This window comes from Meleagris gallopavo, chromosome 28 (assembly GCF_905368555.1).
Source record: "Meleagris gallopavo chromosome 28, MGAL_WU_HG_1.1, whole genome shotgun sequence".
Lineage (NCBI taxonomy): Eukaryota > Metazoa > Chordata > Aves > Galliformes > Phasianidae > Meleagris > Meleagris gallopavo.
In genome coordinates this window covers 5,122,306-5,191,067 of record NC_139431.1, presented here as the reverse complement: position 1 = coordinate 5,191,067, position 68,762 = coordinate 5,122,306, and the positions used below count along the sequence as shown (strand labels likewise).

The 68,762-nt window shown below is 54.5% G+C and overlaps 4 protein-coding genes and 1 long non-coding RNA gene across 5 annotated transcripts; 2 read left to right on the top strand and 3 right to left on the bottom strand.

Moving 5' to 3' along the window:
* Positions 1-11,630: 11,630 nt before the first annotated feature.
* On the bottom strand, positions 11,631-14,629 carry OPTC (opticin). Its single transcript, XM_003203842.5, has 6 exons — positions 14,268-14,629; positions 13,699-13,843; positions 12,653-12,811; positions 12,353-12,555; positions 12,112-12,207; positions 11,631-12,011 (listed from the first exon to the last, which is right to left on the bottom strand). Exons 1-6 carry the CDS (start codon positions 14,508-14,510, stop codon positions 11,841-11,843), a joined length of 1,017 nt encoding a protein of 338 aa, XP_003203890.2. The 5' UTR covers positions 14,511-14,629; the 3' UTR covers positions 11,631-11,840.
* Positions 14,630-17,092: 2,463 nt separating this feature from the next.
* On the bottom strand, positions 17,093-27,970 carry PRELP (proline and arginine rich end leucine rich repeat protein). The gene is made up of 3 exons (XM_010724416.4): positions 27,712-27,970; positions 20,460-21,420; positions 17,093-19,165 (listed from the first exon to the last, which is right to left on the bottom strand). The coding sequence occupies exons 2-3, from the start codon at positions 21,403-21,405 to the stop codon at positions 18,987-18,989; spliced, it is 1,125 nt and encodes a 374-aa protein (XP_010722718.1). The 5' UTR covers positions 21,406-21,420; positions 27,712-27,970; the 3' UTR covers positions 17,093-18,986.
* On the top strand, positions 26,797-39,961 carry LOC146542642 (uncharacterized). The gene is made up of 4 exons (XR_014879912.1): positions 26,797-27,602; positions 29,554-29,602; positions 36,092-36,204; positions 39,839-39,961. It is a non-coding gene; the product is annotated as an uncharacterized LOC146542642 (long non-coding RNA).
* Positions 39,962-51,194: 11,233 nt separating this feature from the next.
* Positions 51,195-58,093, top strand: FMOD (fibromodulin). Its single transcript, XM_010724415.4, has 3 exons — positions 51,195-51,530; positions 53,670-54,680; positions 56,605-58,093. The coding sequence occupies exons 2-3, from the start codon at positions 53,690-53,692 to the stop codon at positions 56,754-56,756; spliced, it is 1,143 nt and encodes a 380-aa protein (XP_010722717.1). The 5' UTR covers positions 51,195-51,530; positions 53,670-53,689; the 3' UTR covers positions 56,757-58,093.
* Positions 58,094-64,475: 6,382 nt separating this feature from the next.
* BTG2 (BTG anti-proliferation factor 2) lies at positions 64,476-68,560 on the bottom strand. The gene is made up of 2 exons (XM_031557023.2): positions 68,276-68,560; positions 64,476-67,253 (listed from the first exon to the last, which is right to left on the bottom strand). The coding sequence occupies exons 1-2, from the start codon at positions 68,427-68,429 to the stop codon at positions 66,913-66,915; spliced, it is 495 nt and encodes a 164-aa protein (XP_031412883.2). The 5' UTR covers positions 68,430-68,560; the 3' UTR covers positions 64,476-66,912.
* Between the last annotated feature and the right edge of the window lie 202 nt (positions 68,561-68,762).

Here is a 68,762-nt window from a genome sequence, read left to right as displayed (position 1 = left end):
AGGCAGAGACATCACATCCACCACATCCACCTCTCCTGAGCCTGAGAGGTTCCTTCCAGGCCAGACAGGAATTTCTGTCCCCTGTTTGTGAGCGGTCAGTGCATCTCAGGGCCAGCAGCCAGCTCCCTGCTGCGTGCACAGATGCTCCGGCCCCAGGTTCCCTCCTTTGCAGACTCAGAGATGGTGGTGGCAGCAGGAGCTGGCACTGGCTGCCGCACGGGGACCCCGGGGGATGGTGACACATCTGCGTCACGGATGACAACACAGAGCTGCCACAGCATCGCTCTTCAGGTCCACCGGGAAACACCCGTATGGCTGCTCCATCCGCACCAGGCTGCTGGTGCTGCCAGGAAAGAGGCACAACAGACACTTGGAAAACCCCATTATTTGCCCATTGCAGACCCTGCTCCTCCTTCTGGCTGTATCCCAAGTGTTGAACACCTCTGCCTGACTCCAGCAAGGTGTATTCTCCGTTATCAGGCTCACTTCCAAGCCTTCTAGGCAATGGATGCATTCACCATCCTCCCCCACCAGCTCTGCAAGATCCAGCCTTGCCCTGGGTGCACTGAGGCGCATAACAAGTCAGTGCTTTTCCAGCAAGGAGGGAGCAAGCCAGCCTGCTGCAATTATCAAATCTAACAGCAAAAGCTGAAAAGCAACAGAAGAACACTGCAAAGCCTGTCAGGGCTCAGTGAACCAGCCGAGCAGGATGCCTTCATGCCCACTCCTCTTCCTTCCCCCTCCAGCCACATTAGCATCAAAGGGATTTCCCTGCACGGGGCAGGGTGACAATTTGCTCCCATGATGCATGCTCTGAGCATCGCTGGCACAGCTCCCTGCAAAGCATTTGTTAGCACTCAAACCAGAGCTGTGTGAGGAAGGGGGTGGCACAGGAAGCTGAAATAGCTCCTGGCTTTTTCCTGCATCTCTCCACAAGCCTTCCCCAGCTGGGAACTGGATATCCCACTGCCAGCCCATCGGGTACTCTCCAGCAGATGCATTGATGTGCTTGCTATAATTTTAGGTTTCCGTTTCCAAAGGAGGCATCAAGCTTCAAAGCCACTGAAGTCCATATGGACACCAAAACACCACCCTTGACCAGCTACAAAGGGTGCAGCCCAATTCATGGGCTCTTCCATCCCACAGAGCTTAGCAGGGAAGTGGCTCCCACTGCCACATGCCCTGGGCTTCACTGCACACCCCTGCCCCAGCCTAAGCGTGGCCACTGGCTCCAGCTTCAGCTTAATTGCACCCATCCCCCGACCACAGCTGATGTATGCAGGGCTCCCTTCTCCAGTTCCTTTTGTCCCCAAAGAAAAGAAAGCAGGGAACACACTTGGAGCCTGGAGAAGTTTGCAAACAGTTCAGACACATTCTCTGAATCCTTTCCAGTTACAGAGGCATTGAAGCATTTGATTAAAGAACTGCACGAGATTTTCAAGCAGATATAATAAAGAGAAAAGCAGGTTAGATTTTGGCTGCTCACCAACACAGTCACTGCTTGCTATGTCAAGATTTGAGCACATGGCTGGAGGGATTTGCTCCATCCTGGGGTCCCAACCTCAAACTCCTCTAATGTTGGAAAGGCTTTGGGCAGGGAGAGGGGGCTGATGTGCTCTAGGCACATGGCTTTTCCAGCAGGAAGCCTAGGGAGGAGCTGGCATGGCACGCTGGGGGCCGTACTGAGCCATGCCAGGTGGATGCTGCAGGCAGGAGGGGTCTTGGCACAATATCAGGGTGGGAAACACCTTGGGTCCCTGCACCTGGAAGCACGCTCTGTATTGCACAGCACTGAATCACCCCAATGGATGTTAATTGATCAGATGTTTCTCTGCAAGAGGCAGCACCAGACTGGTTTGGAGAGGCAATGATGGATGCTTTCATCTCCTGCAGAAATCACTGGAGGCATCCAGCTGGGCTGGGAGCTGCTGCTCAGAGCAGGACTGTGCCCAAGCTGGCCCTTCTCCTGTGGGAGGTGACAAGCTCCTTTCATAGCCACAATTGGTCTCAACTGTAGTTCATGAATAAGAAAACCTCTCCCTTTGCCCCAGTCCCAGAAGCAAAGCTGATTTCTCCAGCTGCACTCGTGCTTCTGATGAGTGCTTGCACATGCAAGGGTGCAGCACGTGCTGGGGGTGAGGACCTTTCCTTGGGAAACTAAAATCTGCAACTGAGCCATTAGCTGGATTAATAACTCAGGGGTGATCAATGGAGATGTTTGTTTTATTAACGGAATACATCTTGTTTGCTTGTTTCATTCTACTGATGAGGCCTGCAATGGCTTGGAAAGGGGCAGAGCAGCACCAGTGGAGGTGGTGCTGGGCTGAGAGGGCACCCGTGTGATGCTGATGGGCGTTGTTATTGGGCTGGTGCCATCAGCAGCCTTTGCAGCAGTCTGGCAGCAGAGCATCTGCACCCACCGCGGGGAAACGCCTGCAGCAGGGCCAGGGCAACCACAAGCATCCTGTCCCCAAGCGAGGTCAGTGAAACTGCTGCAAAGTAGGGTAAATGGGAGGAAAAACAGCACAGAAAGGAGCAGTTCTGCCCTGCGTTCTGCCAGCCCTTAAAACTTGATGCCTGGAGATGAAGTAATCTTCATACCAGGGAGAAAACACTGGCGTTAACCATGCTGCAGCAGGATGCAAAGCAGCATCGAAAGGAAAGGAGAGGAAATGGGTCTGAAAACGCAGAGCCCAGGCTGGAAGGAGTTAACCCGCCACCAAGATCCTCCCCGACTGCTCCAGCGGGATTCCAGCCCCTTTTCAAAAGGGGATTTTGCAATACATTTACTTACATTTCAAAATGAAAAGTAATTTGGAAGCGAGAAATGGATTATGTTCTGCTGAAAAAGTAGTCAAGTGGGGTCTTTCGGTGAAAGCTTTCCCTTTTTTTTTTTTCCCCCCCCAAAAAGCATTTTGAAACAGAAATGTGTCGAAACTGATGTTTCCCTATAAACATTCTGTATTTCAACAAACCTCTGTTTTTCGAGAAAGAAAATAACTTGTCTGGAAATTCCCAGCTGGGTCCAGGTAGGGCTGCTTCCTTCCCATGGAAGACAGTTGGAAGCATGGATGTCCCCTACATGTGCTGGTGCCATGTGCTGGCCAGCAGCTTTTAGGGTGTGGGGTTTTCTGGTGGCCATCTCTCAGCCAGGTGACATTTGGAGGGCAGGGAGCATCACCCCTGCATTCATAGAAGCCTCAGCAAGAAATGATAGCAGCAACAGCCCTGTGACCACTCCAACCCTCCCCACTCCCGCTGCTCTATTTTGGGTTTATTTAAGGAAAACTCATACAGTTTTCACTTGAAAAGCATTTGACATCATTTAGTACTCCCAGTGCAAAGGGCTCCCACTCCTGGGGTTCTCTCATCTGTGACTGTGAAATGTGATCAAAATGCAGCAGACAGCCACAGCATCGGAGCCATGGATCAATGGGGACAGAATTATATATTGATCTTTTTCCTCTGGGCAGCTGCTTTAATGCAATCAGCATTCCCCTCCCTACCAGCCCTCAAAACTCCCGTTCTGCATAAGACCAACGAACAGGATGGGTTGGGGCAGGAATCTCCCCCACTCAGTAACATCAGTCTTCACTTTTCCTTTGAGCTTTGGGGCAGGATTACCATTCCTTTGGCTGCATTGAGCCCTATCCCCTCTGCCACACTGAGGACAAGGGACACAAGCAGCATTCATTTCAGAATACCAATAAGAGATGTTGCAAAGCCAAATTTCCAAGCTGTGGTATGAAAGACACAAGGGCAGCAGAAGCAGAAGGCTACAGCCCTGTGCCCACCGCTTGCAGTTGAGGATGCTGCATCTGCAACAGATCGAAGCAGATTCATGCCATTACCTGCAGCCCCTGTCTCTCTCTCCCCCATTTGTTACCTTAATGGGGATTATTATACTTATTACAGTCTCAGCTGCCAATGCTTATTGATTGTGACACCACAGCAAGTTTAATCAGGGATCTAAAAGATGTTATTATCGGTGCCAAGGGGTCACCAAAGTGCAAACAAAACCACAATGACAAGGACAAAAATAACCTCCCCCAGGCAGAAAGCAATGCCAGGTGGATGGGGAAACCTGCTGGCACTGGGTTTGTGCATCCCAGAGCCTGGCAAAGGCTGCTGGCAGAGCCAGGAAGCACAGCTGGATGGGGAGTACCGGAGAGCGTGGCACCACGCGCACCTCCACTCCCATGTGCCTCGCTCCCCCCAGACCTGGTGAGTCACAATTACACAACTGTGGGAGAAGACTCTCGCCGCAACAATAATGCCATGGGAATGACACATGCCAGCCAGCACATTCAGTCAGAAATTACCCACATCCATCTTTACAGAACATGCCTCCGATCCCAGCCCCTCCAGCACAGCGACGAACAGTTCTCTGTAGCAGCCCCCTCCCCACCAATCACCTGATCTCTGTTTAAAGCAGTTATGTGAGAAAATGGAAAAGAACTAAGAACTACAGTGAAAGCATGAACAAATAGAGATGTGGAAGGCACTGCAGCAGGACGCTCGCAGCCCTTCCCGCGCTCCCACTGCTGGTGTTCATTAGCAGTACAGCAGGCACAAGGCAGGCTGCATCGATCTGCTGAGCGATTGGTAATTTGGAAGCACAATCATTGATTTTTCTGCATGGGCCTCTTGTAAGTTTCAGCAGTGCACCATGTGGGAAGGCACAAACCTGACCCCAGAGGAGCTCTCATCCTAAATGAGCCCCCCGGCACAGCCGTCTACACCTCACTGGAGACCCATAGGTTCTGCTTCTCCTCCACCCCCTAACCTACATGGTGCCCATCCGTCCTTGTGTCCCTCTGTCCCCAGCCAGCAGTGCAGAGGACGTATGTGTCTCTCCAGCAGGCACAGGGCAGACATCATCCAGGTGAGAGGTTCAAATACTGTGTCTGAACAGCCAAAGGAGGATGTAAGCAGACAAGTGAGGCCCCAACCCAAGTGAGCCCTACCCAAAGCCTCACCGTGGTCTCTGCACCCCTGTGCCGAGCTTCAGTCAACACAAGAGTGATTTCCCAGATGAGGTGAAGCTGGGCCTGTGGAGTTGTGTCTCCCCACAGCTCCTCAAGCCCTCAGGAAATATCCTTTTCTCTCCATGCCTCAGTTTCCTTCACTTAAGGGACCTTCTCCGATAAGCTAACAGCAAGAGCCGACCAGAACCATCAGCCACAGGTTTGGGTGTGCACCTCAGAGCCCTTAAAAGCTCCAATTCTCCTCTCCCTGATGCAGGTAAGACAGAATACCCCGTTAGAGTTGGAGGAAACTCCAAGAGAAAAATCCCTCCCCGGGCTGCTCCCTCCCAGCCCCCGCTGCAGCAGGCAGAGCGATCACATTGTGAATGCCCTCCGCCTGCTGCAGTCCAGCCTCTGGCGGAGGAACCGTCTGGCAGCTCCCCGGAGCCACTTGAGATGCAGAGCCCATCCTGCCTCTCGCTGGCGTCGTTTTTCTCTCTGCTTGGCTGCCCCGTGCAAACAGCCACTGCTCTGTCTGCGGCGCATGGCAAGTGCTGGATGAAGTCGTGCAGGTGCAACTGATGCAGAGTGAGGGCATGGTTGGATCAAGATGGAGCTGCCCCATGTGCTCAGACTGGAGTGGGGGTGACCGGACTTGTTATCTCCTGGTGACAGCTGATGCCATGAGCAGAGCTGGGTGCTGGGGGGGGGGGAAGGGACAAGCATGGAGGCAGCCAGAGAGGATGCAGAAGTGTGGGAGAGGGAAAGCAATCCATATGTGATGTGCATCGATTTCTAATGTCCCCAGACCCTACCTGGCTCTTCAGGGAAGCATTAGGAGACAACACTTAGAATAGCTATCTACAGCCCATTGCAGCTGTCTCAATGTGTGGTGTGGAGGCGTAGGGATGCTGTACCTGCAGGGAGCCCAGAGGCCGGGGAGAGGAGGCGCAGGGCTGGGCAGCCCCAGACTGCAGCTGAAGCAGACAGTACCCCTCCCAGCCACGGCTCCTCTGCCAAACCTCGGCCATCCTGCCCACGGACAAGGGAGGAAGGCTCGGCATCCTGGCCCCTTGTTTGGGCTTTCCCCATGGGTCCCTGCTGCCCAGGATGGTGCTGCCCCCTCTGCGAGGGCAAAGATGTCCTTGGATGCAGACACCCAAATCCCCCACCCCCGTTCTTCCCTCCCCATGTGCAGCAAAACAATGTCTGATGGCCCCTTCCCAGGTGCCACAGGGAAAAGGCAGAGGGATGGGAGCTCTGGGCTGGGGTGGGATGGCAGCTACTCCCAGAGCCTTTCAGGCGAGTGCCTCCAGCCCCTGCCTCCCCATGGGGCAGCCCAGCTATTCAAGGAGCCCAGCAGCTCTGCAAAAAGGCTTTTTCTCTTAAGCAGAGAGGCAAGGGGAAGCAAAACCTCCCCATTCAGCTGAAAGCACCAGGGGAGTGACAGGTACGTAGAGATAATTACTCAAATTGGAATTTGGGGTAATTACATTCTGCCTTCCTGCAATTTGCCCGGTGGGGAAGCCTTTTCATAACCCCCCAGTAAAACAGATTTATCATCGGCTGAACACCAGGTCCTTCCCTGTAATCTTCGAATTCAAACACTCATTTCTCTGATCATAAATTAGCGATACTCGCACGCGCTCACTCAAAGCTTGTTCTCTCTTCCCCCTCTCCAGGTTTTCTACATCCCACAGAAACTGAAGAGCCGGGCTCTGGGCTGGTTATTTTAAAAGCCGGCGCTCGCTAAGGCGTGCTGGGGAGAGTGGGGGCTCTCCTCCTCTGCTCGTGGTCTGCAGGTCCCCCACACCAGCTGCTGCCTCCTGCCCCATAGCGAACATAGGGCTTTGGGCCAAAAGAGAGATCTAAAGGCAGGAGCAGGGAAGTGGTGAGATGGGGAATGAATGCTCGGTGAGGAGAGCTATGTGCCCAGCGAGGTGCCGGTGCCAGCAGCCTGGGAAGAGCCTGGCTTACGCTGATGGGAGAGCCAGTTCATCAGTGCTTTCCTCCATTTCAACATTCCTCTCTGCTGAGATGGTTTGGTGTGCTTGGGTGAGAACAAAGAGCGACCTTAGGAGTGGTGCTGGGAAACCTTCCCCTGCAGCAACAGCCAGGGCTGTTCCGGGCAGTGATGCTGCTGGTCGTGGGTGTGGGATAGCTCCCCACAGCTGGGATCAGCGACAGGGAGGGCATAACCCCCATTCCAGGGACACACCAAGCAGCTTTTGCCACCCACTGCAAGGAGCAAGAACACTGTCAATCCGACTGCAATGGGGACAGCAGCTTACATGCTGCAGGCTCCAGCATCCTCCAGAGCAGCCACATCCCCTTTGTGATGCGGAGCACAGACCCCTGCCCTTCGGCCCAATCACCTCCAGGCTCCTTGCAGCCCTTGTCCCAAAGCAGAGCTCCCAGAGTGCTTTGCAGGAATTCTGCAGGAATTGGGTTAAGTCATGCGGGTCCCCCTGGGGACACGTGCCTCCCCCAGGCATCAGGGCTCCTGCTGACAAGACCTAACGCAACATCACTAAGAATAGCTGCATCTTGGGCGCATCTCCACCCCGGAGCAGTTCGCTGCACTGAGTCGTCGTCGTCGTCGTCGTCGTCGTCGTTGTCGTCGTCCCCCCGCCCCGGGCAGGGAGGAGGAGGAGGAGGTTGGAAGAGCCTCAGGGTGCTCAGACACTATCAGATCGGCTGCAAGGAGGGATGGTTTGTCACTGCAGCCCTAAACCTTCAGGATTTGGGCGAAAAGGTTGTGAAGAAGGAAATAAGGCATTCTCTTCTTTTTTTGGCTGTATTTTTCCTACTCCTTCACCTAGCGATAAAGAGGAAAATGGGGAGAGGAAAAGCCCAAACAATTTGAGTTGGGGCCTTATTTATTTATTTATTTGTTTGTCTCAGTTTCCATTGTTGAGTTTCCCCACAGAGGCCCCGGCAGCTGTCTGCACCCCAGCGATAATTCATGAGCAGTGATTTTGTCTCCAGAACCATTGCAGCTCCCATCTAATGAATCCCAGCACTGGGATCCTTCAAAAATAAATTAAAGAATGGATAAATAAGGGACAGATCTGGAAACTGAGGTGCTGAGAAGCAACGCAGTGGTGACCAGGTGGCCATTAGTAATTAGTCATTAGCGTTAGTGAAGTACAACCTCTCAGACCCTAAGGCACTAAAGTGGGATTTCTCCATATGGGATGCTGTAAACATACAGGTAGGAAATGAGGCTCTGGTCAGACTGGGGGGCTGGGAATGGGAGGTGGGATATGGTGGGATCACTGCCAGGCAATGGAAGCACAGCAATGGCTTTGGCAGGGCTAGGTGAGCGCTCCGGCCACAGGCTGCACAAACAGCCACCCTAAAGGACTGTACACACTAAGCACAAATCAGTGCCTTGAGCCAACAGCCAGCTAATGCTATAAATAAAACTGTTATCATCCAAGCCTCACTTGCTGAGCGAGCCGGGCCGCAGCGCTTCCTCTTCAGCAGCATTTAAGGGTGATTTCTAGGCTTGAGTAGGCCAGGATCTTGTCAGTATCCACACTTCAGTGGCCCTTTCCCCTCCTGCCATTGATGCTGCACTTGGCCAATAAACCCACTGGTTGCCCACCCTGAGTGCGGGCTGGGGACTGGGCTGCCACTGTGGGGACACTGATGCTGACTGATGTGGACATGGTATGTGTGTTATCTGTGTGACCTCGTCCCACATCGCCTGGCTCCCAGGACTGCTGAAAACCTCCCTTCTCCTCCTCTTGCTGCTGCTCTGGTTCCCATCTCTGCCTCTGACCTCCTGTCCCCGCTGCACTGTCCTGGCAGTGGAGTTACAATAGGGAAGAAAAGGGTGGCTGTGTCCCCAAGCAGTATGAAGGGACATTATCAGGCAGAGAAGGAGGAAGGCTGCTCCGCCATGCCTCTAAGGCTTTCCCCTCCTTGTTTTGGTGCTTATCATGCATGGGGAGGGGATGGGAGGAGAGCGTGCAGGGGAGTGCAGGATGAAAAAGGAAGGGGCCCATATGGAGAAGCTTCTTTCAGAGAGTGACAAGATGCTGAGCTGGCATGAGCCTGGAAGCTCACTGAGACATTGGTTGTTGGAGCCAAGCAATCAATATGTGAAAATCCAGCCCAGCAAGGAAGGTGACCTTGAGCAGCAAGCGGGGAGAGAGGGCGAGAGGAGAGCAGCATGAATTACAGACGGAGACGGGCAAGGGAGGAGGGACAGAGGGAAGAGAGGAACAGGCAGGACACAAGCCCTGGAGCTCAATGCCCAGCACAGCTCTGCTCCTCCTGCTCCATCCTCATGCCAGCCATGTGGTTTCCTTTACACAGCCCCCAGATTAAAAGATCTCTGAAGCAGCTGCCTGTCCCATCCATCCCCTCTAAGCAGGGATGCTCCTGTCCCCCTTCATCTCACCACCTCCAGCAGTGCAGCCTTCACCATTTCCCAGCTGCTTTGACGCCCTGCAGCTCCCACTGCTCCTCAATGAAAGCTCTTGAGATCAGAGTGATGTTTTGCCTTCACACAGCTCCAGCCGACAGCTCTTAGCAGAGGGCCCTGCACTCATTTATCTTTCTTGGGCTGCTCCACTCCCTCCCCTACAGCTGTTCAGCCTCACATACATGCAGCAGGTCTGGCAGCTGCTGGCCCAGAATTGCCATGCTCAGGCTGTGTTAGGTCAGCAGAAGCAGCTTATGAATCTGAGCAGAGCTGCACAGAACTTTACGTGCATATAACCGTGGGATAGTCTGTGTAGCCCTAAAAATTTCTGCCACAGAAATGACTTTAGTTCCAAACAGGTCTCCAAAAATGGTACAAGCCATCAGCTGGGCAGAGCCACAGATGCCAAGGATGGATAGCAGCCAGGACTGCCAGCTGCCTGGGCACAACCTGGGGACATGGGGAGCAAAAGCGAGGGAGCTTGAGGACACGTGACTGGGCAGAGTCACTTGAGATCAGCTGCCACATTCAGAACCAGGGCAGGCTGTGCCCCCATGCAAGCCCCAGGTAGGTTCCTCCAACCTCTTTGAGGTACTTGGGGGGAATTCGAGCGCCTGGTCTCCACTGAGGTCATAAGGGGTCAGAAGGGTGGGAAACAGCCATGGGTCAGCAGCAGAAGTGTCAGACATCCCAGGGGGCTGCCATGCTATACCCTGCAAGATGCTGCACAGGGAGGCATTCATTTCTTCTCTCTCTCCTCAGAAGCAGCAAGGATACAGGAACACAGGTACTAACTGCAGAGTAACAGGGCTCAGCTCCCCAGCAGACCTTTCCTGGTACTCTGGAGGAAAGGAAGACAGAGGCCTGCTGCCCCTTCCTCATTTAGACACGAAGAGACCTGAATGCCACATGAGATGCACCTCAGCTCCCCATAGCAGAGCCCCCTGGGTCACCACACTGCTGGCATTAAAGCTTGGCTTCTGCAAAGCCCTTATGCCCAGAGAAATCCCCACCTACCTCACCCTCTGCTGATTGAAGCAAATCCTTCTCCAGCAGCTGCTTTTATCACCTTCTCTGCACACCTGGGCACAGCTCTTTGCTGAGCTCTTCTCCAGCTACATGGGCATGCCCGTGAATCTCTCAAAAATGCTAAAACATCCCCAAAAGGGATACGGACAGCAGAGATTCAGCTTGCAGTCGTACGTTCAGGTCAGGCTTCTCCAAATACTCTGCCTTGCCATCTAGTGGGATGAATGTGAAGGAGCGGAGTTCATGGTTGGGGAAAGCTGGGTGACTCCAGGATGGCAAGGCAACAGGGCTAATAAATCCTGGCATTTAGAGCTTGGAAGGAATGGTTGGAGCAGAACCAAATTCCTTTCACCATTTACCAAGGATCCTGGCTTTTGGATGGACGTAGCCTGTGTCAGAGCAGCCCCTCTTTGGGTTTTGCATGGAAAACTGCATGCAGGCACACACAGCGTGTCGCCATGCCGTGCCAGCAAGGCAGCCTTGAGGCACCAGCACCCAGCAGTGCTCACAGCATGCCCGTATATGAGAAGCTGAGTCTTTTCTCGAGCTGCCTTAGTTTGCATCCCCAGGCCTGGAGGATGTGGGCTGAGCTCAGTGGTTTCAGTTCAGGATTTTGGATTCTCCGGGGGTGCATCATCTCTCTCACAGTACAGATGTTTATTACATGTGTTTAAAAGTATTGAGGATGAATACATTACATTTAAAATATCTCACCACTGGGCAGCACTTTTCAGGTTTGAAAGGCTGGGTTGACATGAGATATTTTAACTATATCCAAGTGACTCTTCGCTGCTGGATGAGGGGACATTTGGCTTCAGGTTTTGGGCTTTGAAGCAGCCCCAAAACGCAGAGAGCTACTGCACGAACCCTCCAGGCACCGCTCACATTAGCTCTGTGTCCCAACCAGGGACAGCTCCTCCATGGATCTGGGCACACCTGAGGGACAGCCCATTGTACAGGTCAAAGCACCACCTCCTTGCAACAGTGCAGCTCCTGGCCTGGAAACCCCTAAAGCAGACTCACAGGGGTCTTCCCAAGGTCCCCAGGAGGGAGGGAACTGAGGAAGAATTGGGACACAGGGCAGTCCTCATCCTTGCATCCAGCACAGGTCACAAAGAAGCTGTTGGGCTGGGTGAGAACTTTCCATTGTTTTCACTGTCCAGAAACAAGAACAAAAACAAAAAAACCCACTGAACGCATTTTTAAAGTCTTCGTTTTATTACAGCTGCCCACACTCGGCTCTGTTTGCCCCAGAACTGAGTTCACCCACGTTCAGATGCTCAGCTCACACTAAGGTTAAACACGTCTGCCTTAATCCCATGTTTTCTATGGAACAGCGGGAAACAAGGGAGTGCAGATGGAGTGCCAGGGGCCTGGGCATGCTCCCCATCAGGGGCTGATGCTGGGGCTCAGAAGAAGCGCCCCGTGGGCAGACGGGGCAGGCAGAAGTAGGCATTGGGGAAGAGGCTGAGGTTGATGGGGTTGCCATCGAGGCGGATGTCCTCCAGCGCCCTGCGGATGTGGCTCTGGTCTTGGCTGTTGCAAAATGTGTCCTCATGCATGGTCTGGATGTTGTTGTTCTGGAAGGTGAGAGAAAGGGGAAAATGGGATCTGGTAGTGCAGGGGAGCTGCAGGGGGCTCTGCAGATGAGGATTTGCTATGAAAAAGGAGACATCTCACCTGGAGGTGCAGGGAGCGTAGGCTCTCTGGCAGGGGTGCAGGGATGTAGTCCAGCTGGTTATCAGACAGATGGAGAAACTGCAGCTGTGTGAGGTCCTGCAGGAAGAGATGATAGGTGAAGCTCCTTGCTCCCTGCCCCCGGCACCAGCCCCATCACCCCTTGCCATGGGGTTAAAACCATCCAGACGGGTCTGTGGGTGCACGGCATGGCTCAGTGCACACCAACAGCTCCAGCACCTACCTGGAAAGCTTCGGGCCGGAGACCAGCACTGGGGATCCTGTTGAGGCGGGCATCCAGCCTGACAATGCTGCGGGGCAGCTCGGGAAGAGCTGTCAGCCTGTTCTCAGGCAGGATGAGCTCCTGCAGGCTGGGGAGGAGACGGAAAGCATCCACGTCTGCCCAGGAGATGGAATTGCTTGTCAGGTCTATTCGCTTCAGTTTCTCTGATGGGAGAGGGAGGGGGGGGGTGCGCTGGTCACACATCATCATCTGTCCCTGCAAGGCTCCCCAGGGCCTGGCCTTTGCCTTGCCCCAACATACTCAGCCCCATGAAATCGCCAGCCCGGATGGCACCGATGCGGTTGAAGCGGGCGTACAGGTAGGTGGTGTCGGGCGGCAGTGGTGGGATGTGCTCCAGGTCGGTGTCATCGCAGTACACGGAGGTTCTGATGCAGAGGCAGCGCAAGCAGCTGGGGAGGCCTGGGGGCAGAGAGGCAGCGCTGGGCACAGCACAGCACGTCACAGCTCAACATGGCACAGCATGGCACGACATAGCATGGCTTGACACGGCCGAGAATGGCACAGCTTGGCTGCTCCATCTCTCTTGATCACCCCAACCGACAGAAGAGGGGTCAGAAAGCACTAGCCTGAGGTGCTGCTAATAAATGAATCTGCTCAGGATCGGGTAACTCCTATGGGAGAAGGGTAGATGCAAGGTTCCCAAGCACAGCAGAGTTGCACATAAAACTCATTTGGACCCATTATTTTTTTCTCACAGAAGAAATGTGACAAAAGAAAGCAAAAGAAAATAGTTTTGCATTGAGCAAAACACTTTACTCCACTGTGCAAGCAAGCTGGTCCCAGCAAGTTGGGCAGAGGCAGCAGGAGGGGCAATGCTGGGTGTTCCCCCATGCAGGCTTCCTCTTCCCTAGGGCCACCAGGCTCTACATCCATGCATGGGAGTTCAAAGCAGAAAGGCAACAATTTCCCTCTGCCTCCTCCTTAATTTGTCCCAGTCCGGAATCACAGAAAATGAATAAAGATATTTATCCCTCACTACAGGATTTTAATTGTTGCTAACCTAATTGCTACTCTGTCCAACTCTCACAATGCCTGTGCTCATTAAGATGTTGCTGGTGTTTTCTGGAGCTTGTTTCTCAGAAATGTCTCGCTGCAGCACTCCTGCCTGCTGTGTGATAAGGCAAACCCCAGCACCCCTCCTCTCCTTGCTGCATGGGCAGAGCAAATAACTGCTGCTGTCTGCTGTTGGAAAAGAGTTTGCTCTTTCTTGCAGAGCACCATCCATGCCCACCCTGGGCCGTATGGCTGCACTGGATGGAGATGAAACCCTGTTAGTCTGTGCTCACCCTGCGCAGTGTTGAGTCCCGGTGGTGCTGGGTGGGTGGGATTGGTGGTGGCCAGAGGCTTCAACTTTGGTGTTGGAGCTGCTGTGCCCAGCTCTGGCAGAGCCCCGTGGTCCTTGGGGCGAGGAGCCAGAGTTCCAACCTCAACCTGCAAAACAGATGGGGCATGAAGGCTGAGCAAGTTCTCCCACTCCCCTCTGGGGTACTGCACCTCTCCTAGGAAAGCCAGCTGCTCTTTCAGCAGCTCTCCTGGCTCTTCAGAATCTACTCTCTACTTCCCAGAGGGATACAGGCATTTCTTCCTTGTCTTCCTGTGGTTCATCCTACAGCAATACTCAGCCCAGGCAGCACACAAGGAAGCAGGAGAAGTTTGGGATCGGGTAAAGCTTTCCCAACAGCAAAAGAAGTGGAAGAGCCATCAGGGCTCGTAGGCTTGTGCAAGGGGCCGAGTTTGTTCTCCAGCCATAGCCCACAAGAACCAGCTGTGGTCCATTTCTCAGAGCAGCCCCTGCCTCCTTCCCCAGGCTGCACCAGGGTGAGCCCTGCCCTGCATGCCCTCCTGTCCCTCTCACCTTTGGAGCCAGGTCACCATAGTCGTACAGCTCCTCGTAGTTGTTCAGGTCCATGATGTCCCCATAGCTGTCCAGAGTCATGTCATAGTTGTCCAAATCCAGATTTTCATTAAGCACAAGGTCAGGTTTTGGCTTCTCTACCTTCTTCCTTTCCTTCTTGGCTGGGACAGCCCAGGTTGCTCCCAAACACAGGCTGGCGATGCCCACCCAGGCCAGAGTCTTCATCCTGTGCCCTAAAGCCATCTACCCTAAGAAAGCTGCAAAGCGGTGAAAGCAAAGAGAAGGGCAGGAAGGCAGGATAAGCACGCTGGCCCCACTCTGCAGCCGTGCCAGGGACTGCAGCCTCCGTGGGGGATGAGCTTTTATATTCTTTTCAGCCCATTTCACGCCTGGCTGCGCAGCTGTGCAGGAGAGGCCCCAAGCAGCTGGGCTGCCCTCACTTTCCCAGCCCCGAGGAGGTGATGAGGGGCTCAGAGGGTGCTGTGGCACCACCCACTCCCAGTAAAGCAAGCAGAGCAGTCTGGCACCCAGCAGCCCCCCCAACATAACTCTCCCATACAAACAACCCCGTGCACTCTGGTTTGAGAATGCTGTTCCCTAATTTCTACTTTTCCTGCAGATCAAGCTATTACAAGAGCAACAAAATCCTTTAGCCTCCTGTGTGCAACATCAACACCCAGTTCACCCAGACCCGCAGCTCACCCCAACCCCACATGGAGCCACTGGGCTCAGTGCTGAAGGAGCAGAAAGAAAGAAGGCAGCCTGCACGTACCCCCTTTCCCCTCCTTGGCACAGAACTCCACTCCTGGGGGCTGTTGCTGGCCTGGAAAGGGCTGCTGGGTTTTTAATACCTGGAGAGGATGGATGGAAGTGCCTGGCACAGTTCCTGCCAGGGGGAGAAGTAAGATTAGCCCGTCAGACTGGCAGCCTCCAGCTGTCCCCAGCACTCCACTGGGACCTTACCTTGTCTCCATGGACAAGCCAGAGCCATGGTGGCTTTCCTCCAACTGCCTGGGTTTGTGTTGGGGCTGTGATGGATGAGATGGGATGGGATCAGGACTGAATTCTACTCCATACACTCTGTGTCCCCAAGGATGATGGGCAGTCCTTTTCAAAGAGGACATAGTGGGCTGCCCCAGCCAGCCCATATCCTACCAAGGCAAGGAGCAATTTCTACCCGTAGCTGTTTCATGAATGCAGGAGTGGCAGAGCATCAGATGCAGCCCCCGCTGCTGAGTGGGGTTTCCACCGAGGTGCAGTGAGCACCCCAGCCCTGGGAAGAGTGCGTGGGGACTCCTGCTCCCCAGCCTTTGGGGGTCCTCGCTCAGCACATGCCCAGAAGCAGCCAGGTACCTTGTGACATTCGGCTCATCTGCCCCCCTCACTTTTTCCCTCTGCTCAGTCCCTCTGTGCAGTGCTGCTTTGGAAACTTGGAGCGGTCTGTGGAGAGAGAACAGGCACAGACTGGGGGGGCAGCACCCCTCTCACCACCAGAGTGGGGTGGGAGATGTTCCCCCTCTTCCCCTCCATGCACTCAGGTGTGCAGGAGAGCTGCTGGCTCCCTGCCACCTGCAGCTCCTAGCCCTGCTGCATCCTCTGAGTGTTGGGGATGTGTCCTACAGGGCTAGGACACCTCAGGATGGGCTGGGTGTGCACACCAGCCCCATTGGCTCCATAAATACCGGACAGCACGGTGCACATGCAGCCACCCACCACTGTGAAAACATTCTTCTCTTTTGCACACAGATAGCAGCCCACATGCTCACCCACCCGAGACGTCATGCCCATCTGCCACTTCTTGCTGGCAGGCAAGGACACCCTCGCAGCGGGGACCATCCTTGTCCACGCACCCACAGCTGGGCGGTGTGGCTGAGCTATCCCACTCACATCCATGTCCCACACACGTTCCCCTTTTGCCAACGCAGCCCCGGCCCCCTCGGGACGCAGTGGAACAAAGGGCGGCCGCTAATCCCCATTAAACCCCTCATTAGGCGGCTCAGCAGCCGCAGTGATGGAGGCGATGTGGCAGCTCGGGGGAACCACGGCTCAGCCCCCCTCGTTTCTTTGGTGTTGGGTTCCTCATCTGGAGAGGCACCCATGTCGAAGCACGGGATTCACGTGCCCATCACAAAGCACAGGTTTTATTCTACAGCAGAAAAACAGGAGAGCTTGCTGCCTGCTCTGCATGATGAACACACATACCTGTGCATGCCCCACGCCAGAGCCCATGTGTTCCCCTCCACACCCACACCCCCCTCCCTCTCTGCTCATGATTCACGTGGGGAGAGCAGCAGCAAAAAGAGATTTTGAATCTGCAGTGATGGGCAGAAGATAAACTGCTGCCCACACTCATTCTGCTCGTGTGAAAATACGCATGCAACCCGCACAACCACAGCGCTGGGGGTCCAGGCTTATTGCAGTGTGTCAGAAATGCTTTCCCTACGTGTCCCAAAGTCCACCTGTGCCAACCTGAGGGGCAAACTCACCCCGAAGACATTTGTCGGGCTTTCCTGGGAGCACCAAAGTGAGGTGGGGCAGCTCAGCCCCAGTTTAAAACAACTGACCTCAATGCAGTGCATGCAGCCATGCAGAGACAACGACACCCATCATCTGCATCCACAGCCCTGGGAGCTGCAGTTGAAGTTGGGCATTCCTAATTAGCAGAACTGTTCATTAGGCCAGGCCCATGCTCCAGGAACCTGATCACCACAGGTAGAGGAGAGCCCTGTGAGCATCAGACTAACTTCAGCATTTTGGAGGGCTGCCCCGTGCTCCCACATGGAGCTGCTCCTGTGCAACAAAGAAGATGCAGAGACAACCATGGCTCCAGGTCCCTTGTGAATCACTTTATTTTCACTGCTGCAGAGAGTAGGAGTGAAAATACCATTAAGTTGAAATCAGCTGAGAACTACATATGTCTCTAGATATATCTGTACAGTCTACCAGTATATATACACATTATATATAAATATATACATAGGGTCTCCGGGTCTAAGGTTGAAACCTATCAAACCCAACAAAGCCCATTAGAGGAAGACTTGGAGAGACTCATATTATTTAAAAAATCCTGAATATCATGGGAGTTTGCTGGGAGTCCTGAATATCATGGGAGTTTTCCTATCTCTGGTGCATGCAGGGCACTTGGGCACTTGGAGGGAGCATCCCCACACCTTCCTGGGAAGTGGAACACAGTGCCTGTCCATGCCCACCTCAGAGAAGAGTCAGTTTGGGGGATGAATACCAAGGCTGGTTTCTTTGGTTTATTGCTTTATATTTGTTTTAATTGGATTTTTTTTTCTCCTCAAACACAAATCCTGAGAATCAGGAAGAAAAAAAAAAAGAATAATCCCCTCTGAACCCGGATACCCTATATATGCAGGCACAGCTATCCAAGAGGGAAGTGATACATATGGAAATGGGGAGAAGAGGGGATAAAAAAACAGCTTTTCCAAAAGAGTAATTCTTCCCTTTTCTTTTCCTCTCCTTAAAAAAAAAATAAATCAAAAACCACAAGGCAAAACCAGACGTGTGTTCGGTCCAAGAAAGCGATAGAGTGGAACCTGCAGGAGGTGGGAGTGCAGGGAGGAGGGGAGAGCAGGGCAGGGGGTGGTACGGAGGTCCACCCAGCCAGCAGAGTCCAGATGTTCTTCACGTCAGCATCTCAGCACGGGGGCGGCTGGATGCCGGGGGGGGGGGAGGGATGGAGGGGCAGGGGTGCAGAACACACGGAGTGTATTGCAACCCCACAGGCAGCAGAAAGGGGAAGTACAACCCCCGCCACCACCTCCTGCCCAATTGTCCTCAGCCACGCTGCCCCGAGAGCAAGGTTGCAGAGCAGCGGGAGGACGGCGTCCCGGCCCCGGGCCGTGGCTGCGGCCACGAGGTGTCGTTGCCGGCTCTGCCCGGCGGTCCCAGCCCGCACCCCGCGCACCGAACCGGGCGGCGGCAGCGGGACGTCGGGGGAGCGCCCCGGGATCGGGCTGGGACCCACAGCACCGCTCCGCCGCCGTTAGTTGGATATGACCGCATAACCCGCTTGGATTGATGGGTGGTGGTGCGGGGACGGAGGGCTGCGCTTCCCAGAGCAGGGAGTCAGCCTCAGCGCGTGCTGCAGCCCCGAGCGCAGGGATGCAGCTGTCCCCAGATAGGCCAGTCTCGGGTTTCGGGCTTTCATGGCTGTTTGGGTTTGGTGTTTGTGCAGAATACTGCTGCTCTGAGCTGCAATAGCTCCATCACAGGGCTGTGTGATTGCTGTCCTGCAGCACCGCTCACTCCTGTGCCATCCCTTCCCCAAACAGCCTCCTCATCAGCTCCATCAGGAGATGCTTTGGGTAGGACCAAGGCCATCCTCCCCAAACTCTGCCAGGTCCAAGGAAGAGATGGAGCCAGCTCCAGTGCTGGCAAAGGGCCAGGCGGGGGCAGAGGGGGGGGAATGGGCAGGGTGACAGGAGGGTGACAGCATGGTGACAGCCCCCCATGCAGCCCAGGCTGATGCTGGGACCTGGGATGGCTGCTGCAACATGATGCTGTCCTGCAGACAACCCCCGGGGACACAGAAGCCACTGCAGGCAAGGAAAGGGGGGAGGGAGGGGACATTTGAGGAACAGAGAGGCCAGAGTGTGAGCGAGGGAAGGGGGAAGCAAAGAGGGTCCCGAGTGTCAAAAGCTTATGGGGTTCGAGTCTTTGTGCAAAGCCAAGTCCTAGGAGAGGCACGCAGGGCTAGAAAACCACGGACTGCAAGAGGCGGAAACACATCATCAGGTCCAAGGGGATGGGGGGCTTCAGGAGGTTCCCATCCAGCCGCAGGTACCGGAGCCGGGGCACACTGTCCAGATCGGAGGGGGAGAAGTCCTGGATGGACATCAGTGAGGTGGGGCAGATCTGCGTCCCATTGATTTCTGCAGGGAAAGAAGGAGAAGAAGGACATGGGTTAGAGGTAATAAGGAAAAGGAAGGCAGGGTGGGATGCTAGAGAACCATCCCCATCCCCTCCATTCATTTGTCCCTATCTTCATAGGGTCACCCCCACAATGGGTTTGCTTTGCTATCAAAGGGAGAATCCCCAGCCCCTGCAAGGAGACAGGGTGCAGCCCAAGCACCCTGGCAAGAGAGAAATTTTGCTTTTCTTCAGAAATGAAGCAGGTCACTCAGCCAAAGCAAGGTGAGGAATACAGAGAGCCAATCTGGAGACAAAAGGGATCACCATATCCCACAGCACGGTCAGTGCTTGGCAGGTAAGAAGCCTTGCCCCTTCCTGATGCTGCAGCCAGTGCCCAGTCCAGGATTTTACACCTCCTTGGCAGCACACTGCTCTTCCACATAAAGCCACACAGTCACTGCCCAATAACAAGCGCTGCAGCATGTGGAAGTGTTGGTGTCACATCACCTGTTGGGACCAATGTCCTGCCCGGCAGCTACTTCACAAATGAGTATTCCCTGTGCAGGTCCTGCAGCCCCCAAACCCTCACCAGAGCCTGAAATACAAGAGCCCAGCTCCCTTTCCCCAGTGCACAGAGGGTTTCTGGCAGGAGTGCTGCATTCTTGCTCCCCTGCAGATAGCAAGGACAGCAGGTCACTGGACCTCTAAAAGCAGAAACATCTGGCTTGACCAGGAATGGTTCTCTGTCTTCTTCTCTAACGTGCTGGCTGTGTTTACACACTTCACAGGCCAGCACCATCAAGTCGCTATGCTTTGCCTGGAGCAGCAAGAAACTGCCCTCGTTGGTTTGCCAAGACAACCTCCATCACAGCCCTGTTCTCCTTGTTCCTTCCTCTGTGAGGGTCTGCTCAAGAGTTAATCTGGGTTATTTCTAACCATCTTGACTGTATTTGGCATCAGTTCTTAAAATATGTGCACAGACACTCCTTTCTGAACAGCCCTATTTCTAAACCCTGCTGGGGAAGTAACTGTTTCAATGATAGGTAGCCCCTAAGAGCGTCTGCCCATGGCAACAAATAAGAAAAGGGTTATTCAGCCCTGCTCCTCTGCAGCTACCCCCATCCATAGGTCATCCTTCACCTTGAGCAAACCCACCTTCATTTGCCAACTGTAAAACCTGAGCTCATCTCATCACTGAATCCCCCCCCTTGAAAGGTTCTTGTACAGATGGGTGAAAAATGCCCTTTGGAACAAAACGCTTGCCATCTCTCAATCTGCTTCCCAAATCTCTCCCGGCTGACCAACGTGACTCACTTTCAATGGAGTTGTTGTTCAGGTAGAGGTGCTCCAGCTTGGGGCTGATAAAAGGGACGTTGGTGAGCTTGTTGTGAGCTAAGTGCAACACCAGCAAGTTGGTGAGGTTGAAGGAGTTCTTGGGGAGCCCCTTGTCAGAGATCTGGTTGTAGTTGAGCCGGATGAACGCCAGGTTGGGAAACTCCTTGAAATAGTCACTGGGGATGTCCTCGATGTTGTTCCTGTCCAGGAAGAGCTGATGGATGGCACTGGGCACCCCAGGCGGCATTTTCCTCAGGATGTTGTGGGCAAGGTTGAGTTGCATGAGATTCTTGAGTCCTTTGAAGGTGTTTTTGTTGAAGACTCCATCACTGAGCTTGTTGTGGTGCAGATCCAAGAGCACCAGGTTCTCCAGCTTGTTGAAGACCCCAGCAGGGATCTTGGAAATCTGATTCCTGCTCAGGCGCAGCTGCTCCAAGTTGGGCGGCAGGAAGGCAGGCACCTCCTTCAGCTGGTTCTTCTCCATGTAGAGGAAGATGAGGTTTTCCAGCTTCTCCAGAACCCGCCTGTCCACTTTCCGGATGCGATTGTTGTCGAGGTTGACCCATTTCAGCTCTGTGGCATTCCTGAAGGACTCCTCCGGGAGGTCATCGATGAAGTTGTTCTGGAGGTAGAGGTAGTGGATGCGGGACGGGATGATGGGGACCTTCCGTAGGTTGCGGCTGTCACAGTAGAGGGCAGAGGGGAAGTCTGGGGGACAGTAGCATTCTCGGGGGCAGTCAGGGAAGATGGAGGGTGGGCCAGGAGGCAGGGGTGGGGGCAGCTCGGTGGGCTCCACGGGTTCAACAGGCTCAATGGGCTCAGGGGGCGGGCGAGTGGGTTTCCGTGGAGGCTTCCTCCGCTGCCCGCTCACCTCTGAGATCAGCACAAGAACAAGTGGGAGAAGCAAGCTAAAGGCCAACTTCATGGTCCAGATGTTTGCCTAAGTGAGACAACAAGAGGTGGGTTAGGAAGAATCATAGAATCACAGAATGGCCTGGGTTGCAAAGGAGCACAATGCTCATCCAGTTCCAACCCCCTGCTATGTGCAGGTCACCAACCAGCAGCCCAGGCTGCCCAGAGCCACATCCAGCCTGGCCCTGAATGCCTGCAGGGATGGGGCATCCACAGCCTCCTTGGGCAACCTGTACCAGTGTGTCACCACCCTCTGTGTTAAGAGACCAGTTTAGATTCTAGATTCTGCATCGTCTCCCATCACCACAGTCTCTGGCAGCAGGAGTTACTCCACTAGTCTGCCAGTAACCTGCTATTTTTTCTCCTTCCCCTTGGAAGTTATCTTTACATCCAACCCCTTTCCCAAGCATGAGTTCACTGAGATCTCCTCTGGCTCAGCCTTATGCCATTGGGGGTTGCTTTTTTTTCCATTTCATTTGGGTTTTTAGTGGGCTTGTTTCTTTTTTTTTTTTTTTTTTGGTTGGTTGGTTGGTTGGTTTTTACTTTTTACTTTTTTGACTTTTCAAAGAACAAAACAGAGAGAAAAGTCACCTACATATCTACATGCAAGGCACAGAAATGAGATCAAGGTAACCCTACTCATTCCACATTAAGAGTGAAGAGAGCTACACAGGGGTCCTAAAACTGCAAGGAAACTGTGCAATAATTCTGGCAAAAGACAAGTGGTCATAAAGACAGGCAGGGAGAGCAGAAATCCCCTGACCAGTGCAGAGGTGAGCAGATGGGCCAGGAGGGATATTTTCTTGCTCTGAACTGTAACATCTCTTCAGCTTCAATAAGCAGCATCTCCAGTAGTGGGAAGATGTCCCCAGTGTGGGCTGGGAGCCTCACTGCACCCTTCTTCCAGAAGGATGGATTGCCCATTCAGAGGCCCTGATGGATTAGGGTTAATTTTGCTCTTGAGCAAAAAAATCAATGATTCAGCAACAAACTGGCTGAGCAACAGTATCAGGAGGCCTGCAGCAGCTAGCAGAGCAGTGAAGATGGATAGTGTTGTGATTCAGGGACCAGGATTTAATGCAGGACAGCCCATTTCCAAGGCTGTGTGATAAAAAAAGGACATTTGCAAGATTACAATTGGGCAGTACTGAAGGTATTCTGCCATATGGCTCCCTGTGTTACCCAAATAACTGATCCATCACCTCCAGCCCCACTGCAGGGTGCTAGGCTGGGCTGGTAATTTATGGGGAGTCCAATAGCAGTGGGGGATCTAGAGGGATCAGACGAGGTCTCTGATTGTCCCTAGCCATTGGGAGCCCCTCCTGGACACCAGCCCAACAGCTCACATCCCCGACTTCTCCCTCTCAACCACATCCTGATTTCTGTGGTTGTTACTAAGCCCACAGAGGCTTTCTGTCCCATCCCTGTTGCCTGAAACAGCAGCAGCAACCTTCTCTGCAAGGTTTTTGCTGGGTGCTCTCCAGCTGACAGCTTGGAGGTTGGAGGAATCCAGCTCTTTGCAGATGAGCTCCCCAGAAAGTTCGGTGCAGGAGGTGCTTTGGATGCTCCCCAGGCAAGCTGGAGCAGAGGCCAGGTTCTGTACTTTCTGTGCAGGCAGCAGATACCTGAGGGTGTTTGTCAGGCTTCTACCAAAGGCATTTGGCACTCCAGTGAGAATGGAGCCCAGGTGGATGAACAGCAAAGCAGATGGAGGAGCTGGGCAGAGCCAGGATGGGAAGGGGAACCAAGAGTGGGGAGACAGGAAGGAGGGTGGGGAGGAAGATGAGACAGAGAGGAGAATGGATCTCCCAAGCTAACTGAGCAGATGCCGTGGGAGACATCACAGCTGGGATAGCAGCATGAGGCAGGAGGCTATGGTGACGCTGGAGCTCAAGTCAGTCTGCCTCAAGCAAAAGCAGCACCCACCACCAAACCACCTCCTGTTGCCTTTTCCTGGCATGGAAATGCCTGCCTAGGTCTCCTCCAGCATGACAACCCCCTTTCCACTCCAACTCTGGTGGGTGCTGCTTCCAGCAGCTTCCCTGAGGCTGTGCCTTTTGAAGCAATCCCATGCATTCCTGGGGCTCAAAGTAATTGACTTTCTCCTTGAAAAAACCCCTGTTCCACCCCCCGCCCTCCCCTGGCCTATGTTACTTTCCTTTTTGTCTCACTCCGCTCCCATCTGGCTCTGTTTAACCCTACAAGGCTCCCATGCCTGATGTTTTCAATCAGAGCTCTGGCATCTCGCTGGGGGAAGGGAGGAACAGGGGAAGAGCAACACCGCCAGATATTCAGCTCAGTAGTATTGCAGTCAGTCCCCTTTAGGGATGTACGTGCATGCTTCTGTGTTGTTGGAGGACAGATCTGACAGCAGGCCGTGGAGTACAGACAAATTCCCAACACACAGGCCCCTCCCTGGCCCCACAGCATCCTGCTCCTCTCCTAGCCACGTCCCCCTTTGCACGCCCTCTCCCCCCACATTATTCCAAACTTTTCCGCGGGCTTTTGCATCAGCTCCAAAACTCAGTTCTGGATTTTCACACCCAAAAAGCCTGGTGGAGCAGGGGGGAGATCTGATGCCTGCTTTTGGCTGGTGGTGGAGGGAGGAGGTGGCTGGGATGCAGTACACTGTTCAGCGCGGTCTGCAGTGCAGCCATTCAGCTCCTCCCTGCTGCAGGGGCAACCTCACCACGAGGGGCGAGGACGGGGTTGCCCCATTGCCCCATCAGGCTCAAGAGCTGGGTCAGCTCTCAGCCCATTCAGAAAACACCTGGCACATGAGTGCTGTCACACGCACAGCCGTGCTGTCCCCTCCACATGAGGCTCCATCACCGCAGGTGTCAAGGGACTCTGCTCGTAGCAGAAATAGTGTCTGAGCCAGAAATTCAGACCCAAGAGCGACAGCATCATGTGCCATTTGTCAGTGAAGAAGGAAAGTGTCAGCAGGCAGATGCAAACCCTCCTATCCACTGTACTGCCTGCAACCTGCAGCCTGCGGGGCCAGGACTGCAGCCAGTCTGCCCACTGCTTCCATCCCACACACAGAAAGCAGCACACCCTCCCCTGCAATTTGCATGCAGAGCTTATGGCCTGTGGCACCCACGCCCAGAAAAACATCACCAACCAGGCTTTTTGCAACAAGCTTGAGGCTGCCATGAGATTTACAGTTGCCTCCAGCACACTGGAAGGTTCAAAGCTGGCTCTCCCTGGACACAGCAGCATCAGCAGTCTGTTCTTTGTCGACTTTCATACCGCTGAATTCACTGACATGAATGCAATAAATAGATTTTGAAATCCCACAGCATGATCCTGCATGAGCACTGGCTGCTGAATCTGTGGCAGTGTCTGCTCTGCAGATGCCTTCACTCCACCTTCCCCATCGCTTCCTGATGCACAGGTCCTGGGTACCCACCAAGGAATCCCTGCAGTTGGAATAGAGTTAAATCACGAAGCAATGAATGCCTTCAGGAAACCAACTGCTCATTCAGAGGAAAGCTCCATTTCATGAATAGTTTTAACAGTTCAGGCGCCTCTTGAGCCATGCTGAGCGACTTGGGTGCAAGACCAGCATCTCCTACAAGACCCTGGTTGGAGTTCTGGCAAAGCCTCCAACAAATGCCAGCCTGGAGCTTTTCCCAAGAGGAGACAGCTGTGCATTCAGTCATCCCATTACAACCAACAAAAATTCAGCACAACAGCTGGAAATTCCATCTCCAAACAACACGGGTGTTTGCTCTCCAAATAGTTTACCTTTGGTGCATCTCACCAGCCTATTGCTCCCGAGCAGTGCTCATTGCTAGCGCAGCAACTGGTGCAGGAATCACAGCCTCTGGGAGAGGAGGGATCTTTGTAAAGTTGTTGGGAGATTTTTGGCAGGCAGAAATCGCATCACTCTCTCTCAGGTGCCTCCTGCCCTCGGGGCTGCCTCCTGGAGCAGCTGGGTATACAGGGAGCAGCAGCAGGCTCTGGACAGATGTTTCTGGGACCCCTCCTCCTGTGGAGGGACCAGGAGGGATAAAGGGGGCCTTTGTCTTTAGGAAGGTGAGGGCAAAGACTCGATTGCTGCACCATTACATTCCAGCCCATTGCCAATAGCCCAGCTTCCTTCACAGCTTTCCCACTGCTGCCTCCATCTCTCAATTCACCTCCACTCCCCAGGCTAGAAAATACCCCCAGCTCCCCTGGGAACTTGCACTCTACAGCAGAACAAGAAATAGTGACTTTAAAATAGCCAAAAGGAGCCAGCAAAGAATCCCTATTGGTCTCTCCCCACCTCCAGTCTCCGTAACAGCCCATTAGCTCTCTGCAAGGCTCTGGGTCTGATCAGCTTTAACCAAAACAGGGAGTTCTTTATCCAGCAGTGCCGCACTGCTGGAAATGCTGGAAGACCACAGTGCACAGTGCCAGGCTGTCCTCTGAGGGAGGCAGACACGCTGCCACCCGCACGTTCCCAAGGCGCCTGGGGAGCAGAACAGAGCAGAGCAGTGATACAACAAACGCCCTGCTTGCCCTTTCCCAGCAATTTCCCAGCCAAAAGACAAGCTGTGGGCTGCTGATCCAGCTGGGGTCAGTGCTGCATTTCTTCTCCTGTGGCCATGCAGGACTTGGGTGTCACAGGGGACAGCTGCAGTCCGGCTGGAGAGCAGCTCCATGTGAGCATGGACTCACAAGCAATGCCTGTGGGCTCAGCTTGACTGTGGGATGTGGGGATGGCGCTGCACAATGCTCCCCCCGCTGTGTCACAGTCACCAGACTCATTGCGAAAAGCTCATTGTGTTTGCCACGACCTTTTCCTCATGGGAGGGTCTGTGGGAAGGCAATGCAGGCAGAAAGCACCACTGCTGCTTCCTCCATCTAGCAATTCCTCTCTTCTCCTCCTCCTCCCACACTGCATGCCCTGAGGCTGCTCCTGGCTCAGCCCGCACACCTCCATGCTGCACCCACAGAAGCAAACCCCCATGCACACCCCACTCCCCTCCCAGCAGACGCATCGTGCCAGCTCCACTTTTGTAAAACATTGAGAAACTCTCTCTGATGCTTTGTCAGCTCCTTCCACCTCATCCCTTTCTCCCAGATTCTTCCCAAGGCAGAGCAGACCTCCCACAGCCATACTTCCATCCCTCCTGCTGGGAGCACCCAGTCCATTGCCCTGCAGCACGAAGGCGCACCCAGGAACCGGTGCTCCCCCAGGCTATGGGATGCTGCAGCCCAGCACCACATAAGGCAGCCCACAGCTCCTAGGAAAGTTTCCAAGCCCTCACATGCTGCGTGCTTTGCATTCGGCTGCCAAGAGGATGCATTTCTGGTTTTCATCCTTTTATTTATTTATTTATTTTCCTAAAAGCATCCAGCTCTCAAAAAGGCAAAGAAGGGTAGGTTTGGTGTAAAACTGAATCTCTTCTCCACACCAAATTTTTTTTTTCCAGGATTTAAGTGAGCATCCCTGCCCCGTTGCTTTCTCCCTTCGCCTGCTGAAGCAGGCACAAAGAGCCGGCTGTGAGCCAAGCTGCTCCATCTAATGGGGTGGCAAAGGCAGTGTTATGTGCCCCGGGACGGGGCTGCGTGTTCCAGGCACAGACATTGCCTGTTGGGTATGAAAGCTCAACCACCGTGCACGAAAGGGTGCTGAAACTTGCTCCTGAGGCACCCAGATGTTGTTTGGCTGCCTCGTCCCACAATCCCAGCCTTCCTCCTGCGGCAGCAACACCCTGCAGCGGCCCCCCCACCCCATTCCCTGCAAACCCAGAGCTCAGTGACCCGGTGCCCACAACGCACACAGTGACGGAGGTTCCCTGGGAGCAGTCCCGACTCCAGAGGTGTGCGCTCTCCTCTCAGCCTCTCCCCCTCCTTGAACGCTTTCCGGGCTGCTCTCCCAAGCAGGGGATCGCCCTGGGCACGGTTTGGGCTGAGCAGCCCCCTGTCCACCCCCAGCACTTCTACCCAGCTGGAGAACTGAGCCTGCGTGTGGTTGGGAGCTGCCACAGAAAGCACCCGGCAGTAGGCACAACGCTGTCACGCACGGGACTTAGTTCTGCTTTTAGCCCCATCCACCCGCAGCCTGCACCACACTGAGCAAAACTCTTGCAAAAACAGAGCAAAGTGAAAGAAAAAGAGACTCCAGCTGCTGAAGAACAGAAAGAAAAAAGAAAAAAAAATAAAAAACACACAACAAGAAAAGAGAGAAAAGGAACAGCGAATGCTGCTGTGCATGTAAGTGACGCTGGAAAGGGCAGGAGCATCGTGGATCAGTGCAGCGTCCAGGCTGGGACATCGGGCAAGGCGAAGTGAGCCTCGGGTGAAGCGCCTGCCCACCGCTTACCTGCGTGCACCTCTCCCTCCTCCTGCCTCTTATTAATCCCCAAGGCAGTTTCTCTCTGGCTGCCTTCCTCCTCCTCCTCCTCCTCCTCCTCTCCACGAGTGAGCGTCGGCCGAGCGCGCGGCGCTGCGCGGGGGTTTTGTTCCTGGGAACCGCGGGCGCGGGGTGGGTGGGAGCGCGGGAGGCGGAGGGCTGGGATGGAGGCGAGATGACAACAATAACGTCTTTATCTGGCAGCCAAGCACTGCGGGCTCCGCACACATGGCCTGCCTGCCGGAGGGCTGGCGTTTAATAACAATTCCTTCTGCTGCGGAGGCTGCTCAGAGCCCGTGTTTAAAAACAAAGCTAATTAATAATTTCAATAAGCCCTTCCCTTGCCACGGCCCCTGCTCCGGGAGCGTGCGGTTGGGCCGGTGTTTTCCAGCTGTGCTTCTGATTACAGAGCGAGCACAGAGCGCGGGGACTCTGTGTGTGCCACCCATCCCCAGAGCCATCCCACACGAGGCAGTGACACGACACAGGGACACACAGCTGCCCTCTGTCCTGCAGAATTGAACCAGTCCCGTGCAGGGGTCTGGAGGATGGCATCATAAAATGTGGTACGGGTTTCATTTGCTCCCAGTCGGTGAGAGCTTTAATTTAAATCCCATTGATGCTCAGTGAAGAGGAAGGAGCAGAGCTGTGGCAGTACTGGGTGGCTGAGTGGGACGTGGATGAAGGGGTGTGGGGTTTTACCCTCAGTCTCTGCAGGTCCTGGGCTGGAAAACTGCTCTGTGTGGAGGGGACATACTGGGGAACCTCAGTGCTGGGGCTGCAGGGATTGGTGGGCTGGTGGGTGCCTAGGGGGATGGTTTTGCTCCCAGGGGCTCCAGGTGAATATTCACTGTGCTAAGAAATAGTATGAGGCCAAGCAGGGAGTGCCACAGGCACAGCAGGCCATGAGCATCCCAACCCAAGCACCAATCAGGTTTAGGGGGCAGGGGCTCCCACGCTCCTCATCCTTCCTCCAGCCATATGGATCTGCAGGAAGGGCCAGGAAAAGCTGCTTTTGCTTAAAGAAAACCTGGACTACAACCTGGTGGACACTGGCAGCTGCCTGGGAGGGCTGATACTGCACTGCCCCACTTGGTTGATACGGCTATCAGCAGTAAGCTTCAAACAGCCAAAGTCAGACCCTCCCCAAAGCTCCCACCAGCTGGCATCCCCCGTTTGGCCCTGGGCTCCCTGCAGCCCTTCTGACTGTTTCTTTCCAGCACAGTGGCCTTTTCCTTGCCACATAACTGAGCTCTCACTGGTGACTGATTCCTGGGAGTGCAATGCCCCAGTGACATGGATGCCCCAAAACCTGCAGGACACCAAAGAGGCACAAAGAGAAACCATGTTGGTACTTCATGTTGCTTAAACAAAGGGTTGAGATGGAGACGCGTTTGCCAGCTGGAGAAAGATCAAATCAATATGGAAAGAATATGCTGTTTTCCAGCACGGAGATTAACACCAATTGCTTTGAAAAAATAGTTGAAAGTCTCCAAATTGAAATGAGCACGGCTATTTTTAATGTGTTTAGGTTTTTTCTTTTTTTCCTGTTACTTAATACATACTTAGCTGAGCTGAGGTATGCACAGGGGAAACTAAGGCAGTGAACAGGGGAATTTCTTTTACAAAAGCTTTTCTGCAAAGCCCTGCATGGAAAGGTCTCCTATTCCAGACTCTACCCACTGCACTGTAAGAGCTGTGAAGCTGTTCGCACAGCTCCCATTGCTGGGAAGAACAAAAACCTGTAGAAAAATCCTGCAAATCTGAATTTTACTCTCAGCCAAGTGACTTTGTTGAGTTTTCTTTCTGCAGGAATTTCTCACGGAGTCCAAGTTCTGAATCCACCTTCAAAGCTGTCCAGGTTTGGTTTGTGAGCTACAGCTCTGGCTGCCACATGCTCTGCTTATGGCATGGCTGCAGAGAAACGTTCCCCAGCTCTTGCAGGCAAAAGGGATGCTGGAGGGCATCCTGCTCTACGGGTCTTGTTGGCTCTGGTCATCCCTGGTACCACCTCCCTTCGGTTGATGCCCCTTCCCATCCTGCTTCTGGCCTTCCCTCGTGCGTTTGCTCTGCAACAGAAATACCTCTTTGGTCTGGCGGAGGTAGGGGAGTAAATGTCTGAGTGTGAAAGCTCCAACAGGCAGAGCCAGGGCCGTGAGAACGGCCTGTCTCCACCAGGCAGAGCAGCAGGCGGCTGCTGAGGGGGTCCATGCAGAGCAGGGAGCTCTGCTGTGGGCTCTGAGGCTCGCCTGGATGGGCATGAGCTGCAGCACACACAGGGGGAACAATGGGCAGAGAGGGGCTCAGGAAATCTGTGACAAGAGCACTCTGTGGAAGCCATTTAGAGCCAGCAGCCCCAGGGCTGTAAGAAGTAGAAAGAAGAGACTTTCAAACACTGACAAGCAAAGAGTTGACCCCAGACTGGGCTCCTCTTCCCTATGCTACAGCCTGCGATGCCCAAAGATAATGCCCAGGACAGAGGAAGATGCTTATTCTTCATGTTATGACAGCATCAGCTGCCCCATCCCAAGCCAAGACTTTGCTCTGCTCAATGCTGTACAAACACAGATGATTAATGGCATGGTGCTTCTTTCTGACAGCCAGATCTTCAAACTCCCCTTGGAGAGCTAAAAAATTTAAAAAAAAAAAAGAAAAAAAAATCAGAAAGGGAAAAAATAAAGACAGGAAATCCGAGCTGCCCCTGCGGCCAGCGGGTCGGATCAGTGCGTGCTTTATGCAAAACGTCAAAGCAGACTGCCCTCGCCAAGCACCCTGGCCCTGAGCAGTGACATCCCCAGTCCACCCCTCCCATGGGTGCTGCAGTGACCTGGTGTCATGGGAAGGAGTCCTGAGCAGGGACAAGGGAAGCCCTGAGCTGCAGCTCCCCTGGGGCTCTGCACACCCCACCAGCACCTCCGTATGAAGCGCACGGTGTTGCCACCAGCCTGCAGAATTAAGCTATCTCACCCCCCATCCCCCGCCGACTCACCATAGAGCTCATTCCCAGGAGTCAGAAGGCTGTAAAAGCGTCATCAGGAGAAACATATGGCTACAAACAAAGCTCTGGAGGTGGAAGTGAGCAAAGGGGAAAAATATGCTGCTCTGTCATGCACAGATCCTGCTCTACCATCACTGGGATGCTGCGGGATGTGCTTCCTTCCCTAGCTGCACACAGGGCTGGGCAGAGCACAGCTGCTCCATGCCTACATTTCCACCTCCAGCAAACATTTGGAAACACGCTCTGTGACTGCAGCTGCGAAGGGGAGGTGTTCGAAATGCCCCTCAAACAAAGCAGCTCCCAGCCCCAAGTGCTCTAGAGACAAAAAGATTTGGCCCAGTGCTTGGCTGGAGTGGGAGACTGGGTCACTTCAGTCAACACAACACAGAGTGAGGGACGGAGGCGGAGGAAATTGGTATCATCTCCTCACAGATACACACAGCCCAAACACTGCTGCCTTCCTTCCAAGCATGCCCTGGCCCCTCCATCCATCCCTGAGCATCTCATGCTGCTGGAACCAGGATGCAAAAACCCCGTGGACCAGGACATGCTGCTTCACCCACTCAGACAGAGAAGTAGATGGAGCCAAGCTGGAAAGAACCAGTTGCCCTTTATTCCAAGTAAGAAACACAGCTGAAAAAGCCAGCTGACTTTTGCCCTAACCAGGTGTTTAAAAAGAAAGAGAGGAAAAACAAGAGATAATCCTGTTTTGAGCACAGCTGCTGTTTTGGTCATTAAATTTACAGGCAAATCACCTCTCAGGATCATTCCCAGCAGTTGGGTGCCTGAGTTCAGGCGCTGCGGCAGCCAGGGAAGGGTTAGGGAATGGAAAATGCCTGCAAGCTGCTCGTCCCACAGCCCCACCAGAGCTGACGCAGAGAAGGAATGCAAACCCCAATGCCTCTCACTTGCAGCCGTAAACCCCTTCCTGCTTGGCTGTTGCCAGAGACGTGATGAAGCGGGAACAGGCCAGATTGGATCAGGACAGCAGCGGCGGTCAGTCTTGCCCTGCTATGGGACAAGATGCAGGGAGGAGAGAAAGTGGATCTGCATCCCACATCGCCTGGGGAAACTGAGGCAGGAGGGAGGTCCACACTAAACCAGCTGTCTTTTCCTTTACACAACATGCAGTATTTCCCTAGCAACGCCAAGGTTTTACTGTTATTCCTCTTTCAGCCTTGGCATGGGGGAGCTGGCACACGTACAGCAGCACAAGTACTTTACAGCCTAGCACTGAGCTTTGTCTCACCCCCTGTGCTGAGCTTGCAGTCACCCCGTGGGGATGGAGCAGCGCTTCCCCAAGGGACCGAGACCTAGCAAGCTCATTGCTGGAACAGCCCGAGGAAGAGTTGGTCCCTTGCCAAGTAAAAGGCAAAATGCAGGAAGCGGCTCAAAGCTACCAAAGCAGAAGGAAAGTGGCATCGCATTCATGAGGACCCCATCCCTGCTGCATGTCACACACAGCTGGCTGTGGGGCTGGCCCATAGCTGGTGGTGGACACGGCACAGCTGTCAGCTCCACTCCATCTGCACTATGACCACTGAGCACTCCCAGCACACCCTCAGACCCTTCCTCCCCATTCTACGTCTCCTGGGCTATTCTCGTGGCTGCTTTAAGCGCAGGGAGGAGATACAGAATTCATCAGACCTCACATTTCTCGGGGATTAAATCATCCAGCTCATTTCTCTGAGGGAGAGAAGTCCAACCCCCCCCCCTTTTTTTTTTCCTGCAGGGCCAAGCAGCCACTCATTAGCTCTTGGCAGCAGGGCACGGCGCTGGGCCAAGTGCTGCTGCGTGCTGAACTCACAGCCACAGTGCTGGGGGCTGGAGCTGCGGGGCACCAACCAGGGCCCCCTCCCTGCCCCACAGTGCCCCTGCCTGCAGCAACCCCCACCCAGCCCTGTCATAATGTCCTCTCCTCTCCTGGGGCTTGTGGCCCAGTTCACTGCTGGTTCAACAGTGGTTTGCACTAGCAGTGCACAGGACATGAGGACCTTCCCTCCCCCTGAGCAAGAGCTGCATTTTTCCAAGCTGTCTTGGGTGTGACAGTAGCCTCCAGGAGTGCGGAAAACTGCCCCATCGTTCCCTGTCTGAATGTACTATGGAAAGGACATTGGGGCTGACATTTTAGATAAACAAAGAGAAAGTGACCCCAGGCTCTGGAGCTCATGCCTAACCCTAGGGCTGCTCCTGAGGAAGTTACTGCTTCCACCCTGCCCTAGTGTCACTGCCCCATCCTAGAGGTCCCATCCTGCCCACTGGGCCACTGCTGAACAGAGGGGAAACTGAGGCGTGTGTCCAGGGATGTCAAGAAGGCAACAATGTGTTCCCATGTCCCTGGGGTCTGCAAGAGACCCTACCAAGCTCCAGTACACCCTACTCCACTTCTCCAAACCTTAGAAGCCCCAGGACGTCCTCTCCCTGCTCTTTACAAGCAGTTTGACCACTCATTGAACTATATGTGATGCGTTTCACAGAACAACTCATGAATGTCAAGCTGGGAGCAAACCATTTGGCAGCCGAGCAGAGGATGAGCAGCAGTGGCAGCACTACCCAGCCCCAGCAGACCAGGAGCCCCACCAATGTCTATTTCACCTCTTGTTGTTTATTTTTTGGGCTGCAGAGCCCTAAATCCCCAGGGGAGCAATTTATTACCCCTGGGGATAAATGGTGTTGATGTGGGGACCTTCTCTGGCAGAGGGCCATGGCTCAAACAGGTTCCCAGAGAGGCACAGTGACAAGAGCAGATGACCGAGTAACCCCACAGTGACTGCCTTACCCGTCCCTGCGGCAAGGCAAGGGAGCTCATGTGATCTTAGGCAGCATCTCAGACCCAGATGCTTCAGAAGACACCCAAAAGTACATGGAAATGCTTCAGATAGCTCCTGGAAGGAGCTTGGGTGGCTGGGAGCCACCTCCTCCTGCCCTGCAGTCCCCAGTGCCACCACAGACCCCACGGGCTCTGAGATATTGCTGCTGCCTGGAGACCTCAGATGGGGAGGATTTCCCCACTCTTCCTACCCTCCTGCTTCCACCACTCCCACATGCCCGTCACCTCCTCTCCCCCCCCACACATGAAGGCAGCAGCAGCGCCTGCTCCCCATTAGCTGCTTTCTGGGAGCCAGCACTGGGAACAGCCCAGCAAACACAGACCCAGCAGCTGCCAGCATCCTCCCCAAGAGCCCATCCACAGCCCCTCTACACCACCCACACTGTGTCCATCCCACCATCCCCTTCATTCCCTCCCACCCAGGAATGGGGTGGCCTGTAGTTCCAGCCCCATGGCATGCCCATGGGGTGGACACACTGCCCCACATCCTCTCTGCAGTGCCACGTGCTCTAGCAGAGCTTTGCAGATGGCCCCACACTGGCATCCCACAGCTGCTGTCAGTTGAGACAAGCTGTGCAGCTGCTTGCTCTCCAGCAGGCACACTTGATTTAGCTCCTGATAAAAGAGGACAGTTCTCCCCTCTCCTTGCTACTCACACAGGACAGGAGCTCACTGTGCTCCCTGGTGCATTTTGTGCTGCTTGACACGCTGCAGCCCACAGTGGGGTAGGGACAGGGCACTGTGCCACAGCCCATGGTGGCAGGGAAGGATGGGGGCTCCTGGGGGCAGCTTGGAGCTGAAAAAGTGGGCAGTATTGGTCAGAATAAGAACAAGGCGGTGATTCAATGGAATGAAGCACACTGGAAACCATGAAAGCAAATATTCCAAGCCAAGCACATAATTAGCTGGTGGGACCCATCATCACAAGATGCCACTCAGGCCAAATGGCTCCATGGGGTTTTAAATAAATACATGAAAAATATATGAGGAGATGCCCACATGTAGGGAGACTGCTGTCATTTGGGGTGGCAGGAGCAATGGGAGCAAGCATTCCAATGACCAGAAAAGTGCTGGGGACACAGAAGCAAAGGAGTCATCATGGTGGACATCTGCCTGCTTCTCACGTGATGCCCCTGGAGGGATGGAAGGGATTACCCAGCTGTTGGCATGCAGGTGACACAGCTCCCCACTGGCTGAAGCGCTGTCCCAAAGCCTCTGTCACCTCCCTTGCCCTGTCCAGGTGTCACTGCTGGCTGTTTGGAAAGGAAACACCTGAGCCGCATCTGGCCCTTCCAGCCCTCCCTTGGGTTTGGCCTTCATTCCTGCCTCCTTCTCCTTGCCCAGTATTTTTCCTCTCCAAAGGCAGGAGCCAGCCGGCTGCTTCCCTCACATGACATCAGCTGAACTATGAGCCTGGCTGCTCCCCAGGGTGGGGGGGGACAAAGTGCTGCAGCCCACCAGTGCCTGGGGGACTGCTCCCACCCCGAGCATCTGGTCCACTACAATGGCCTCAGAGACAATAACTGGGCTGATATGGACTAAGGCTGATGGACCTGGAGGGTAAGAACAGTTCCTTTCCAGCAAGCAATCCCAGCTGGAGAAGGCATGGCTGGGGATGTCCTGGTGCTGGTCTTGCTTTTCAATAAATATGCTCCTCCTATGATGACCTGACAGTGCGTTATGGGCAGAATGACAACACTCTCCCTTCCAACACTGCAGCCCCTTGCCTGCTCAGCCGTCCCCTGGAAAACCCCAGCCTTGAGCAACAGACACCTCCAACAGCTTCACTGCAACAGCTACCAAAGGCACGTGAGACATCCCGAGCAGGGGGCTGGGCTGTACGTCCCAGATGAGGACATTTCCTACATGCAGTCCCTTGCTGTGCACTGAGCACGCAGCTCCACACCATGTGTGTGTGATGAGAAGGTGAAAGCAGAGCACAGGAGGCTGGGGGTGATGGATGCAGCCTGAGCTGGGAACCAATCTCAGTGGCCCCATTCTATTGCTGCTCATTACACTCGGTACGGATTTGCCTATACTGCTTGGCAGAGTGTGAGTAGCAAACAGGCCTCATCAAAACCCCAGAGATACCCAGAAATGGCTCCAAATATTACAGCTATAAATTCAACTCATTTCTCTAACTGCTCAGAGCTGCCAGGGAGGTTGACTCAATCTCTCTCTTGGTGGCTTTGTGCCAAACCCCACCAGACACTGTTCCCCCTGCAGTTCCTCATGAGGGTCTGCAACACACATCCCATCATACCTCAAGCTCCCACTGGTGCAACCTCCACTCCCACACCTCTTCTGTCCGCAGCGTCCCACCATCTATTCCCCACTTCCCCTCCTGCCAGCTTTCCCCTCTCCCCTTGAACCACAGCCACTTTTGCAGCACTGCTGGAACTACTCAGATGCACTTAGGCTGCTCTGCCTTGTGCTTTTCCCCATGCAAGCAAAGGCTCCATGTTCTCTCTCAGGCTCTTTCAGGGAAGGCAGATCTGGAGATGGGTTTCTTTTCTCCCCAGGTTGACTTTTCCCATATTCCTCCTTTCACATGCTGGACCATACACGAGCACCTGGCTGCCCCAGACACAGGACAGACCCAGCCCCACTGCTCCCCTGCAGTGGGTATTTGTAGGTAAGAGTTAACTCTTCCTCGCAAGCTCTGCATGTCTCTCAGCTGTGTACATTGAAGGCAAGCATCAGATTTCCAAAAACATTCCAGGACTGATCCTCCAGAGACTATATCCTCACATCCCTCCCATAAACATATTCCTTTCTCCTCAGGAAGAGCAGGGCTATAATTAACCCTGGATCATCCTTGGGATTGGGAGAGGTGGGAATGCTTCGGAACACGGACTACTCACCCAGTCCTTTCTCCAGCCACTCATCACCCAAATATTTGAGGCCCTGTTGTGCAAAAAGCAAATTGTGCAAAGGGACAGAGCAGAAATCCGGGCAGCTGCTCAGAAGGGGAGGTGAGCAAAACCTCAGATCCAAAACTGGGGTACCAGCATCTACCATCCAAAAGGAGTACTGAAGTTCTGCAGACGCTGGGGCTCCCCATTTTCCCATTTCAGGGGTCAGAGCTAGGGGTGTTTTAGCAGCAAAGTCAAAGCCTAATCCACTTGCTTCAGCCTGTCCTTTGCCACAAAGGCGGGTGTCAGGGGGATGGCTGGATGTGTGCCCTGTGCCACCACAGCTGCCAGCACATAGAGCCCTGGGGGGAGCACACAGCGTCAGCCACAGGTGACATCGCATCCCCAGAAACATCCCAGAGTTTCAATTTCCCACCAAGTGCTTGTCTGAGAGTAAAAATAGAACTGAGGTATTCTGATCGTATCGAAAAATAATGTTTCCTGCAGCTCCAAATGAGCACAGTTTTACGAGAAACTTCATATTTTTGTTCTCATATTATTTTGGAGTGGGGAAGAAAAAAAAAAAAAGCAGAATGTGCAGCCTTTCTAGTGGAACTGAAAACCTTCCTCCTGTCCAGCACAAACTGCTGCTCACTCCTCTCTTTAAAGCAGAGAAGCACGGAGGCTCGGCAATGAAGCAGAAATGCGGTGGCAGCACCGAGGCTTCTGCCTCCCCCGGCAGTACAGGGAATCTCATAATGAAACCTGCCTTGGTGGAAGTCCCAGCAGGGCTCACACAGACCCCAGAGAGCCTGAGCCGAGGATATCAATCACGGATGCACTCCAGCTCCAGGTTTATTTTCCTGGCTGTGTGGTTTTTGCTCTGCTCCGAAACTATGTCTGCATGGAGACAGTCCAGTTGTTACACAAGCTTCAAGATAAACTCCTCACAAACCACGATGAAAACTGGGAGGAAAGGAGATGAAGGGAAATGGCAAATAAATCACACCGCTCCTGTATTTTCCACCTATCTGGGCTCCACCCCTTATCTCCTGTCTCTTCCCTCTTGTTCCCAGCTGCTCTGCAGCTCAGCCCCACAGCTCTGTGCTCACAGATTTCTTATCACTGCTCTCCTCACAGCAGTCTTATCCCAATGGCTGGAAGGGGACAGCCAAGCCCGGGAGACTGAATCCCTTTTGGGGGGGGGGTGTCAGTCCGTAGCCCCCCATCACCACTCCTGGGCTGGTGGGGGCAAAGCTGGGGCTGGGCTAAGGCAGGGGGATCTGGACCTTTGTGTGGAACATCTGCCAGGGCAAATCCCCCTCCCCAGTTCCTGGGCCTTCATAATGAGTTCCCCAAGTCCTGGAGACAACAAGAGCCTCGAGGAGAAGGGGGCACCTGGAACCCCAAAATGCTCCCATCCAAGAGAGGGGCTGGAGCAGCCAGCACAGCCCAGGATCCAGGGGTTAAATCCCCTGGCTGGTGAGTCAGAAGTCTTTGATGCAGCCAAAAGGAGCTGAGTAATTTGTGTATCTGCAGAGGTCACACTGCCTCCTCTCTTCTTACGTCTCTTACTCACGCTGCTCCTTCCCACTCTCCCTCTGCAGCCTGGACTTCTCTCTCCCTCCAGCTCACCAGCTCTCTTTACTACTGTTGCTATTAATTATCAGCATTATCACAGCCCCGAGGAGCCCCTGCAGCAGCTGGCAGCCCCATGTGGCGCTGGTTCCGTTGGAGCACAGCACAACGATGGGTACCAATCACTCACCCCATTGCCTTTCATCTCCCTCTCTTCCTTTGTGGGTATTCATCCCTCTGCATTCTGTGGTTTTGTTCAGAAGTTCTGAGCAGCAGCATTTCTATAGGACTCATCCTGCTGCCGGCTCTGCAAAGCCGCTTAGCCGCCAAGCGACGAGGCAGGAGCTGCTCTTGGAGCTTTGTGTCTCTCGAATGAGTCTCAATAATCCCAGGTTGCTACGAAGCACCTGGGCAGCCAGAAAGACTTCCCTGCATTTAATTAAATCACTTAATTAGGTTGTTTAATAAGCAAGGGAGCTCTGGGAACATCAGTGTTTCCCTGCTCTCATACAGCGTTTGAAGAAGGGATTTATGGCAGAGCCATTAAGGTCCCAACAATTGCTTTTAATCCATCACAGCAAAGCCTCCCCACTCCCGTGCCCACAGGGCACCTTTCCCCAGGAGCTGCCCGAAGGGGTGGGGGTGATCCAGGGCACCCATCGAAGCATCTCACCTCTGCCAGCTCCACTCCAGCTCCTGCAGAGCAGCCGTGGGAAAGGGTATTTCCTACGTGTGCATCTTGACCCACTCAGCCCCTGCTCAGCTCATTGCCCCTCTGGTTATGGAGGGTGGATTGCAACTCCAACTCACTCAGCAGCAGTAAGCATGCATCCGAGGGCAGGGGCAGCTTGAGGGGCTCCTGCTCCTTCCTGCCATTGTGTTATGCACCCCTGAGTGCCTGCCCTACTTTGGCCACCCCAAGCAGCTTGCAGCATCCACTGCACGTTGTGTTGCTGCCATCCTCCACTCCCCTCCAGATGGATTTGCTTTTCATTTCCCAATCTGGGTCTTTGTATTTCTTGCAGATTTTTCTAATCTCTCTGTCCTCTTTGGTATTTGCAATTCTTCCCAGTTCTGCATCCACAGAGGATTTTGTGCATGTGCTATTTCCTTCTTCATCCACAGCATTCCTGAATCCCAGTAAACATGTTGGTCCCCATGGGCCACCATTGGACCTGCATTTTGAATCTTCCCGGCCTTGCAGAGCCCTGAAAACCTTCAGATGTAGACACAAAGATTTCCACAGACAATTCGAGTTCGTGAACCCCACACATATGTTGGCCGCAGCTGAGAACCCAAATCCCACCTGATGTAGTCCAGCCTACAGCATCCTCGGCACGCAGCAAGCACCAGAGCCCAGAGCAGGGTTGGAACCACCACCTGCATCTCACCTCCCCATGCTTCTGCTATTCCCCCAGGGCATGAAATTTGGCTGCGATTACTGCCTGGAGATGCAAACATTCATTCCTCCCTCCAGAGCTGCTGCCAGCAGCTCAGGGCAACTGATAACTTCCCAGTTAATGCAATCACTGGCACCCAGTAATTTACATCTGCTTCTCACCCCTCATCAGGAACATGCTGGGAGGTCAAGTGTTTGCAGGCTCTGAGCATTGCTGTGCCTTTCATTGGAAGTGCAAGAGCTGTGCAGGCAGCTCCCACTGCATTTCCAGCCCTCAGCTCCACTCCCAGACCCTTCCCTCCCCATTTGAAGCCAGATCCCCACAGCACGTGTGGCCCTTGGCCTCCTCTGGCTCCAATGGAAACCTGAAGCTGTCAAAGCAATCCACCACAGCCTCAGATAATTTCTTCCCTTTCCCTTTTCCCTTTATTTTGCAGCAGCTGCCCCACGGTGACAGTGGCAGCCCTCATTCTGTCCTGATGCTCACTGTGACTGCAGAGCCCTGCCAGACCTTCCGCCCAGCAAACACCAGTGTTTCGTAAGGAATAGAGGGCTCAGGGATGGAAAATAAACATCTTTCTGTTTCTCTTTGCCTGAGGAGTTCAGCTCTGATACTTTAATTTTGCCCATCTATTTTGACTGAAGCAGAAGTGGATGGAAGGCAGAGCTGAGCTGCCAGAGCTGTAAATCAGCTGTCAGAAGCCTTCCCAGAAGGTGCTGTGCCCACCACATTTGCCAGGGAGGGACAGGATGGTTCCAGCCCAGAGCAAAGCACAGGAAGTTCTAGGGAGCAAAACAGCCACCCTGGGGGCATTAACCCCCAAATCTTCCCACAGCAACAGCACCATCTGGAAGGACTGCTTTCTGCTGGCTTCATCTCAACATGGCCAAGAATTGAAGATTAACCCCCAAATGGCACAAATCTGGTCTGCGACGAGGTGAGGAGATAAGCACGGGGGGGGAAGGGGGAGTGTCTCTATTGGAGCTGGCTGAGCCTCCACCCCCAAAGCTCTACCCCAAACCTTACCCCCAAGCCCCAAACCTCCAGCCCCAAATTCCCTGGGCTGGGCTGCAGTTCTCTATCTACGGCATTGAATCATCTGTGCACATCAGCCCCTCCTCTCCTGGAGATCCCATCAGAGTCCTCATCAGTACTCCCAGCAGGACCAGCACCCGCTGCCCCACACAGCACTAGGCTGGCTCCCCTGCATGCTGCCCCCAGTGCAGTGCAGACCACTTGGCATCATTAGCAGCATGCATAATGACTCCAATCAGAAAAGCTGGAAAGCTCCAGGGAGCTGTGGCTCTGCTTTCCCAAATGTCAGGTGGAGGTGGAACAGCAGAGGAAGTGTGTTCATCTCGAAGGCATCCGTGCTACAGCTCCAGTGGAGGCAGATGCTGTGGTAGCAGCTTCTGCAGCCCCACAACTCTCTGAGGATCTGCTCTCGTGCGGGTGGAGGGTTGCAAAACTACAGCCAAACCCCAAAACTTTGACCAAGGCAGCTCCAAGCCCTTGGCTGCTTTCCCCAGCATCTTCACAACACGCCAGAGAGCACCATTGCTTGGGAAATGGTGGCACTGATCTTTCTCTAGCACTAACAGGACAGGGGGTAGGGACATTTCCTGAGAGGAGGGGGTGGCATGGGACTGGCCTGGTGCTGGCAGCACTCACAGTGGGTCACCATCTCTTCCCTGAAGCCAGCAGTGGAGCTCCAGGGGCAAAGGAGGCTGCCACCCGTGCAGCCTGTTTGTTTTTCATCACAGAGCGAGGCTTTGCTTGAGCTGGAGGAACTCATCTTGCTGAAAGAGCCTTGTTTTTCATGGAGGAAATGAGACAGTGCACTTTTAATAGGAAATCAAAACACGTAAAATAAAGAGAAACTGAGACACAGGCCTGGAAAAATGTTGAGGCAGCCAGCTGTGTCTCGCCAGCAGCGCAGCCCCTGCCAGCAGGCATCACCATGCACTGCCCTGCCCCTGCCCCAGCACTGCAGGCAGGGCCTGGGCACAGCACAGGGCACTCACAGCTCTGGGCACACCTGCAGGCACTGCCCAACACCAACAAGTTGCTGATGAGTGCAGGTCCGTCCATGCCATGATGAGGACAGCACAAAAGGAAAGCACCACAGAGGCACCTGAAGCCCTGAGTCTGGTAGAGCTCTGCTGTTGAGCCTGGTGCTGGTCATGGGACTGCCAGCAGGGCAGGGGCTGGTCTGCTTCATAGGTGAGCAGCACACACTTGAGCAACACACAGGAAAACCAGGCACAGGCTGGAGAAGAGATTTTCCAGCTGTTTTACAGGGATTTGCACTGGGATCAGAGACAGTTCATGGTTCATAACTAATTTGCATTGATTAAGTGAGAAACTTAAACAGTACAGGAAGGGTTTGGCATTGGGGACAGTGGCTGTGCAGGGGAACACACTGTGCTAGAGCTGTGGAGACACCACCAAGAGCAGCTCACAGCTCCATGGTCTTGCAGCAAAGCTCTGATTAAATCGGAATGCAATGCACATCCGGAGGCTTTGCTGCAGAGCCGTCCTCCCCCATCTGGGAGCACAGCTCATGTCCCAGGAGCAGCCCCACGCCTGCCACCATTGGGCAGGACAGGAAGCAACAGATCCCAGCCTGGGGGTGAACACTGCCCTGGAAATTGTCCCCACAGCCAGCAGGGCAGCTGCACACCTGCCTTTATCCTAACTCCTTGCTTAGCAAGATGGCCCCATGAGCCATGCATCCCACACAACAGCCGGAGCTCCCAACGCCCAGCCCTGTCCCTGCACTCCCTGTCTCCTCAGCATCACTTGCTCACCCGCCGAACCACCCCCAGTTTCTTTCCACCAGACACCATCCTGACATATGAAGTCAAACCGCTCCTTACATAGCTCTTGGCTATCGCAGAAAGCAGCCGTAGCTACGGGCACAAACAAGCAATGTTTCCATCCCAGCCTTGTTCCAGCCCTATCCTGGTTGTCTGCAGAGCCGCACCCAGGACCCAAGCCATGCACAAGGAGCTGCTAGGTTTGGTGGCCCTGTGCCAGAGTTACTTAAAACCATGGGGATTGTGGCACCTTGGGTCATGCTGTCCCCATGCCTGGATCCCACAAACTATGTGCAGGCAGCCACCTTGGAGCCTCAGCATCCAGGCAAGCAGCAGTGTGGGGCCAGTATCAGTGATTAAACCCTTTGAAACACTCCTCATAGGCAACCTGCAGGGGATTCCTGAAGCTGCAGATGCTTCAAGACAACCTCGGTCAGAAACACTTAACTGAGATGGTTGGGAGAGAGAAATGGAGAGAAGAGAGGAGAGGAGAAAAAAGGAGAGAGGAGAGGAGAGGAGAGGAGAGGAGAGGAGAGGAGGAGAGGAGAGGAGAGGAGAGGAGAGGAGAGGAGAGGAGAGGAGAGGAGAGGAGAGGAGAGGAGAGGAGAGGAGAGGAGAGGAGAGGAGAGGAGAGGAGAGGAGAGGAGAGGAGAGGATGTAGCCTTTCAATACCTAAAGGAAGCCTACAAACAGCAGGGGAGTCAACTCTTTGAAAGGGGAGATAACAGCAGGACAAGGGGAAATGGTTTGAAGTTGAGGCAGGGAAGATTGAGGTTGGATGTCAGGGGGAAGTTCTTTCCAGAGAGAGCGGTGAGGTGCTGGAAGAGCTGCCCAGAGAGGCTGTGGATGCCCCGTCCATCCTAGAGGTGTTCAAGGCCAGGTTGGATGGGGCCCTGGCCAGCCTGGTCAGGTATTAAATGGGTAGTCCTGCATGTGGCGGGGGGGTTGAAGATTCATGATCCTTGAGGTGCCTTCCAACCCTGGCAATTCTGTGATTCTGTGAGAGAGCTACACAGCTCACATGGAGCAGAGCAAAGCTGAGAAGAAGCTCAGAAAGTGAGGATGAGGCGCAAGGGACTTCCCAGTGATGGGGGCTGCTGGAAACCTCCAGGATCATATTTGCTGTCTGGGGTAAAGCTGGGAGAAGGAGCTAGGAAGAGAAGCCTAGAAGGAATTTTTAAATGATTCTTGCAAACATTTCCCCAACAAAAACCCCTTTAGTCCTAGGGCGCCTGGCCATTTGCATGGAGCCAAGTGTAACATTTGCGCATGTAGAGCAACAAGGAAATGTATTTATTTTTCAGCACGTTTGCTGAAACGCTGTGTGCTGGGTGGGGAGCAGAGCTTTCCCCATGCCACTGCCAGCTTACACCAGCTCCAAACCCCCCAAAGCCCACATGCGACCACATCCCCTTCCCCAGGACACCCACATCACTTCTGAGCAGCCACAGCTTCGGGCCCAAAGAACATGCATGGTTAAGCAAAGGAATGAGAGGAGGGGTGGATGTGATGCTTGTGTCAGAGCAGCAGCAAAGCATGGGAGCAAGCGGCCTAGAACAGAATGAGGAGCTCCCTGGCACCCCGCACAGGGCAAAAGCTTTTGTCATGATTTAAAGCAAGCCAATGTGTTCCCACCACTCCCATGACACTGCAGGGAAGTATCCTGCTGGGATCAAGGCTATCTTTGGGCTGATTCCCATCTGAGGGTCCCTGGGAGACTGCACCAGCAATGACAGTGTTAGCTCATGGTTTCTTGTTAAACACATCGGAATGGAGACATTTACTTAGGATTTCACATTATTAACAACCACAGCAGGAAAAGGTCGGGGAAAGAAAAAAGCCCATGTTATTTCCAAGGGGAGACACTGAGCAAGAGGATGCTGCTGGGGTTTCCTCCAGCAGCTCCGTAACAAAGGGGAACTTCCCACATTAAAACACCCAGGGAAAGGAGTATCCAAAAAATCCCTGGAGGAAGGGGAGGCCTTGGCAGTGGAACCCTCATCCAAGGGTGAGCAGGATGTGGCCACGTGGGGCTGGGATGCCCCATTACGGTACTGCAGAGGCCGGGTACCACTGGCAGCATGCAGCCGTTCATCACCAGCCCCTGAGGCTGTGACGTGAGAGGATTAATTAATTTTTACACACTGCTCAGCGCAGGGCTGATCACGACCATGCATTATTCATGCATTCAATAACACAGCTGATTTATTAATGAGGAGGTCAGACTCCCTGGAAACGAAGGACTGTTGTAAAATCACTTCGAGCTGGGATGTTTCAGAGGAGCTGCTGGAGCGGAGCCGGCGCGGGGCCACAGCGCTGGGACGAGGACGGCACGCAGAGCTGCCCTGTTCCTTCCAGCCCATTAATCCCCGCGCTGCTTCGGAGGCGCACGTTCCTGCTCCAGCACGGGCAGACAGCCGTGCAAATGTAATGCGGGAGCCGGAGGAGCAGAGCGGGTCCATAGGGGCGGCTTCCCGGCTGCCTCCTCCCTGCTGCAGCGATGGAGGACCTGGGGAGCCAAAGAGACCCAGAGCAGACACATCAGCATATTGGCCTCGCAGGGAAACGGGAGGAGAATGCAGGCAGCCAACTCCTCCCTCCTGCTGGCTCAGTGGGAAGAGCTGGAGCCACCTCCAAAGCAAATGAAGGGAAGGAAATTCGTGCTGCAGGAGCTGCTTTCCCCGTGGTCACTCCCGAGTTCTGATGGCCCACCTATCTCTCCGTATTGAATTTGTCTCCTATTTGGGTGATCTTTTCCTCTCCTCGTCTCTTTTGGTGCTGCACAATCACAGAGGGATGGACGGGGGGGAGGGGGTGGACAAAGCGAGGTGGGTGCAGGCAGCAAACAGAAGGGCGATGGCTGGGATGCTTTGGAGCAGGATGGGGCTTCTCCTGCTTTGTCATTGCAAATTATTGCTGCTGTGGGGTTGGGGCAGCAGCACAGGGCAGGACATTGCTACTGTTTTGCACTTGCTCCTCTGTGGGGTGGAGGGCAGCCAGCAGCAGCAGGGAGATGATCCTGTTCCTGCAAGAAAGCTTCTCCCAACACTGAAGAGCACTGAGGGCAGGAGAAGCCCCAGTGCCACACTGGCTGCAATGGATCAGCACAGCTGGCGGCTGTCTCGGCTCTGACCAGCCCGCACACACTGTGCTTGGAGAGGGCCAGCAGAAATCAAAAGAAAACAAAGCAAGAATCAAACAGCAGCACGGCTGGGGCACCGCTCAGCCCAGCCTCCCATTGCAAACCAAGGACAGAAGGGCTGGGGGAGCGGGGTCGATAGCGAGGGGTGAGGGAAGGGACACACAGCCACACAGCCTCGGGTGCCAACATGCGGTGGGGATGCGTGTGTCCTGCCCTAGGAGTAGCTCAGCCCCTGCAGATGCTGCCCTGCATCCCCCAGGCAGGAGTGGGTGTCACTCCATGCCGGCATCCTGAGTGGTGTCAAGATTCCTAGGCCCCAGCACTTGGGGCTGTGGAGAAGAAGCAGCTTTGATCATCACTAATTATTGCTGCTGGGCTGACAGCACTCTGCTGTCCCACCCCCAGCTCAGCTGTGCCCGCCCACGTTCCCCAATCGCCCCACGCTGTAGCTGGTTTGTAGGTGCTGCTGCTGTCCACCTTCAGCCGGGTGGACGGACAAACGGACAGTACCAGCAGTGTGCCCCACAGCCCGGGGTATGACAGAGGTCCTGAAGCACCACTGCTCCAAACTGCAGGGATTAAACCCTCAAAGCACATCCCCCTCGATGCTTTTTATTCCCCCTAAACTGCAAAGGCACCGCCCAGGTCCCCGAGTTCCTGCTGAAAAACACAATTCAGCTGAACAGAAGCAAAAGCAGAGAACGCCCACACCCTCCTCTTGCTCCTGTTTATCTCCAAAGTTTTTCTTTAAAAAAGAAAAAGAAAAAAGAAAACTAAAACACGCCTTCCCTCAATGTGGAGGAGTGCTGCAGCCGAATATGGAGACGGGAGATGGAGTGTGGAGGCCAGCGCTTCGCTGCAGTGCCCCTGGCCATGGGCTTAGAGGCTGCCGGCTGTGGGACCTGAGATTTGTTTGTGAGCACGGGAAGCCAGGTGGCAGAGCAGGCAGGAACACTAATGGGTTTCCCAGGCAGTTGATGTTATGCTTTCAAAAAAAAAAAATTCATTTTTCAGATGCTTTAGAGAGAAAAACAGTCCATGCTCCACTGGGGAGAGGAGCTCTGTGCAGTGACCTTCCTGAACCAGGGTATGCCAGGGGAGCAGGGATGCTCTGTGCCCATCGCATGGCTGCAGGCAGAAGGCAGGACCAGGTCCCACCTTCACCCTTCTTCCTCCAGCCCTGCTGCCCCCCCAGAGCCAGCCTCATTTTGGAGATGGACAGAAACAGGGCAGTGTGTGTCAACCACATCAGCACTGTCTGGCAGGTACACACGTCTGCATGCACGTTGCCTCTTCTTGTTTGCTCCCTGATGCAGCTCAGGCTGCTGGTTATGATTTATTAATCTCTGCACGGGTTTATATTTGGCTCCAAGAGCGTCTGCAGCCGCGTGCAGAGAGCGTTGGGTGCCGGGTGCCGTCAGTCTGCACCGAGTGGGGCTGGGACAGGGCTGGGATGGGACCATGGGGCTCTGCTTACAGAAAACGTGATTGAGATCTTCCCCATCCAGGAGCCTCAGACGATGGGCTGGAGTGAACCTGTTCCCTTCTGCTGTTTGTTCAGGAGAGCTGGGAGGCTTCCAAAGGGAGCCAAGTGCTCAAAGGGCCTTTGACAACATGAATTGAAGTCTCTGAGCAAAGAAACACTGCATTTTTTTTCCTTCTGCTCCTTGGGCAGCTGCAGCCAGCGTCTGGCAGAAGTTCTTGCAACCTTGATGCACAGTGGGGAGAGAAGGGGAGAGAAGGAAGGTTCTTCCCTAACACGCCTCCCTTAGCCATGGCGATGTTTGCAGCACAAAGCAGACGTCCAGGGGCAGCCGAGGGAGCGACTGCATGAGGAAATGCTTCATAGTTTCCAGCTCTGTTCTAAATTAGGCACTTAACCTTTTCAAACACATTTGATGGTGGTTGCAGCGCAACCCGCTTTGTGCACAGCCCAGGGCCGTGCTGCGAGGAGCACTTCCATGAGGAAATCCAGCAGGTGAGGTTTGCAGGGGAGCAGATCGGAACGCACACGGATATTCTGAGGCCATTTGTTACCCAGAGGCACACTGATGGGGCCAGGGGCTGTCAGGAAGTTGTCCACCCCATCATAACCCGCAGACAGCTATTATTACCTCGAGCACTGAGGCCCCAAAAGAAGCCCATAATTACAGTGGGACAGCGCAGAGCCTTCCCCAGCTAAACCATCACCCCCAGTGCTCTGCAAAGTAGAGCAGCCGGGTAGGAGACAGGTCTCCCTCCCCCCGGGTAGGGGGGAAGGCAAAATAGAGCCATTTGCAGCCATCTCCCACCCCAATTTCAGCCAGGAAAGACCCAGGCTGAGCTCTTGCAGCTGATACCACACAGAGAAAGCTTTGCAGCACGTCCCATGGAAGGAGACGCGCCTGCACCCAACTCAAAGTTTCCAGCAGAGCCCCATGGCCCAACCGCTGTCGCGCTGTCTCCGAGTGACCGATTCTCATCGCCTCAAATCTCGGTTCAAGAATGTTGTTTGGGTTGCAGAAAATATGCCTAAAAGAGGGAAAAAAAAAAAAAAAAAAAAAAGAGAGAGAGAGAAAAGAGAAGAAGGAGGCCAGGGTAAGATGAGGAAGGTTTCACTCTGTCCTTCCGTGCTGACCACTGTATTTCTGGAGAGGAGAGGAGAGCACAGCCCCAGCTGCAGCAACCACCAGATGTTGAGTGCAGTCCCTCTGCGCGGCTCGGCCAGGGCTGAGCCCCAAGGATCTGCTCCCCCTCCTTCCATGATTTCCCCACATTTCTCCCTTTCCTGGTTGGGTTTAGCTTCTGGCACTGTGGACATCCTTACAAAGCAAGAGGGGTCTGCCAGCTGAGGTGGGGTGACAACCACTGGCGAGTGACCACCACTAAGGAAGCTGTATGGCTGCTCCTCTGGGCACAAGAGAGGCAAACCCCTCTGTGGGTTTAGGAGCCCAGTGAGGGGATGGAGAGGTGAGAAAAAGAAGATTTGGCTGCAAACATCCAGAAAGGCCATGCAAACCTGGAAGCCATAGTCCTCCAGGGCACCTCTGCTCTGGTATTTGGAACAGGAGACTGGCAAAGAAGGGGCTCCAGACCATGGCCTCATGATGTTGCCCACTGTGGTGGCTCTGCAGATGTTGCCTCATTCATTTCCACCTGTGCACGCTGAGGCTCAGGGCCTCCCTGGCAGCTGGGACCTTCATCTTCAGGAATTGGCTTTTCATTATAAAGTTCAGGAGGAGCCCCTGGGAGCCCCCAGGTGAAAGCCCAGGTAAGCAGAGCCAGCACCCCTCACCCTGCAGCACCACAGACCAACGGGCACTGGAAACCAAAAAAAACAGGGAGGGAGAGGACAGAGCAGCGAGCAGCTCCAGCATGGCCGAAACTTCATGGAAATGTGGAAGAGGCAGTAATAACATTTCCACGAGTAAGAAGGGAACTGATCTGAAGTAGCCATGCTTTATGACAGTCGTTTTGGATGCGCGTGGGACATTTAATAGCTCAGCATCCACCAGGAAGAATGAGCCTTATCCTTAGCAGGAGCACCAGATTGTTTTGATTCTTCATTATGCAATGGATCATTTGCTACCTGTGCCAGAGCGGTGGTCCATGCACAGGACAATGCTCCAAGCTCTAAGTTAAAGGCAAATTTGGGCCAGGTTTGCTGGTTTCAGATACAAAGTTCAGGAGCATTTGATCAAAACAACTGGAGCAAACCCAACCAAAACAGACACTGCTCACATCGGTTTGGTTTAGAAAACCAAAGCAAACCAATACAGACATCTGTCTGGCTCTGATGAAATGCAGACTACAGCTGTTAAGCGTAACTGCGCCGGATGGGATTATGCAGTGATAGGGACCATTGGCTTTGAGAAAGCAGGATAGCATGTTCCCAGCTCCTGGTACCAGTTCAAGTCTTCCTTTGAACAGTAAGCCATTGGGAAGAGGTGTCTATAGATGTCCAAAAAGTTTGATGAAAGTTGAGGACAGTTGCAGAAACTTTGCACTGGCCTGAGATGAGCAGTAGCATTGAGGTCTTATCAGCAGCCTGTTCATGCCAGCAGAACCAGACAAATCAAGCAGGATCACCCCAGGAGTGGCTCAGGAGACAGTGGCCACCTGGAACATGAGATTACAGGGTTAACCAGATAAGATTCACTTCCCTGAGACAGCCCCAGAGGACATTGGAGCTGGGCAGGATGATCAGGCAGAAAGCCCTGGTAATGGTGGGGAACACTGAAACTGAGCTCCAGCATGTCATTTTGTTCTGGTTTAGGCTGGAAAAGGGAGATGTGAGCATGGGTACGGAGCCAGCCAAGCACAAGGGCTCTGTGGGACAGCCTGCCCCAGGGCTATGCACCCGGGGTCAGAAGTATTTTTGACTTCCAGAAGGTGGAGAGGCCGCCTTCCTTATCTAACTTAGCTGCGGACATGGTGCTTTTCCAGAAAAACATCCAAGCCCCTTGCAAGCCTCTGAGCTGCTGGCCAGCAGGACACCTAGAGCTGCCAGAGATGTGGTGCTTGTTGACAGCATCCAAGCACCGAGCAGCAGATGTTGCTGGCTGCCCTTCCCGGGAATGGGGCTGGGGCAGCAGGAGCCCTCTGAATGGGGTTTCCCCCTGCACCACCCCCAGACTCCCCCATACACACACCAAAGGTGTGAGCCCTTTCTCAAGCTGCAGTGGCAGTGCCCCACAGGGACAAAGAGGTGCTGTCAGCTCAATTGAAACCCATGGGGAGGCTCAGAGAGCACCCCCTCCCCCCCTACTTGATGAGGGCTTCCTCTTTACCTCCTTTGGGGCAGCACAGCCCCTCATCCTCTTTCCCCACTTGAAGGCTGCTCTCCCCGGAGCAAGCAGCACTCTCCCTGCGGCACCACAGAGAGCTGTGCTTTCCAGGCATGCTCTTCCTTCCCAGCCTCACATCCTGGCACAGTCCCCACTGTACAGTTTGTCCCTCACAAACCTGTCCATGAACCACCCGCACATTCCTCCTCCCTACAGTGAGGAACACAGATTGATAAGGATCTTTGCAAGTCTCCCCAGGGGCAGAGGATGTTTTGGCTGGGAAATATCAATGGGAAGCAAGGAGAAAGCAAGCCCAGAGGGAGCATGGCACCTGCCAAGCTCACTAAATAACTGCAGGCTCCTCAGCAGAGCCACATGTGCTGCTGGAACAGGGCATGGAGCAGCAGGCAATGGGCGGTCAGGGCTCCTCTTTCCTTCTCCCTGCAGATAGAAATGCTTCAACAGCCATCAGAGAGCTATGGCCAGTGCTGAAGCGTGCAGGGACAGGGACCAGGAATCAGCACCCAGCACTCCACAGCTTTGCAGGACGCAGTGGGCACTGCATAGAAGGAGGTGCTGCAAGTTGCCATGTCCACAGTTCTGTCACCCAGAACATGTTCCCCACCCCAGATCCCCTTCCCAGGAGCTTCAGTGGGGACCCCTCAGCCCTGGGTGGGAGGGCACAGGCAGTAGAAATGCCAGCTTGTCTCCTTTCAAGCTGAAGAGAAATTCCGAGTGTCACAGTGGCCCTTTGGTAGGCAATTTATTTACCTTGGATGCTGCAGCCTTATCGTTCACAGAAATGTTTATCCTAAATATTTAATAACAGGTCTGCATAAACGGAGGTTTCCTGGGGAAGGAGCCCAGGCTGCAGTTGGGGAAGGCACAGCGTCCCTTCCCTCAGTACTGCGAAAGTTGCAGCTACTTTGTCACTTCTCCCCAAAAATCACATCCTCAGCACCTCAAAATCAGGGAGTTTTTCATCTGCCCAGAGGCTTCTTCATCACTTCCTGATGAGAAACACAGGAGACCTAACAACAGCCCTTTTAAAAACAACATCCCCGATTCCACTAACTCGTTAAACAGAGAGAGCCTGAAAAGTGCCAACACTCCTATGAGAAAAGACGGGAGGGAGAGAGAGAGAGGGAGGAAAGAAAAAGCAGGTTATTTATAACGCCAGGCTGTGTTAGGGTCTCTTCAGTCTCTCCTGCAAACTGTCTGCTGCTAGGAGGTCACTCCCAAAAAACCTGCACAGCCCGTGACCTGCAAGCACAGTGTTTGATCTGGGATCTAGGGCGGGCAGCAGTCCTTGCACACTGGGAGACGCACTCACATGCTGCTTGACACACAGGAGATCCCAGAGCAGCACAGCGAGGCTTTGGAAAGGAGGCTCTCTGCTTGGTAAGTCCATCTCCATATTTATTGATTTTTTTTTTTTTAAAGCTCAATTTCCATAGCCCTGCTATGCCACGCGGAGCACATGCCAGCGACACGGGTGGCACAGCATGGGTGCCAACGTGCCCTCTTCTGCTGCTGCCCCAAGCAGCAACTCCCCAAATATTTGCCATGGGATCCACACACCCACAGCACATGCAGCCCCCCCAGCCCCACACAGCTCTGCCAAATCTTCTGCTGCTTGTGTCATGCCTGCGATGCCACTCGCTCTAAATCCTGCTCCCTCCCTGAGCAACGAGCTGGCCCTGATGGGACACATGGCCCCCTAGCAGAGAACAATGGAGGATGGAAGACTGCATGGATATTGTGCAGATGCCACCCAAAAATGAGGCTGAACGCTCCAGAGAGGGGAGAGCAGCCTTCAAATGGAGCAGGGGTGGCTGCTGAGGACAGGCATTAGGGCTGGTGGCAGACTGAAGGAGGCTCTGAGAAAGGGGCAGAGAGTCCTGGATCCATTCTGCCCCACACAGAAGGACCCCAGGAAAGGGCAGCAGCTCCAGAGCGGAGCAGACAGCTCTGTTTTACCAGGCAGAGTGCCCTGGAGCAGGAGGGAGAAGGAGGAGGAGAAACTCTCCTGCAACTGCCAAGATCCCGCCACACATGCAGCAGCCAGGAAGGCCATGGCTCCTCTGCCCCTCAGAGCAAGAGAAAACAAGAGTCGTGCCTGCCTCGTTTGGTCTCAATCCCTGGTTTCTTCCAGCAGGAGCAGCCTGCTAGGGTCACTCAGGGGCAGCCCTGGGCAGAGCTGTGCCCTCTTTGTCTGATGGGTGAGCGATTCCCTCCTCACTGCTGTGCCAGGGCAGGGGACCACCATCCTGCTGGCTCCTCAGGAGCACAGTTTGGATGAGAAAGAGGGAATGGATCCCCAAGGATGTAACTTGGGAATGACTAGTAGGCACAGCCAGCTCAGCCAGCTCTACCATCACAGCTCTGCAGGGCTGGTGACAGCCCCCAGCATTGCAGGGGTCGGGTGGAGGAGAAAACCACAAAACCTGCTGTTTTCACCATTTTCCCAGCTGGGTCAGAGTGAGGATGCAGCTTGGTTTCCCCATGCACAGCAGCACAGCCACGTGTACAGGAGCCCGCTCTCCCCCTCCAAGCAGCACGACTCAGAGTATTTCCTGGAGGCATTTCAAGCCACCTCGCTCTGCGTGCTGTCATAGCCATGAGGCTCAGGGAAGGACAAGAAGCCATAACTGGTGTTCTCCCTCTGGCAGTGCAGTGCCTTGAGACAGTGCAGCAAAGCCCACACCAAGCCAAGGGGCATCAGAGCTGTTGTGCAGTGCTGAGCATCCAGCTCTGCTCCCAGCTGGTCTCTAGCCCTACACAGACTGCTTCCCATAAACAAGGTCCCAACGGCAGCTCTGGGGACGTCCCTGCTGGCCTTGATGGGACAGCAGGTGACAGTTGATTCACATCAGGACAAGAGATGAGGGAAAACAACTCTAAAATGGTTTCAGTTCAAAATAAGGCAGAACTTGTTTACCAGGATTTACATCAGTCTTGGGACTGTGATGCACTGTGAGCATCCAGCATGTCTGTGGGGGAGGGAAGAGCTGGATTAAACCCACAGCAACTCACGTCGCCAGCAAGCACAGTATAAATATAGCTGCATCGAAACATGCCTTGAGCTCCAGCAACCTGTTCCTGCAGCTCCCACTGCTTGGAGGGCGGTTGAGTCCCTTCTCCTCCCTCCTGCATAGACAAGCAGAGGCGAATTGGGATGCTGCAGGCACAGTTGTGGCCTTGCACCAACTCTGACAATGGGCCCCCGTTGGCATCCTCTCCCCAGAAACAAGAGTGGGCAAAGAGCTGGCAAGAAAACGGGCACTAGAATGTTTCTAGAAAGTGTGAGACGAAAGAGGGGGAGGTCAGGTAACTTCAAAAAAGGGAAATGCTGGAAAGCACATTTGTTTTAATAAGATTCCCTCAGGTCATCCCAGTTCATCGGCTCTGCTGCCAAGCGCCATCAGCTCCACATCCCAACCCATTCCACCCAAACCCACTCAGCCCAGCCCGCAGGGAGCAGCTCACCCATCTACGACCCCTGCACTGGGCCTGACTTTGCTGCTGGTTCCCCCCCAGGTCCCTTTAGTGCCAGCACCATGCATTGGGTCACCATCCTGCTCATCGCCGGGCTCTGCGGAGCCTCCCTGGGCCAGTACAATGAGGAGGAGGACCTGGCATGGCTGCAGTACTACATGCGGCAGTCCCGGATGTCCTCCTACAACTACATGCCCTACTACGAGGATGAGAACAGCCCCTACGTTTACTCGTACCTCCCGGCCCCAGACACTGAGGCAGAGCCCATCCCTGAAGCTCAGCAGGCCTCATCCTGGCAATGTCCCCAAGAGTGTGACTGTCCCCCCAACTTCTCGTCAGCCATGTACTGCGACACGCGCAACCTGAGGTATCTGCCCTTCGTCCCCACCCGGATGAAGTACGTCTACTTCCAGAACAACCAAATCACCGCCATCCAGGAGGCAGCTTTCGATAACGCCACTGAGCTGGAGTGGCTCGCACTGCACAACAACCAGATCAGCAGCGAGAAGATGGGCAAGAGGGTCTTTGCCAAGCTGAAAAACCTGGAGCGACTGTACATGAACAACAACAACCTGACCAAGATGCCCAGCCCCTTGCCTCGGTCCCTGAGGGAGCTCCACTTGTCTTACAATCAGATCTCCAAGGTCCCCTCCAATGCTCTGGAGGGCCTGGAGAACCTCACTGCCCTGTACCTCAGCCACAACTACATTTTTGAGATGGGAGCATCCCTCAAAGGGCTCAAGTCCTTGATCCTCGCTGATCTGAGCTATAACCACCTCAGGAAAGTCCCTGATGGGCTCCCGATGGCTCTGGAACAGCTCTACCTAGAGTACAACTACATCAACACGATCCCTGATGACTATTTCAAGGTGTCTCCCAAGCTGCTCTATGTAAGGATGTCCCACAACAGCCTGACAAACCAAGGGCTCTCTACCAACACTTTCAACAGCAGCAGCATCCTCGAGCTGGACCTCTCCTACAACCGGCTCCAGAAGATCCCCCGGGTCAGCACCAACCTGGAGAACCTCTACCTTCAAGGGAACCAAATCAACGGTGAGCAGACGCATGTCAGTCACGTGTGGTGGGGATGTGGAGGTGGGGAGGTGGGAACTGTACTGCCCAGCAGGAGGCTGCCCAGGGAGCGGTTTGAGCAGGACACTGGAATTTGGCAGATCTCTGACCTCCTCGGTGCAAGGCTGCAAGGCAGGAAAGCTACTTGATCTATTGCGAGCTCTGAGATCTCCTGTGTGATGCACAGAGACATTGCTTTGGTTTTATTGAGCATCTTCTGGCTGGACATGCCAGAATCGTGGGTAGAGGCTGATGCACAAGCTGGGGAGGGGCCTCCAAGGATGAAGGGTTACCAAGAGAGCTGGGAGGGTCACTGAACATGGGAACAGGCATCACCCTTGACAGGGCTAGTGTGCGGCTCCAGGCAAACCCTGCAGTGCTCAGTGGTCTGCAGCACTGGGGCCGGCACATCTCCCTGCAGCTCCTCTGCCCTCCTCGGCAGGATGCCCTGAGCTCTCCAGCTGCAGCTCTCCCAGTCTGACACCTCCAGTTTATTCTCAAGCCTTCAGCAATCCACAGGAGATGTGACTCTGGTCCTTCCCCATCTGGCAGAGGTGGCCCTGATGATCCCCATCCCTCCCCCAGCCCCTGGAAACCCCCAGACCTCCCCAGTAGCCACTGCCTGCAGCTGATGGGTACGTCCTCACCAGAGTTGTGACAGGCAACAGCTTTTAGTTTTTAGAGCATCTTCTGCCAGGACTAACATTCACTCTATTTAATACACACTCACACATACACACAAAATGAATGGTTACTGTCTGCAAAATAATAATAATTAGAACAGCAAGCAAACTGCATCTGCTGGAAAAATCCCCGCTTGCTTCTCACCTGGCAGGGCTGAGGGCAGAACCCTCCAGGAGCAGTGCTTCTGCACCGGCGCAGCCATCAGTTGTTGCAGGGGAAACAACCCCATACTGAGGAACTGACAGAAACACAAAAACAAGAACAGATTCCCAAATGTTTGCTTTCAACATTTGTAGCTGTTAATGTCTGCCCACAAATGCCATGAAACCACTGTGGGCTTTCCACGCTTGTCCGAAGCTCTGCTCCAGATTTGCAGCAGACCTCTGAAGCCCCGTGTGCCCTTCGGTGGAGAGTGGGCACTCGCATCACATCTGGGTGCTGTGCAGCCCCCCAGGAGACGCTGCTGCCCTCCACGTGCCCCCTCCTGCCACCAACCCCCCGTCCCCCCGCCTCTCCTCCCAGGCTGCTTCAGACAGCGCGGAGCTGCACAGCCCCTGAGGAGCACAGGCTGAGCGCGGACGGTGAGAGTTTGGGCTGAGGGCTGCGCACCCCAGTGCGCCCCAGAGCCTTCTCCAGAAGCTCTCGGCCTGGAGCTTTGCTGCCCCCTAGGCGGCCATTTCTCTCCTAAGTCCCACACAAAGACGAGATTTGTTCCGTATCCCCCCTGCAGAGCCAGGGAGGGATGGGCCTGATTGCTGCAGATAGCAGTGGGTGGCAGAGAGAGGAGAGGGAACACGGATGGGACGGGGACCTCCTCCCACAGACACAGTGCCTGGGTGGTCCCGCTCCCCATCGGTGCCAGAGGGTCTGGATGCTGCAGCATGGGACGACTCATGAACTGCAATGGCCGTTCCCTCTGAAAAGTGATGGTTTTTGTCTGACACCACCCAGCTCTGTTCTTTTATCCTACCAGGACTCCAGCTGTGCTGGGCAAAGCCACAGCTCCCAAAGCCCTGAGCATGCACAGCCTCAGCGCTGCTTTGCACTCCAGCTGGAAGCGCCAACTGCTCTGCTGGTTTAGGATGGAAAGGCGTGGAGTCCAATTTAGCTGTAAATTGCTAATTTAGGGTTGTGATCATTGTTCTCCTGCTCGACCTGCGTCAGCTGGGCACTCTCTGACCCACTGTAGAACGGGGCCCTGACAGCTTTCCTTCCCCTACAGAATTCTCCATCAGCAGTTTCTGCACTGTCGTGGATGTGATGAACTACTCCCGGCTCCAGGTGCTGCGGTTGGATGGGAATGAGATCAAGCGCAACGCAATGCCCCCTGATGCCCCGCTGTGCCTGCGGCGTGCCACCGTCATCGAGATCTAGCCTGCTGCCAGCCCTGCTCCTCAGGACTCTGCTCCCTCCTTCCCAGGGAGACACTCACTCCTATTTTAATGCAGCTTGACAGTTTGACTTGGCTTCTGCAATAGTACAATAAGGATGCTCCAATGCCAGCCCACACAGGGGGGCAGGATCTGCTCATCCCTAAATCCCTCCCCTCCCCCCGTCTCTCCAGCCTCACAGACCCCATGTAGCCATGCCCCGGTCCATGCAGGAGGCAGTGGGGAAGGAGGAGAACTCATTCCATCTCCAAAATGTGGTGCTAAGCGTTCGGCTCCAGATGTGGGTCCTGCAGAACCACCCCGGTGGCTCCCCCTGGGCAAGGGTTTGGTGATTGCTTGGAGCTCATCAGGTAAAGGGTTACAGATTTCCCAACCACCAGCATCTCTCTCTCTAGGATGGGAATAATCAAATCTTTATCCTTACTTTCCCACCTTTCCCTGAAGCTTCCTGCTCCAAACATCAAGCCAAGAGGAAAGAAACCTTTCCTGCTGCTGCCCAGCAGCCTCCAGCTGCTGAGGTCAGAGAGAAACTCTTAGAGGAGCAGCCATGGCCAGAGGGACTCTCACACCTCCCTAGGTTTTGGGACAGGACTGGGGCCGAGAGATGGGCACATTGCAGTGCCGACACCCCACAGAGCTCCGGGTCCATGCCAGGAGCAGCCCTCTGTCCCTGCTGTCCCTGCCCAGGCACCAGGTGCTGCCGTGAGAGCAACTGGGCCACATTCTGGGTCTGCACACAGCAGTGTCCTCTCACTCTTCCAACACTACCCCATTGCTGTGTGCCACTCAGCTGCAGCTGCCCCAGCTTAGGGAGAGCAGCCCCACAGCAGGTGAGGTTTCGAACCAGGTGGGACCCACCTGGGTTTAACAGGGGAGGGCTTCACTGCTCCCAAAATCCTGGTGCCTGATTCCTGTACTCACCCATGCTGCAGGATCTCCCTTCTCCCACCCCTCCCACCTGCTGGCACAGCTCTGGGCTTCCCGCCCAGGGAATTGGGCTCTCCCATTAAGAATAAACGATGCAGCAGTAATGTCTGCATGGGCAGCACATCTCGATTTATCGAGAGCCGAAACACCCACTTGGTTCCTTGGACAGGCTACTGAGAACCAAAGGGGCAGCTGAGCTTTGAAGATGACCTGCAAAGCCGAAGAGGTCATCCAGACCCTCTGCATTTAAATTGCATGCTAACATTATAGAAACAAAACAAAACAAAAAAAAACCAAAAACAAAACAAAAAACAAAAAAACCTGCACTATCACCGGCGCATGAACTGTAGATGTCGTACCGACGAATAAAGCCCTTTCTGTAACTGCACAAAATGTGTTTGAGGAACCCCAGCACCGCGTGGAGCCGCTCGCAGCTCAGACCCTGTGATAATGCTGCGCTGTGCATCGGCCGTCTGGTGGCTGCTGCAGGCACTGCAATGCACTGCGGGGTTCGTAGAATCTTGGAGTGTTGGAGTTGGAAGGGATCCCTCAAGGCCATCCGGTCCCACGCCCTGCGGAGCACAGGGACACCCACAGCTCCATCAGTGCTCACAGCCCCATCCCTGCCCTTGGGGGTCTCTGGGGATGGGACATCACCACCTCTCTGGGCAGCCTGTGCAGTGCCTCACCGCCCTGACTGAAAAAGACTTTGTTTTTATATCCAACCTAAACCTCCTCTCTTTTAGTTTGAAACCATTTCCCCTTGTCCTATCACACAGACCCAACTATATAGAGTCTGACCCCTCTTTCTTACAGCCCCTCTAGATACTGAAGGCCACTCTCAGATCTCCCCACAGCCTTCTCTTCTCCATGCTGCACAGCCCCAGCTCTCAGCCTGTCCTTGCAGGGCAGTGTCCCACCCCTGGGATCACTTCTGTGGCCCTCCTCTGGATGTGCTCCAACAGCTCCACGTCCCTCCTGAGCTGAGGACTCCCTGTCTGGTCCCAGTGCTCCAGGTGAGGTCTCAATGCAGAGCAGAGGGGCAGATCCCCCTACCGGCCCTGCTGGCCGCGCTGCTTTGGACGCACCCAGGATACGGTTGGCTTTCTGGGCTGCGGCCGTCGGGCAGCGGGAGAGGCGCTCCGGCCCCACTTCGCTCACCCAGGCTCCATCTCCTCCGCACGCCATCGCTGCCCCCCGGAGTCACAGCCCCTGCAGGGACAAATGGACACGAGTGGGGAGACGAGGCCGCGCAGAGCTCACGCACGGCTCGTGCCGAGCTGCCCCGAGGGGACGCTCCGTCCTTCCCGGCGGGGCGGCCGCAGTCGCGCCTCGGTATCAGCGGGGAGGGGGGAACGAAGGGCAGGGGGGCTGCGCGCTCCTCCTCCTCCGCTCTACCCCACTTCTCCCCCCTCCCCCCAAAAAGTGGGAGATCCCATTGGTCCTGCGAGCCCGCTGGCGCCCAATCAGCGCCGTGTTGCTGTGAAGGGGACAGCAGGATGGGGGCTCGCGTCCCCTTCCTCCTCCTCCTCCTCCTCCTGTTGCTGGGAGGAGCGGTGTTCGGGGCCGCAGCGGTGTCCCCGCGGGGAGGAGGAGCGCGGGGTTTTGTCTGGACTCACCAAGAGGCATAAAGGAGGGGAAAACCCCAAAGCAACTGAAAGCGATTCCGATTCCCCTCCCCCCCCCCCCCCCCCCCCGAGGTGTCCCCATGGCTTTGTGGGGCACCGCACACCACGACCAGCAGCTCCCACAAGGACGAGCAGGGCTTCTCCACAGCCCCCCCCCCCCCGAAACTCCCTCACATTTCAGCTCCCAAAGTCCCCAATTCTTTTTCAACATTTTTTCCCACACTTTCTTCCCCTCCTTTCTTCCTGCTTTCCCCCCTCCCCCCCTTTGAAGCATCCCTGAGCTCAGATCTACCCAGGCCACTCACAAACAGCCCTTTACCACCACATTTCTCCATGGGATTTATGTTTCAACACCACCATCTCAGATATTACCCTCTGGGGACACAGATGAGAACGAAGCAAAGGACAGCTGTGACCCAAAGCCACTCCCAGGACACGAGCGCTGGGCACAGCACACACACCCCGTCCTTCAGCATTTCCCTTTGCTCTACTCCCCCCAGCCTTAACCTAAAACCTTTATTGTTATGATGTTAGGATGTGTTGGTGCAGACAGCCATTGGGATTTCTGCTTTTTTCTGATTTCTGCCATGCCACATTTCTCACACTGATGCTGAGGACAAAAGGACTGAGTCCCACACGCAGGGCTGTCTACAGATGGGCAGCAATAAAGGTTGATTATTAATAAGCCACATGGATTCAGGCCACGGCAGCTGCGACATTGCTGGGAAGAGATAAAGAAAATTGCAGAGGTAGAGGGAAAACATGCCAAGGTGGGGGACTAGTGCGTTCCCAGCAGAGATCAACCGGACCTCAAGCACTGCCTGGCCCCACATTATGGAGGAGAATGAGGATTGGAGACTACCCAGCTCCCACTCCTCCACACCAGGGCTGAAGATTTGGGACGTAGGGTTTCAATGCTCAGGCAGCACTCAGTGTGAAAGCTTTGGGGACTGCTGGGCAGCCCAGTGCCCCCGCGCTGCGGAACCCCAGGACAGGGCAAGAAATTCCCAATCTGTTTGGCTCCCATTCTTGCCTCCCCTTTTGTTCCACTCACCATCTGTCCCACAGCCCCGCGCACCCCGCGCTCCCTCTGCACGTGCTGTAAATATCAAGCTGAGTTTTGTTTCTGCTTCTAAAGGCACAGTGCACCTAGAGCCATGCTGCAGTCCCAAGTGCCAGCCTTAAAGCTACGAGGGCTGGCACTGCCAGGGGTCCTGTTGTTCCTTCCTGACTGCTGGGATCAGGGGGGCACAGCCCTGCCATGCTCTGCTCCTTGGGGATTTGTAAGTGTGCCATTCTCTCTCAGAGCCATCCCTGGGGGAGAAGGGGTCCTAATCACTCTCTAGGGGAGTAGCACCCCAGCTGCTCTCCCAGCCTGGATTGCGGCCTTTTACCTCACAACAAAGCCACCAACCCGTCAGCAAGGGCAGCTGCTCTGCTTCAGCCTGGTCCTTCCCCTTCCCTGTTTTATCTGGGGCTATAATAGACACAAACTCCGGGGTAAAAGTGTATTGTCAGAGGGAAAATGGGCCTCACCCTCCGTCTGGCAGCTGGGAGCCAGGGGACGGCGCAGGGCTCAGCGGGGCTCAGGGGCATTGTTGCCGTTTCCATAAGGCTTTTCCTGGTGTGTCCCGGAGGAGCAGTGCTGCACACAGTGTGTCACCAATCCCAGCTCACTCAGTGGGTAACGGGGCACAGAGAAAGCCCAACATTCCTCATGTGGCTCTGAACCCCCACCTCGCAGAGACCTTCAGGTGCTCAGCATCCCAGACAGTGACCGGAGGCAGGAAGTGGTGATGCTCCCATCCCAGGGCCGGCCAGGCACCGTGTCCCCATTACTGCAGTCCCTCAGCGTGCTTTGGGAATGGGAGTAGGGCACAGCCCTCAGAGACAGTGGCACAGCGTCTCCAGGGACATCAGGGCACAGCTCTGTCCCTATGGTTCATGCCCCACAATGTGCTGGGACATTGCACTCCTCCCAGCAGAGTGGAGGACAGAAGGGTTCAGGGCCAGGTTGCCCAGTGCCAACAGACTCCTCATACAACAATAATTACTATTAGAATATTTAATAAGAACAGCATGCAAAGCAGCAAGCTCTGCCCTGACCTGCACGGTTTGGGGAGGCCGCTTTTCTCCCCAGCGCTCCCAGCCCTTCTCTTGGAAAACAAAAGGTGCAAAGTTCAGTGATGCATGAAAGAGAAACAAAACCCGGTCCCCAGCCTCAACCCTCCCACCCCCCCAACAGACAGATGGCAGCAGTTGTCCCCGCACACCAGTTGCTCACTGTTGCCAATAAGCCCCTTTATCCCCCAACAGGTCATAAATGAGAGCGTTGGAGCTCAGCAGCCGCTGTCATGGAGGGGCTGAAATGGGGACAGAGACAGGAACGGGGATGGGGACAAGGATGGGGATGGGAATGGGATAGTATAGGAATGGAGACAGGGATGGGGATGGGGACAGGGCAGGAATGGGGACTGAAATGGTGATGGGATGGTTCTCCCCGTGGCATGTGCAGTGGAAAACAAAAAAGCAGCTCTGTGCTGCCTGCCCATCTGTCAAGGCCCCAGGAGACACAGTGGGAGAGCGGCTGCGGTGAGGCAGCCCCCAGGATCCCATTCCCCTGTTTTTACCAAGGATTGGAAAAGGGTGATCTTCTCTGTGCTGGTGTCTGTAGGGCTGGGGGGGGACACACAGGCTCAGGGTCAGGGCTGCAGGGAGCTCAGGCTTTGCTCTGCAGATGGTGCGAGGGGAAGGGAGGAAAGGTCTGTCAGGACAGAGGGCAGGAAGGGAGCATGGCCTCCCAGCAGGATCTGCTCTGCCAGCCCTGCTGAGAGGCAGAAACCAGCAGGAATTCACACACAGCACAAGACGTGGGTTTGCTGGAGCTGGTGCTGCTGCAGCCTCTCCAACCACACAAAGCACCATCCCGTTGCTGGGCCACGTGAGCGCAGAGTTTCTCCGGCTCTGGCAGATCCTGGGAAGATGGTTTGAGCTGCGCACACCACAGGTGACAGCGTGCCCTGGGCATCCCCTCCCATCCCCAGGGCTGGGGCAGAGCTGCTGCATTGCCCCAGATACAGACACCCATGCAGTGATTGGCCTCAGCTGAGCCGACATCACCACTCCCGTCCCAGTGGCAAACCCCCGGCAGGAAGCACCTGGAGGAGTCCGACCCCACGCTATGTGCTGGGGTGTGTGGAGGCTGGGTTTCACTTCTGCTGATGTTGCTTTTCTGGTAAGTTAGAAGTGAGAAATGCTCAGCTTCTGCTAAAGGGACCCCTGGAAAGAGTGCAAAATGAACACACAAAAATCCAATAATATTTTGTCATGAATTGAGCAAAATATCTTCATGGAGTCTGTCCACAGTGGTCACTGCCTTCATGTCGGGACATTTTCCGCAGCTGATTTGGACTTCGCACAAATGGCATTTTTCCAACAGACAGCCCCAACCCAGCAGGAAGGACAGGTGGGCAGAGCAAAGGGCATCGGGCAGTGCTCCGGCCCAGGACACGTCGAGGATGAATGCTGGTTTGTGCAACGTGCCAATTGCCGGTGGTAAGGGGAACCGACCAACCTGGACTCCTTGAATCAGACACTTTCAGCATGAAACATCCAAATTTTAAAAATAATAATAATAATTTAAAAATCCCAGCAGAAATCCAGCAAAAAGCTTGGCAGAAAGAGTATCAAAATGGTAACAGGAGGTGGGGAGCAGCAGTTGTGCCTTTATTTACTTCCAGTCTGTCCTGAGCTGCTACTGGGGTGTCACCCTGCACCCCTCCCCTCACCCCAGAGCTGATCCTGAGGGACCGCGATCTGACCAGAAGGAAAATGACGAGCAAAATAAAAATAGGAGATGAGTCACCTACGAGAAGGCCGATGGGCAGTCCTGGCGGCTGTGCCATAGTGCTGACTCCTCACTGAACACTCCTCTACATGAGAGCTGTGTTTTTATCCAGGCTGGGAGCACTCCAGTTTTGGGCCATTGCAGCTCTGCTTACGGGGACTCAAATGGTGGTGGCTGCAGCCCTGCAAGAGCCCAAACAGAACCCATGGGCACAGCGGGGGCACGGGCTGTGCTGGCCCCCCCGGATCATGCATACAGCAAATGGGTACCAGCCCACCACTCTGTGCCTTTGAACCCACATGACTCCAATGTAATCAGCAACAACAGATGCCCATTCCTCCCTAACAGCCCTGTTTCACAAACAGCAGCAATTTGGGTGTGCTTATTGAAACTAATGAAGGGATGAGTTCAAAAAGGAGTGGCCTTGACAGAACACCAAAACCAACACACCAGCTGTTTTCCAGGCAGGATAAAAGCAGGAGGGGGACGTGGCTCTGTTCCCAGGCTAGTGCCCACACCAGCATCACCTCTCTGGAAGCCACCAGGGAGCAGCTGGGGGGTAGCAGTGCCCACAGTCCAAAAACTTTTGGCAAGCGTGGGACCAAAGCTAGCACCTACAGAAGCTGGCTTTGCTCAGTGCCCCTAAATAAGGTCAGCACGAAGAGGAGGGATGAAGCACACAAGCCACACAGTGAGCAAGCTGCAGTCACCAGCCTGGGCACAGCTGAAACAGGATCTCCCATGAATCAGCCCCAGGTGCCTTTGTTGTAACAGCCCTAAGCATTGCCCGGACATCACGATCCTCTGATCCCTCAGCTTTCCTCCTGCTGACTCAGCCACCCCTGGAAGGAGGGCAGGAAGGGAGCAGGGTGGCACCCCCAGATACCCAGGAACTGCCCCATGCCTGGCTCATCTCATTACCTGCTCATTTCCAAGGTGAACAGTGGTTCTAACATTGAGTAAGAGACCTGGCAGGCAGTTCTATGCCCTTTGTGCTCTGCACTAAGTCCCCCAACTGCCTCTGTGGGACAAGCCAAGGCAGCCCCAGGAAGAAGGGCAGCACCCCACAGGCCCACGTTACTCATCAGGCCCAGCCCCATAGCCCAGCCCCCAGCTCTGCAGGGCCACGCTCAGCCAGCATGTTGAGTAAGCAGGTTTTTCTAAACCTTCTCTGTGACACAGCCCGAGAGAAGCAGTCACCCACACTAACCAAGCCCCAGCAGCACCATGTGGTCACAGGCTGGGATGGAGGCTGCAGTCCACCCCCCATCATCAGCCCAGCAAAGAAATGAGGCTCAGCAACGCTGCTACGTTTTTATTAAAGTAACAAAAGCATAACAATCTGTACACTCTGTATATAAAAACACTACTGTACAATTAGTAACCATCCATTTCTTCCTCCATGGTAGCTTACAAACTTCCCACCACATCCACCCAATAAAAAAAAGCAGGTCCCGGTCAACAGTCCAGCTTTGTTTAAACAGTGAGAGAAACCCCCCCAGCTCCCAAACACCTTCTGAAAACACACCATTCAGGCTTGTAGGCAAGAAGGCAACAGCACAGTAATTCACAGCTTTTACAAGGAACCAGCTACAAGAGGAAGGGGTTGCACCTGAATTTCACTGGGCTTGAAGCTAACAAGACACTTGAAGGTGAGGCTCCTCCACGCCAGGGACAAGGAATGGGACGTGGCTGCTTTTGTGTTAGAAGCAGGAGCACAGTTTAAGTGCAACAATAGCATGTTCCTTTGGTGTGGGCTGTTCCTCTGAAGTTCTTTTCTGCTAAGAAGGAGGGAACAGTAACAGGGAGGCAGACATTAAAGCCCAGGGAAGCCCACACCCAGTCACAAGGACCAAAGCAAACAGCATTTATCCTGAGCACACTGCAGTTCCCACACAAGCAGATTTGAAGCAAGGACTCCAGAGAGCACCCTGATGCTTTCTCCTCTGAAAAGGGAACTTGTTTTTTGGAAGTTCCCAAGTGCTCCCCTCTTGATGATGTCACCTATTGCACCAGGGGAAAAGTCCCAGCACTTCAGTTCAGCTTCTGCTTCACTGCTGTGAGGAACTGAAGTGATGCAACTCCAGAGCCACCGCCTCATACTGCTCAAGGACAAAGTAACAACATTTAATCAAAACGCTGGTTTTCCAGTTCAGGAAATCATGATTTGAAACTGCTACAGGAATCTGTAAGTTTTCCCATGTAAGTAGTAGTCAGAGTTGGGGAGCTGCACTTCTTTGTTTTCATGTATTGAGAAAAAAGCCAAGCAGCAGGAGGCTTCCTTCCTCTCCCAGAGCATCCATGGTTTTGAAATATATTGCACAATTGTCTGAGAACTTGAACCCAAGGCTGGGAAAGAGCAGCTGCGGGATGCCAGTCAGCTGCTAGCTCAGGAAGGAGGAAGGTTAAAATAAAAGTGTTCTGCAAAACAGATCTGAGGAAGTTTCATTAGAACAGGCCACATCAATACCCTGAATTTCCCCATCACTTCTACTGGGATCACTAGAGGAGCACCAGCTGGTTCCAAGAAAGGCAATGGATCTCATGCTGGTGAAGGCTCATTCCCCAACAGGCAGTGTTTGGGGCAGCATTTTCAGCCCTCTGGCTTCTGCGGGTGGGGAGGGAACCAAACCCTGAACACAAAGTACCAGCGGGACAGTGAGGAGCTCTGCTTCAGGAGGTGAAGGGGCTGGACATTGTGCAAAACAGGTACCAAGAAGCCAGAACCAGACACTGCCCCTTTGAGGTCTCAGCTGGGACAGCTCCAAGGCTCAGCCACTTGCTGAGCACCCAGGGGAGGAAGGAAGGGAGGAAAAGATGTGAATTTAAAAGCAACATGGACACCAACCCCAGGCAGCCACAAGTGCAGGGGAAGAATCTCCCAATACTTTTAGATTTAAAGAGAGAGGGCAAGAGGGGAACTTACACACTTCTAGGGCACAAGGCGAGTTGCTTCAGCTCTTCCAGAGAAGTGATGTAGAGCAGTATCAGCATTGGATTAGGCAACTTTTACACACAAGAGGGGACGCAGCTGCAGGGCATGGGCTGATGTCTGAACCCGCTGGAGGAGGAAGGCCTCACAGCTCAGTGCTGGTCAGGGCCTGCAGCAGCCCCCCCAGCGAGCAGCAAGCTGTGGTGACAGCCAGGTGCTGGGCAGCACCAGGAACAAATAGCACTGGGTGCCACCACAGTATATACAGTATTGGGAACCTCCACTGCACAGGAATCCCACGGTTCCCAGCACCACCCAGCCCTTGGGGTTACCAAACACCATCCCCAGAGAGGTCAGACCAGCTTGGCCATGAGTTAGTGAAGGAAATGCAGTAACTCGCTCATCCCTTCCTTAACAGGGCTGCAATGCTTGGTGACACCGCAGTACTGCTGGGTACCAGGATGGAAAGGAGGTGACACTCAGGTCCTGTCACCAGCCACACTTCCCAGCTGGCCTCCTCCCCCTCTTCCTTCATTCCAAGCTGCCCAGTGAGCAAGCCAGCTCACCAAAATTGCCATCCAACACTAATTAGGTAGATATCAGCTTCATAATAAAAACCTCAAGCCTGCAACAGCTTTTAAGAAAAGGCACCTAAAAACACTGCTTCTGTCTGAAGCAGTGCCTGATATTTTAATTTTTCCTGGATTTTCTTAAAAAATATAAATAGCTCTTCATTTTAAAAATAGATCCTCGGGTGAGGTATACAGTAGCCCATGTCTTGGCAGTGTAAGGACAAGAGGAGTATTTAGCTGGAGACAGTCATGATGTAGTTCTTCGAAGGGCTAGTGCGACCTAACATCATCTGGTTCTTACAGGTAAGCATCCCATAGGAGCTCACAGGCTTGGCTGCTGTCGCTTCATACAAGACACAGATGGAGCCGTCCTCACCAATGCGGTACGAGACCTCATAGGGGTCCACCCAGAGTGTGAGCTCGCTGGGGAGGAGCTGGTAGAGCTGCGGGAGGCTGAGTCCGATCTGGCTAGCTGCCTTGCTGATAATGGGGTCCATTTTGTGATTGATCCGGATGCAGCGGTACCCAGAGCCTTTGAACGGCTTCTCAGGAAACCAGTGGTGTTTGTAGTGCTCTGCAAGGGAAGCGAGAGGGGAAGCACGGTGAGCAGGCGTGGAGCAGCAAGGTCTGCATCTCACTGCAGTCCTGAGGGGTCCCACATCTCAATGCAGGCAGAGGAAACCACGTCCTGCTTCAGCCACCTCTGTCACAGCAGCTCCAGAGCAGAGTGCTCAGCTGCACAGCTGCCACTTGCAGAACCCAGGGCAGAATGCAGTTCTTCAGGTCCTGGAAAGCCCCAGTAGTGCCATGGGGGCACCTCAAAGTCTCCTTACCCCAGGACTGGGGTGGTTGGGGGAGATACAGTATCACCAGCAACAAAAGCCTATGGTCAGGGAGTGGCAGATGGATCATTTGGGGCATGCTGCTGCCCCTTATCTTGGCAAAGCAGCAGACAAGTGCCCTCCTTCGGGCTGATAGCACCAGGGCTGTGCTGGGACGAGAGTCTTGCACCACCCAACAGGACACGGGGTGGATCTTCACTTGTCAGGGACGGGGCACAGAGCCCGGCTTTGGGTCCCCCAGAGCAACCTCCAGAGAGGGTGCTGAGGGCACAGAGCCCTCCACGTGGGACAGACAGACAGCTGTAGGGCTCAAGTACCACAGAGACACAGGTAGGTGCCCACAAGGACACACGTGGGTGCCCAACACCGAGGGGGGGCACTGCCAGGTAGCAGAGAAGGATGCAGGCAGGAACCGGCAAGGGAGCCCCGACCCCGGGAGCGACACGGAGGCTTCTAGCCTCGACAAAAGGTGCCGAGGACAGAATGGAGGTGGACTACGCTCGCTTCGGGCCGCCCCCGCAGGGACCGCGAAGCCTCAGCCCCATCCTTGGAGGTGCCCAAGGCCACGGATGGGATCCTGAGCAGCCTGAGTTAGTGGGGGGGAGGAGGCACTCAGCCCACGGCAGGGGATGAGGCTGGGAGGGGCCATAAGGTCCCTTCCAATGCAACCATGCGGCGATTCCGCAGTTCCACGACGACTAATGTCCCTTCCGACCGAAGTCACGCTGCGACGAGCCCTCCCCGCCCCCCTCACCTGCGAGCGCCTCCCGCAGCGCTCCGCTGAAGACCTGCAGCTGCTGCTCGCTGACGCAGCCCCGCGTCCGCAGCAGCCCGGAGACGAAACCGACGGCGGCGGCGATCTCGGGCAGCATGTCGGCCCGCGGGGGGGCCCCACGGCGCTGGCTCATGGCTGGTGGGGGAGGGCTGGCGCTGGGTCGGTGCCTGCCGGCTGCCTGCCTGCCTGCCTGCCCGGCTCAGCACGACGCCACCCGACTCAACTCGCAGTGCTGCCGCCCGCTCCGCTCCGCCCTTTAAGTACCGCCGCGCGGGGGGGCGGCAGCGGCGCCTCGGAGCCCATTGGGCGCGCGGAGCGGTATGCAAACAGCGGCTGAGCTCAGCGCGGTGGAAGGAGTGACGTCGGGGCCGCCGTGAGAGGGCGGCGGGGGGGTAGAGATGCTTACGGGAGGGCTATTTTTGGTCTGACCTGGGAGGGGGAGGAGGAGGAAAAAGGGGCCAGGGCC

Excerpts from the sequence above, each read along its gene's own strand:
- BTG2 (XM_031557023.2), bottom strand. The coding sequence starts at position 68,429 with ATGAGCCAGCGCCGTGGGGCCCCCCCGCGGGCCGACATGCTGCCCGAG. Across the intron at positions 67,254-68,275 it reads GCTGCGGGAGGCGCTCGCAG|AGCACTACAAACACCACTGG; the intron begins GTGAGGGGGGCG and ends CTTCCCTTGCAG.
- FMOD (XM_010724415.4), top strand. The coding sequence starts at position 53,690 with ATGCATTGGGTCACCATCCTGCTCATCGCCGGGCTCTGCGGAGCCTCC. Across the intron at positions 54,681-56,604 it reads TCAAGGGAACCAAATCAACG|AATTCTCCATCAGCAGTTTC; the intron begins GTGAGCAGACGC and ends CTTCCCCTACAG.
- OPTC (XM_003203842.5), bottom strand. The coding sequence starts at position 14,510 with ATGGCTTTAGGGCACAGGATGAAGACTCTGGCCTGGGTGGGCATCGCC. Across the intron at positions 12,812-13,698 it reads GGGACTCAACACTGCGCAGG|GCCTCCCCAGCTGCTTGCGC; the intron begins GTGAGCACAGAC and ends CTCTGCCCCCAG. Across the intron at positions 12,208-12,352 it reads TCCGGCCCGAAGCTTTCCAG|GACCTCACACAGCTGCAGTT; the intron begins GTAGGTGCTGGA and ends CTCTTCCTGCAG.
- PRELP (XM_010724416.4), bottom strand. The coding sequence starts at position 21,405 with ATGAAGTTGGCCTTTAGCTTGCTTCTCCCACTTGTTCTTGTGCTGATC. Across the intron at positions 19,166-20,459 it reads GAACAACAACTCCATTGAAA|AAATCAATGGGACGCAGATC; the intron begins GTGAGTCACGTT and ends CTTTCCCTGCAG.